This window comes from Argiope bruennichi, chromosome 4 (assembly GCF_947563725.1).
Source record: "Argiope bruennichi chromosome 4, qqArgBrue1.1, whole genome shotgun sequence".
Classification (NCBI taxonomy): Eukaryota; Metazoa; Arthropoda; class Arachnida; order Araneae; family Araneidae; genus Argiope; species Argiope bruennichi.
This window is the reverse complement of record NC_079154.1, coordinates 16,139,427-16,211,515: the sequence shown is the minus strand read 5'-3', so window position 1 is coordinate 16,211,515 and position 72,089 is coordinate 16,139,427. Positions and strand designations below refer to the sequence as shown.

Below are 72,089 nucleotides of genomic sequence, written 5' to 3'. Positions count from 1 at the left end.
CTGTAAACCTCCAATGGATCCCATCTCATACATGACAATGAGACAGATGATGTGCTTGCCAAGAATGGCTGTGATCTTCCAATGGACTGTTTGAACTGTCTTACTCCCACTGAGATCCACTCCCTGGGAAAACATCGTTTGCTTTTAGCGTGGCGCCATACTCCATCTCCTCAGTGGTATGCTGGCAATCGCCCTGGCCTATCAATAACATGCTGTGGCCCTCGGCCTTTCCAATCGGCCATGACCAGATTTCGTAGTGGCCATCTTAAGTGAGTAAGGTTTCAGAATGGCGCGAAGGCTTTTCAACCTTGTTCCTGCTCCCAACCTTCTAGTCCTGTTCACCTTCTTTTTTGTCTTGCCGCTTCTTATAAGCAGCTGCTGGTTGAAGAGGACTTTTTGCAAATTTATAAGGAACTGACGCGACGGAGCCTCCTGGACCTGGTCTAGGCTTTTCTTCTCCAGGGGGATGTGTAACAACAGCAACAACAACAAATAAGAATTATTTTTAGCTAAAGAAGCCAATTGTTATTGGAAGAAACACCATGATTAGATGACATTTTTTATTTGTCACCAAGTTTCATGGGACTGCTGTTAAGATGCCTTCTTCTGAACTTGCGATTTTCTGGGTCGAAATTGGGTTCCATCGAACATTCGCTGTGTGCAGGAATATGCACGAAGCTTCACATCCATCATTAATTATTTAATTATGATCTGAAAGTAAGTACAACCAGTCTGTACAATATTTTTAAACAATTGTAAGGGGTTTAGATAGCATATGATCTGATAGCCAGGAAAGTTTCTAAATTTATAAAAGTTGACAATTCAAGTAATATAAAATATATTTATTTACTTCATAGTAACAGAAAATTTCTGATGAAGACAACTTTTTAATTCACTTTTAATTGTATTTGAAATATAAAAAGTGATGACATTATTTAAAAATTCACAATTTAAGATTTATGCAAAGTATTTAATTCGTGTCATTAAAAAAATCATTAAATTACTGTAACATTTATCCATTTAAAATAAAATCAATTATTGAAAAATTTGATGCTAGAATGAAAATTGATGGAAATTATCATTAAAAAAGCATTCTTATCAAGAAATTCAATTTGCAAACTGCTTGTATTTTCACTTCAGCTCCATTACTTTAGTTCATATATGTTTTTTTTTTTTTTTTTTTTTTTTTTTCTAAATTCTTAGAAAATCCACCATATCCAAGCAGAGAAGATAAAAACAAACTTTTAAGATTGTTCAAGATATAAATATTCTTTGATTGAATTAAGGTGATTATCTGAGAGTGATAATTAAATTTCAACGTAAAATTCCATTTTATATCCAACATTTAATTGCATCTCTGTTTATTAAAGAAATAAAAAGACGTTATAAAGTTAATTTCAAATTAACGATACATTATTTATATTGTAATGGTAGGTATTGTTAAATTGGATTTCAAGGATTTAATTTTTCTTGATCTTTTGTGTTATGATCCTTTATCCTTTGGTTATTTCCTTGATCTTGATCTTTGTGATATGTGTTAGAAATATTTATAAAAATAAAATTATGGAAATTCCATCACTTTTAAAAGGAACGAAGATTACAAATCCATTAAATCAATTGTTTTTTCCGAAAGGTAAAAGTTATTTTCAAAAGGCAGTTTTCCTTTATTTCTAATGGGTAATTTTTAATAGTATTGTCTTCACTTCACACTTTACTTACTTATTTTTTAAAGTTATTGTAATTTTTAAAAAAATACTGCAATTGAAGTTAAATAAATTATATATATATATATATATATATATATATATATATATATATATATATATATATATATATATATATATATATATATACTAGCCGCCTTTGGCGACCAGCCGGTTCGCCAATCTTAATGTTCGTTAAAATTTTAATAATTAAATATTTTATGCAATTCCAGCTTTAATAGATTCTTCAGCAAAATATTTTAAAACGTCAAATTTTGATAGTCATATAATTCACTCATAATATTATAAAGGCCTTCAGTCATAACGTGATATGTATCTCTCTAATTTTCTGTTATCGCTCGTAGAATTTATGCTTTAAATTAAAGTGTAAAGGATTAATCTGCAATTAATATAATAATATTTTTTTACTGAAACAAAGCATTTTTTTAATAATATGCTTACTGATAATAGAGTCACTGAGCGTTTAAACTTTATGGGCACTAAAGAATATCTTTCTTAATTTATGTAATATCTCAAGAATTTGTCAACAAAATTTTCTCAGATTCCTCATGAACAGATCGATTCATTAACAATGTTTCATTTTAAATGCATCAAACACTAAGAAAATAAAATGAATCGTTTAAAATAATCGGTCGAAAACAGGTTTAAAAAAAACTACTTAAAAAACGATGTACTTAAAACTATAAGCATATACAAAAAATATATAACTAACATAAATACAATTTACTTACAAAAGCATACAACTAACCTAAAAGTAATTTAAATTGTCCGTTGATAATGGTTGCCATGCCAACAATCAGAACACAGTGCGCATGCGTGAATTTTCTCCGCCAATTACGGTAACGCAAATGCGTGAATTTTTCTACGCCAGTTGGGGTAACGCTATGGAGATTATACATTTTTAATTTCCTTTATTCTGTGTTATTTTAATTCAAAAGTACTTCAGAATGAATCTGAAACAGGGATTAATTAACAATGTTTAATTTTAAATGCATAAAACATTAAGAAAATAAACAGAATCGTTTGAAATAATCCGCCGAAAAACGTTAACCCTAGCCTCATTTCTGTTGGGAGAAAAAAAAAACTGAACTCTTACTCATTTGGCGGTGGGAAAAATGGAAGATTTTTTTGGCGGAAAAGTTGCTGTTATCGCTCGTAGAATTTATGCTTTAAATTAAAGTGTAAAGGATTAATCTGCAATTAATATAATAATATTTTTTACTGAAACAAAGCATTTTTTTTAATAATATGATTACTGATAATAGAGTCACTGAGCGTTTAAACTTTATGGGCACTAAAGAATATCTTTCTTAATTTATGTAATATCTCAAGAATTTGTCAACAAAATTTTCTCAGATTCATCATGAACGGATCGATTCATTAACAATGTTTCATTTTAAATGCATCAAACACTAAGAAAATAAAATGAATCGTTTAAAATAATCGGTCGGAAACAGGTTTAAAAAAACTACTTAAAAAACGATGTACTTAAAACTATAAGCATATACAAAAAATATATATAACTAACATAAATACAATTTAATTACAAAAGCATGCAACTGACCTAAAAATAATTTAAATCATTGAAAAGAGGTTAAAAAAAACTACTTAAAAAACAATGTACTTAAAACTATAAGCATATACAAAAAATATATAACTAACATAAATACAATTTACTTATAAAAGCATACAACTAACCTAAAAGTAATTTAAATCGTCCGTTAATAATGGTTGCCATGCCAACAATCAGAACACAGTGCGCATGCGTAAATTTTCTTCGCCTTTTACGGTAACGCAAATGCGTGAATTTTTCTACGCCAGTTGGGGTAACGCTATGCAGATTATACATTTTTAATTTCCTTTATTCTGCGTTATTTTAATTCAAAAGTACTTCAGAATGAATCTGAAACATTGATTAATTAACAATGTTTAATTTTAAATGCATAACACATTAATAAAATAAACAGAATCGTTTGAAATAATCCGCCGTAAAATGTTAACCCTAGCCTTATTACTGTTGGGAGAAAAAAAAAAAAAACTAAAGCCTTACTCATTTGGCGGTGGAAGATTTTTTTGGCGGAAAAGTTGGCGGTGGGGAAAATGGAAGATTTTATTGGCGGGAAAGTTAGTTTTTAATTAATAATTAAAATTCTAATTAAAATTTCAAAAAAAGGGACCCCAGGTGCACATTCCCGACCTCTAAGGTATACATGTACCAAATTTGGTAGCTTTATGTCAAATGATCTGGCCTGTAGAGCGCCAACACACACAAATTGAGCTTTATTATAAGTATATAGATATGTGTGTGTGTGTGTGTGTGTGTGTGTGTGTGTGTGTGTGTGTGTGTGTGTGTGTGTGTGTGTGTGTGTGTGTGTGTGTGTGTGTGTGTGTGTGTGTGTGCAACCAGCAATTAACTGCAAAAACTCTTTTAAAAGTCATAGCTGGAATAGTGCGTACAACAATGACCGGATTTTAAGCCAAATGTTCGCCAATGCAATGTGGAGATTATTCATAAAGGAAGATATTATATGCATAAAGTAAAATATATATATTGAAGACATTTGGAAAATTTCATGCACTACTGCAAATCCAATATGCATTTTAAATAATGATCTTTAGAGTTGTATATCGTAGTATGAATATATCTGTTATTGATATATATTTAGATATTTATTTTCAATTAGTTTAAATTTTTTTTTAGTTGATGACTCTTTTTTAAAAAATAAAAACATCCTATGTTTCCACAAACAACTTCTCAAAAATATCTTAGTTTTCAGTATGATACATGACAGACAAAGCATATAGTTAAAAATGATGAATTGGAAAAAAGAATGAGCAACAATTTCGAAAAATTTATGAACAACAGCTTTGGATTTTCTCATGCGGTGTCTGCTTCTTTCAAAATTGATTCTCAAACTTCTTTGTAACAATGTCTGGAAAAAGAGAAAAAAAGTAATAGAAAACTATTACTTTACTACAAAATTGAAATTAAAAAAAATATATGTTCACTTCCTTAATGTAATTTTTATTTGGATACCTTCCAGAAAAATCTTTGAGAAGTAAAGTATCTTACTCAAAAGTGAGCGTCGAAAACTAAAACTTTCTAACAATAAACACTTTCTATGGATATAAATATGAAGAAAACCTTAAGGATAGATTTCTGCTGAAATAAGTTTTTTCTCAAATCCATTTTGTGTAATTACATTGTGATTGCCAACATCATTATAAAAGTTGACAGAATATATCCTTCCTTAAAATACATTATTTTTTACTTTAAATGTAGTAAAAATAATTATAATCTATGAAAATAAGGCTTAAAATTGAAACACGTTGAATTCTTTTACCTTTTAATAATAAAAAAAAAAAAAATAGGAAAAGTATTTCAAATAAGGCATTAGCATGTTCTGTCGTAAATAAATACTGCAGAATTTTAATTGAATACAAATTTGTGGAAATGACATATTAATTTTCTTGTATAAGCAGAAAACAAACGAAATCATAAGAACTATAAGCATATAGTATTTTAATATGTTATTTATAAATTACTATAAAACGTAATCAACAAATTTCTAAAGTATTTTTGGCAGCGAAAAAAATAAAGAGTATATTCATGAACTACCTAGCATTTCATTGATGACTATCAGAAAAAATTTTAGATGGTTCATCGAAGTTGACAGAAATGTTTGAAATGGAATTTAAGAAACCCAAGAAATCTGCAACAGCCATTTTATTTGCAAACTTTGTTGGACTATTAAAAGAATAAGTGTGCGAAACGAAATAAACTTGTTAACAAGAGTTATGTTCAAGCCTGATTACTTTATGACATAACAGCCATAAAATTTCAGACATTTGTCATATCGGTAGACTACGTTTTCGATCTCCAGTAAATCGTTTGAAATTCCTCATTAGATTGGAAGTTCACTGAATATTCTTTTCAGGAAATAGTAGACTTTAGGAATGTCTAAACATCCACCGTCCGAAGTCTCAAATTTTGACATTCTTTTCGCAACTCGTTGCAAGGGATTCCAGCATCTTCCACTTCTTTCGAATTACTTGTTGAATACTTTAAACACGATGTTCTGCTGCTACATATGTGTGTATATATCATGCTTCATCGAAAATGCGACTTAGAGACGAATGATTATCATCTCTTCTCTCAGTTAAAGGAGACTTGGAGATAAAAGCCTCCATACTACTGAGCAGCTTCAGAGGAACATTAATTCCAAAATCACATTATTTCTGGCTATATTCCTCGAAGAAGAAATTGATTATACGTACTACAACTATGTAAAATTCCAGAGTCTTCTCAGAGTTTATTCTCTATTATTCTATTTTATTCTCTACTCTATTACCTTTTTTTTATAACATTACCATACTAGGAAAGAATCGGCAATTGTCTTTCAGAGGTAGATGTCAAACGATATGTTATACAATTGATTTTGGTATAGTGAATTGGTGCACTAAATAGCTGTGACCATTTCAACGTAAAAATGTATGATGAATCTCTTCATGAAGACAGTAAACATAATCTTCTTAATGGTCGATTAATATTCTGCAAGGCTAAAAATGCAATAAAAAAACGGGCATGTCTTAAAATCTCAAAAGTGATATTTTTGACATTTACGTTAATTTATTTGTTGGTAACATATACTTATTTCTTTCCAGTTTCAGACTTAATAGATTTCCGAATGTTATTCAATCAACCATTACGAGCAATCCAAAACTGTGTGCGATGTCCCTGTATATTGATTTATCCTAAATCAAATAACTGATAACAGAATTAACGGAACTAAGCATCAGGGAACAATTTTTGAAGATAAACACGAAGGGTTCAAAACCTAAGCTTATTGTGAATGTTGTATTTTATCCACAATTTACTGGATCTAATTTACAGGATTTAATAAAGTGTTTTTGAATATATTTTTCTTTATTTCTCATTAGTGCATTTTATTGTTGAATTTTTTTTTGAATTTCAGAGATGAAAATATTCAGAAATTATATATATGCAATAATTCTATTTCTACTTTTAACATTGATTTATAACTGATTTCTATTGCATTTCGTCACCAGCAACATTTAGATTCGCATACTTTCTCTATTTTACCTTTCTTTTCCGTACGTTTTATGTAATAATGTATTTGTTACTGCTTATACTATTATTTGTTATATTTTTTAATATATATATATATATATATATATATATATATATATATATATATATATATATATATAATTTTTCTCCAAACTTTTTATTTTCAAATAAATTTTATTCTGCTCCTTAAAGGCTTAAGATTTGAGAATATCATTCTTTAAAGCTGATAAATCCTTAATGGAAAATGACATCTAAAAGAAAATAAGTAACAAAAAAAATTGAATATTCTACATTTTTTTTTTTTTTTTTTTCATTTCTTTCTTTAGGAATGGGATTTCTCTCGTCGCCGTCAAATAGAATTATTTCCGATTTCTTTTTGTGGCAAAACTGAGTCATGGAACTGACTGTTCAAGATATCTTTTTTATATTTGGTTTTTGCACATTTCAATTTATAAGTATATGAGTTATAGATTTAGTACGATTGATTTTGTGTATTTGATTAAGGAACTCTGAATATTGAGTAAGTTTTCTGAGTAAGTTAAGTTAAGTGAGTTTAATATTGAGTAAGTTTTAAGTATTGAGTTAAGTCATATTTATATTAATGTTTAATTACAAATTTTCATAAATATAACGTCTTTTTTACACGTTTTTATAAAGTGGATTTCTTGTCTGTTAGCACGGATTTTGTATTTGGGTGTAACTCATTGGGAATTAAATTTAAAATCGATTAAAAAATTTCTCACACACAAAACTAAAATGCTGAAAATAATTATTTAAAGAATATTTTTAATACATCATGGTTCCAATGTGAACTATAAAATACAAAATAATTTTTCCTAAATCTATACAGATTGCCATGAAAATTTGTGATTCAGAATTTTAAAAATTTTCAATCATAAATTTTCAGGATAATCTGTAATAAAGTGCTATAATTAGCAATAATAATTATGAGTGTGGTATTTAAGGTAAAATATTTAAAAACAAAATTTCATTCTAAAATTATTTACTTTTAGCGTCTATAACATCAAATTTAATTTTCAGAAAGAAATGGTGTGTCATTTAATTGTCTTTTTATAATTGTAGGAGATATGAAAAGCTTCACGTGAGAAACAATCATGAAATAATATATATACTTAAATGTATATATCTTACATAAATACTGTTAGAAAAATTTATATTTTCAGAAAATAATTCATTATTTATAAAATGCAGTTTTGCTATAAATTAATATCTCTTACAAAGCATGAAAAACTTTTTTAAGTAATTGTGAAATGAACGTCTGGAACGAAATGATGGTAAATAAAAACAATTTGAGTAAAAATTCATAGTTAAATTATATCTTAACTTTCAAATATTTATTTTTATTTACATATTTATTAAACGCACCCTCATCCATAAGGCATAGACCTTTCAGCGTTTCACGGAGAGAATTTCAACAAATATCTGCAATATCATTTACTAATGAAGATCGGAGTTTACATACATAGAATACACAAAAATGTTTGCAATAAAGTACACTTACTCAAAACTGTTTACACTGCTTGAAGTGTAATAACTCAAAAGAGAAATAATGGTGTTTTAAGTTTGAAATATGCTCAAAACTTTACTGATGAGGCTAGGAATAATATTGGAATACATACTATAAATGATAACAATACTATAAATTGCTGCAAATGCCTAGCTGAAATAACCTGCAAATATTTATTAAAAATATACTTCGTCAGCAAGAATAGGTCAACCGCAATAATATGAAACAGACTGGCAAACATACTATATGATTTCCATTTGAATATACTGACAGCTAGTCAAATTTTTTTTTCATGGCATCCAGCGAACATTGTATCGTGATGTATAAAGTATTCTTCAAACAGAAAATAGTCTGACGACACTGGATTTGAAAATACTCGACGCTTCCTATAGAGTATTCCTGTTTGTTGCACATCTCCAAGTAATATAAAAACGTGAAATCTTAAAAATAAATAAATAAATAAAAAAAACGATCTTCAGATTTGATGAATTGTTTTCCACAACATATTAACCTTCTCATTCTTAGAATAATTCCAGTTCAAGTATCTTAGAATATTAGAATGTTCGTGCTGCTCTTTCAAAAATAAGAAAAATTCTCTATCCCTCTCAAAAATTACATTGGCAAGCCGTGTTCTTAAAAGTCTTACGGTCTCTTACAAATGTCTCAGCTTAACTGACGTTTACTAAGAAAATATGCAGTTGGACAATATACACTCATTTGCAAGTTTTCAGAAAACCTTCCTGTTTCTTAACTCATCTGTAATAACATCTCTAGCAATTACCCATTCGACCCCACTTAACAAAAGGGGGAGGGGATTCCTCAGAAATATCCAGGCATGGGACACTTACCGTAAATTTATTGTACAAGCGTTTGGGGCCTTCAGTATTCACAAAGTTAAGGAAGTAGCCCCCGTCACTTTCAATTCAAAATACAATGATTCTATACATAAGTGAAAGGCTAATCACAGCAAACTGATAACACTACAAAATTTGCAGATCATGCTTTCCATTTAGTGAAATTCTCGCTTGTCCATTACATACAATTATGACAATTGACAGATCCATAAAACTGAAACATACGGATATATTTTTAATATTTTGAACGTAAAAATATTACTAGTACTGTTCTGAGCATTTTTGCAACTTGAAAAATCATATGTTTGTCATTTTTGATCAAGCCATTAAAGTCTTGGGATTTAAAGCATTCCGTCATTAAAATTTCAATAAAAATTATTAAATAATGCAAAACCTATGTAAGACATATTTGAGGTAACCGAAGTTATTTTATTAAATCATATTAGGTTTTTTTTTTTATACATGCATGATCGTGAGTATTAGAATTTTCGAAATGACATTAGTTTCATAGATATTTTGGAATTTGTTTATAAAGCCATAAATTTATGAAAATTTTATTTAAATGCTACTGACTGTTTAAACTCTTCAAAATCTATATTAAATATGCATATTCTGAAACTTAGGCATGTTAAATAAGATGGTAGGTATCAAATCATACAAAGAATCAACTTATGATTTGAATTCTAAAACGCATCTCAATTACACGTTAACTTATTATTGCAAAATAATTTTTTTAAACAATAATTTCTTATTAAAAAAATTGAATTATTTTCGAAAATAATGATAATTTTTTCTTTTATCTGTAATTAAGTATATCTCTTTTATGAATTGCATTGAGCGTTATATTTCATATATATTATTTTGAATTTTCTTTTCTCATTTATAAAAATATAAAAGTTTTGAATTAGAATAGGTTTGAAATGTGAAAATATTTGCAGAGAATTATCATATTTATATGATTATTTTTTATACATATTTTTCACATTTTTCTAAATTTTAAAATAATGTATGCATAAAGAAATTATGTTCATTTCTATTAATAATTCAATTCCTTATCTTCCAAGTGCTAAGAAATCTAATATTACTAAATTCAACGTTCCCGGAAATTGACATTTCCTACTTCCTTCTAATCAAATCATTCACGAATGCCATATTACTAAGGGGGAAAACACCACGTACCATCATAAAATGTGACAGGAACATTATACACACACATAAAGAACGCCCGATGCTTGAAAACGATTTCCGTTTATCGCCGAGAAAGTGATTTACCAGAAGAGCCATTTTCTTGCCCTACTTTTTTTTAATTATTTTCCCTCTCTTAACTACAACCTGTCTTAATTGCAGGAAATCGATTTCATGTTGGATAAATAATAATGACATACGCAAACCCGTTATTCGTTGAAAATAGAAATCAAAAGTAAAAGAAAGCGTAGTGAAAGCAACAATTTGCTCCATACATCGTAGATTCTTTGTGCTAGAAATGAATTTTCTGGAAACGATATGAAATTCTACGCCTTCAGGTCAAATGTGAGAAAACTGTAGATAACACTTTTGGCTTCAGTTTTCTCCTTTTATTTTTTCTCGCATTTTTTTTTGTTTGTTTATTAATGGATGTATGAATTCAGTACATTAAATTAATGGTAAATGGTTACATGGAATGATAAATTGCGGAAGAAGAATCTGATTCACTCTCGAAAGTTTATACCCTAAGGGCGTAAACTCACAATAACTATTATTAGTAGTTAGCACATTTTAATTTTTCCAAAAGGATTAGTTAATATTTGACACTTTTATTGTCACAAATTGACTTCCACTAATTTCCTTTCTAATTTAGGCTTATTTTTTAATAATTGGAAAAATTTCTTAGAAGATAATCATCAAGGATAAAAGGATTTATGGTTTTGTTTTAAATACTTATTTCGACAAATACTTTTACTTATTCGAATAAAATACTTATTCAAATACTTATTTCTAATGTGTAATCAATTATTTTCAAGAAATAAATTTAATAATATTAATTTGTTTCATTGATATGAAAGAAAAAATAAGGTTAAAGGTAATAAGAATTTTTTTTTCGATTTTTTTTTTAAATTTCAGTTTTTTTAATATAAATATATGAATTAAAGATTGAAAATTTCGATAGTGTTTGGAATAATGCGCTTCACGTTAGTACTTTCTCTTAGTTAGTACTTTCGTTGACATAAATATTAGAGTGCTGGAATGAATTATTGTTATTCAATAATTTTTACTGAAACATCTAGCATAATAAACAACGAACACATATGCACATCCATATGGATTGTAAAGGTATTATTTTTATTTTATATAACGTATTAGTGAAAGTTCTTTCAAACTTAGTTTAAAGGTCAAAGCAAATATAAAATATTATGCATTACAAATTCCTATAAAGAAAATTCTAAATTACTGAAAATGTTGATAGTAAAATACAATATTCTGTTTGTAAGGTATTAGGCATTAAAACTATACAAGCTAAATAGAATAATGAATATTAAATAAAAGTAAGTTCCAGTTAAAATATTCTTTATAAAATAAATAAATTAAAAAATATGCCAATTACTTCTATTCAAGTTCTTTTTGATTGAATAATGATACATTGATGATTACTAGTAAATATGACATTTTATTTCTACAAAATTAGATCGTAATTTGTTTTTAAAATATATATAGGAAAAGTAGAATTTTCTTGATATTTTCCTTCAATAATTTAGGCCGTTTAGTATTGGCTTCGATGCAATGACTATTGCGTTTAAAATGTTAAAGCATACTTAAGGTAAAATATTTATTATAATATTATTATGATAGATAAATTAATTATGGAAGAATTTTAAGGTAAAAAACAATGATATAGGGTGATTGTATTAAATACTGTTACAAACATCGAGTCATCATGGTTTACAGATATAAAAAAGAAACTCTTAATGATGAACATCATCATTGAAGTTGTACGTAGAAATAATTTTATTCAAATCGACATGCATCACGATATAAGATCGAAAACAATATCTAATATCATTGCTTGATTACAGACAAACCATCATCAAATCAGTTAATTTGTGTCATTCACGCAATACTATAATTTTAAGAGTATCCATATTCTTATAATGTTTTGAATTCATTTTTCTCTCTAATATTCCATAGAGGAAATAGCTTGAAATATTCATATTTGGTGGAAAAGGTGCACATTCTGTTTGAGACCATTATATATTTAAATATGTGATACTTATGTCCATTTTTGGAAAATAATTTGCTTCGAATGATTCTTACAAAAGTCAGATTTATTATCCATGAATAAAAATAAACAAGTAAACATTTAAAAAATGCACATTTTCCAACACATCTATAGAAATTAATGAATCTGATACACAAGTTGTATCGAATGTATATATTCGAATGATTGATGTAAAGCCAAGCTCTATTGATTTAGTTATTAACTTGATTTTATATATATACTAGCCACCTTTGGCGACCAGCCGGTTCGCCAATCTTAATGTTCGTTAAAATTTTAATAATTAAATATTTTATGCAATTCCAACTTTAATAGATTCTTCAGCAAAATATTTTAAAACTTCAAATTTTGATAGTCATATAATTCACTCATAATATTATAAAGGCCTTCAGTCATAACGTGATATGTATCTCTCTCATTTTCTGTTACCCCTCGTAGAATTTATGCTTTAAATTAAAGTGTAAAGGATTAATCTGCAATTAATATAATAATATTTTTTTACTGAAACAAAGCATTTTTTTAATAATATGCTTACTGATAATAGAGTCACTGAGCGTTTAAACTTTATGGGCACTAAAGAATATCTTTCTTAATTTATGTAATATCTCAAGAATTTGTCAACAAAATTTTCTCAGATTCCTCATGAACAGATCGATTCATTAACAATGTTTCATTTTAAATGCATCAAACACTAAGAAAATAAAATGAATCGTTTAAAATAATCGGTCGAAAACAGGTTTAAAAAAAACTACTTAAAAAACGATGTACTTAAAACTATAAGCATATACAAAAAATATATAACTAACATAAATACAATTTACTTACAAAAGCATACAACTAACCTAAAAGTAATTTAAATTGTCCGTTGATAATGGTTGCCATGCCAACAATCAGAACACAGTGCGCATGCGTGAATTTTCTCCGCCAATTACGGTAACGCAAATGCGTGAATTTTTCTACGCCAGTTGGGGTAACGCTATGGAGATTATACATTTTTAATTTCCTTTATTCTGTGTTATTTTAATTCAAAAGTACTTCAGAATGAATCTGAAACAGGGATTAATTAACAATGTTTAATTTTAAATGCATAAAACATTAAGAAAATAAACAGAATCGTTTGAAATAATCCGCCGAAAAACGTTAACCCTAGCCTCATTTCTGTTGGGAGAAAAAAAAACTGAACTCTTACTCATTTGGCGGTGGGAAAAATGGAAGATTTTTTTGGCGGAAAAGTTGGCGGTGGGGAAAATGGAAGATTTTTTTGGCGGGAAAGTTAGTTTTTAATTAATAATTAAAATTCTAATTAAAAGTTCAAAAAAGGGACCCCAGGTGCACATTCCCGACCTCTAAGGTATACATGTACCAAATTTGATAGCTGTATGTCAAATGACCTTGCCTGTAGAGCGCCAACACACACACACATTGAGCTTTATTATAAGTATAGATAGATATATATATTATATTCCTCCCAATAACTATTATTCCTTGTCAATTTGATTTAAATTGCTTTTTTAAAATTAAAAAAAATGTATGAAAAACACATAATAGAATATTACTTTTTTTTATAATTTTATGAAATAAACTTATAATGGAAACAAAGCAAACATTTTTTATAATACACGATCTGATTTGCCAATTTTCATAAATATTTACTCTGTAAAATATTTGAGATACTGTTTTTCAAACAAAACTGTTTCAAACGTATAAAACAGATGATGAATATTGTAAACATCTTTCTCTTTTTCGGTTATTATTTGAAAATAGACATACATTTTTGTAAAACTGCATAGATTCATTCAAATTTCTCAAGATTTGAAATCAATCGCTTTCACTTTCCCTCTATCATGTTCTCGAACGAAAATGTATTCCAAAATTTAGGAATAGAATTACTGTTATACATTTTTTTTTCCGAAATCAATAATCCTTTGCAAAGTAAAGAGACTTATTATTTATTGAAATCGTACTGCACTTTTCTAAATGATTAATAATAATATATAATGGATTTAACGATTCCGACTTTTTTTTAAAAGATCGTAACTATATTTCAAACGAGACTATTATGTTAAACATATTTATATAGAAAAATATAGGCCGCCTTCAAAAGTTTTATTTGAATTTGAGATTGCATATCTTTAATAAAATGTAGCAAGAAAGTAAAATGTATTCGAGTAAAATTCTTCCCAACTACTCTCCTTACTTGAATATATTTATATTGAATTTATCTCCTTTTCAAGCTTGACTTATGTTCCAGAATTCATATGCAAAATTTTCATTTTACGGCCGTCAAGCAATCTGGTAAAAAGTTTCTAAAGGCTTTTTTTCCATGTTACCGGAAAGAACCTTTTCACATATAAATCTTCAAAATTGAGCTTTCGGGAAAAATATAACTTTTGAACTTGAGCTATATTTTAAAAAGGATACAAACGTATAGTTTAACGAAAGGACTATCGACTTCTTCGCCGCTAAAATTGTGACGCACTTGGCATACCTATAAGAAATTCTTTTTTTTTAATTTATCTGTAATAATTGTAAGAATGTTAGAAATAAAAATTAAATAGTTTTGATTATCTAGAGAAAAAAAATCATTTTATCTGAAAATTTGTGGCTGACACTTTTTTATAATGGGTTAAATTAAATTTGTCAGACGCCCATACTCATGCATAACCGTAATTGCACCTTAAGACATACATAAAATGTTGCATACTGCATGGCTGAAGATGCATGCGCCTATCATTTAACACTTTACATTTCGTACATTGTCGTAAACTGCGATGGATAGGAAATTTCGACATATAACAAAATAGAAAATTTTTCTGGAAATTGGTATTTATAATATGAATTATAAAATAGGTAATTATAATATGAAAGAAAAAAAGTAATTTTGAAAAAAAAAGCATTTGCAAAGTTTTTTGAGAATAAAAATAAATCAATGAATGGAAGAAAAATTCTTAAATCGGTACTATTATGTTCTCACTACATTTCTTTAAATATAAAGGACTTCCAAATATAGCGGAATTCTTATATATCATTTAATGCATTAAAATAAAATGTACTAAGTAGATGTAATTTTAAGTATTAAATAGAATTACCAAAATTCTAAAATTAAAAACCTCCAATAAACTGAGCATATTTCACAATAATTCAAAGATTTATGGAAATTAATATCTATTCCAATAAAGAAACTTATTTCACCAATTTCATTCACAATATTATAAATATTTTTTTAAGAGAAATCTGTAAATATTAAGATTTCAACGGAATGAAGTTAAATGCAGGCTGAACAAAATTTCGAATACTAAAAACCGGGAACAAACTAACTAAAATTGCTCATATTTTCAAATTATTTTTACTCCAAAAATTTTGAAGAATACTTATTTGAAAAATATTAAAATACAGAAGAAGAAATAAGAATAAGGAATGTTCTTTAGGGAATTGTTCTTTTATCAATTCGACAAATTAGGTCCAATTTTGAAATTCCTTTTCTTATTGTTTACTTGTTTGAAAAGCAATTCTTCAAACACTTCATACTTATTGTTCATCCAATAATTGGGTTAAACTGTTATTGAAAGTTTCCTTGTTATTATATTCATATTTTTAAAAGGAATGTATATAAACAAACGATTATTTTTTATTAAATTGCTTATAAATGGTAATGAGGAAGAAATAAAGTGTAATTCTTTACTAAACAAATCATTATCTTTGCCATAGCAAAGTAAAATAAATAGATAAAAATATTTTTTTACAAAATTGGTATTATTTTGCAGAAAACATTTCGTATTTCTTCAAATATATTTTGAGTTTACATTCAGTACTGAAGTTTTTAAAATAAAAATAAGATGAAGATAAAAGTTACTTCATTACAAGTGAAGTACCTAATTTGAAAATTAACTAGTTTTATTGATATCATAAAAGAACTTTATTAGAAAATAGGAACTACATAGTTGGGAGTTTTTATGAATCTATTAATAAGTAAGCAATAATTTTTCTTCAATAAATTTGTCAAAACGAGTGTCATTTTTTAAAATTTCTTTGACTCAGTAAATTGAATAATTATTCAAAAAAACGGTTGCAAAGTAACAAAGATTTTGTTTTGTAAAAAACAGTATATATAGGTGTTTAAATTAATAAGAAACAAATTAGAAATTTCTGATACCATTTTATTAATTTGATTCTAAAACAAATGCCTTTTCTGAAAAAGAAAACTACCAGGACTAATGCTTCAGTAATAAAATAACATTTAAAATGTTAGATTCATAAGTAAATATGGTATAATAAATAATTTCAGCAATAATGATGTAATTGAAATTATATAGTTTTTTACAAAATGTATATTGTTAGCAGAAGCAATTAAATAATCAATTAACAAAATCCATAATTAAACCTGTTTAGAAGAACATTTAAAGGCACATTTAATATCCATACAGACTTATGTTATTTAAGTATTAAAACATTCAAACACTTTTGATGCCATTCAGATATGTGTGAATTTATATGCAAGCATATATATGCGATTAGAGTTTATTTCTTAGTGGCTTAATTTTAAGTATTCATCAAAATCCTGAAGACAGCGTTAGCTTCTTCAAATAAAACAATTTCATAAAAATATCATATAAAAAGTAATATATATATATATATGAACTTTAACTCTAGTGGAAACTTAAATTTTGATAGACAATTTAATCGAAACATTTATATATTTTTTACAAAAAATGAGCATTTTTAAAATTTTTGTTTCTTTGTCACTTTATTAAGGAATTCCAAGAAACCTAAATCAAAATTAGATTACAATCAATTTCGTATTATGTTTAAATCTTTTTGTGTTTAAATCTAACTAAACGAAATGATTATTAATGAATCTAAATAAAAATTACATACTAAAACTATTCCTAAATGACAAAATTTTATTTCATATTGATAAAAAAAAATTTCAGAATAAATAAATAGATACTGGATTATGTGTTCAAAATGTTTTTATTGAAATGTGTTTCAAGATGATATTTTTTTATTCCGGTATTCCTGGCAATGTCTAAGCAAACATGAAATGATAAAGTGAATAGATAGTAACAAGAGAGCAAGTATTTTGATTTATTAAATCTCTATTTCGTTTTATAATTTTTACAGTATAATGATTTGTAATGATATTTAACCGGAAAAATATTAAATATTGTATAAATTTTTCAAGTAAATCGATATATCTATTAACATTACCTTTTGTATCCCCCTCCTTCCCTAAAACTCTGCACAAAAGAAAACTATTTTTATTATTATTATTATTTGCAACACCGAAATATCCTGAATAAATTGAAATAATATTATTCATATGAATTCAATTTAAAATTATTTGTTTCATACTTATAGAAATGTTTCCTTTGGGAATTTGTAAACCATCAATTAATATTTTGTATTAAAAAAAACCGTGACTAACCACAGAAATTGCTGGGTTTCAACCAATCAAATTTTGGTAGAATTTAGAGCCAAATAATTTTTTTCTGAAACATACATGGTTTTGTACTTAATAATGGAAATGTATTTTCAAAAAAAAAAAAAAAATCAACTAGTATTCAAGTGATTGAACTAAAACATGTATTCTCGTCCTCAGCTTATTTTTTAGGTATGTTTCTGTCATCCTTCAAAATATTATCATTTATGAATATCATTAATGAATTGATGTAATAATTTTACTCGTTTTACAAAACAAAACAAAAAAAAAATTCTCAATGTGGTATGCAAGCCTATTGTTGAAACGCTTTAGTTAAAAGATGCAATGTATTCTAATGAAGTGTATCAAAATTATTCAGAAAGTGTATTGTAAACAATGGAAAAACACACTTATACTTTAGCACTTCGATTGATATAAAGCATAAATTGAATAGATCGTTTATTATTATATCAAGCAAATTGTACGTTCTTTTTGACGGTGCAATTTTATTATGTCTATCAGTTATTTTTCTAAATATAAACATATTATTTTTCCTTACATAAAAGCATGATAAAACAATTTATCTATTCCTTGATTTCCGCTTCTCTTTCTCTCTGCATATATATATATATATATATATATATATATATATATATATATATATATATATATATATATATATATATATAAACGTTTTGCATATATATGCAGACTAAAACTAAATATATTTTCTATTTTCCATCTATCTGATGCATAATGATTGATTTAAATTCAATGTTTTCTTTACTTCCTAACTTATTTTATTATAAATATGCAACCTATGATCATACAATATACAGCCTTTTCAAGCTTCATTTTTTTTTTCTTTTTTATGTATGAAAAATTCACTTCTCAAACATTCAGATTTAAATATAAATAGAACCTATATTAAATTTTTCCAGTGTTTTTATATAAAAATAGAAAATGTTTTCTCACTTTTCTTGCATCAGTGATCTATGAAGCGTAGTAGAAAGCCTCTTGCAAAGCAACTTGTATATCAAACTCTATACTTCTGATTTTATGCTACCATCCCAAACATTTAAATTAGAATTGGAAGTGGAAGAAAAATGCAAGTAAACATCTATTGAAAATTTCCTTTTGAGCATGGGGAAAAGTCACATTGCTAAAAAGAAATGCATGTAAAACTTGTCGCAGAATTATTTTATTGTGAACACATATCTTAAAATGAAACCGCGCTGTTGCCATACCGAAACCAAAAACTTATTTTGTTGAAAATATTAAATCCGTATTAGCGTAATATTCCTTTCAGATTTTGAGGAATTTGGAATAGCATCAACACAAACTTTAATAAGAAACAATATTAAATAAGAAAGCAAATTCTGATATTTAAATTTTTATATAAACTTATTTTTTTAAGTATTTCTTGTTATGTTCTCGAAGAAACAATTTCTCTCGTTTCCTTTAATTCATACGATATATTTTCTCCTTTACTTACTTGAATCTTAAAATGATAATTAATAAGGATAAATTAATTATATGAGATATTTTTTCACTAACGATTTTGCGTTTATACTGTAACATCAGAACAACTATTAATGCTGACCAGTTATATGAACTGAATGTAAATATTCCTGCTTGTGAATATTTCTTTGTTAAAATATAGCAGAGAAGAATAATTTTTCTCTCACTTTTTTTTTTGATCAATTTTTCTAAGGTTTCCCATTTGCAAGTTCTGAAAAAAAATGGATTTTCTTATTAATTTTAGATTTTTAATAAATTAATTTTGATTTTTTAGGAGTGGGTCAGCCTGGTAATGAATTTGAGGTAACAATATTCCAAAATTCAGCTGTAAATGCAATCCTAAATTATAAATAAAAGAATAAAATGTAAAACATAATTTAAACAAAATATTTCTTCTTTTTATTACAGAAACAAAGGTATTGTTTTATAATATTTTAAATGACATTTCATATTGCTTCAGATTTTCGTTTCAATTAGAACATATTTCCTTAATTTAAATTGCTATGCTAGGATTACATGTGTTTTTTATGTCAGGTAATATGCTCAAATTTTAAATTCACGCGTTGTTTATTTTTTTTTCTAAATACTTAAATGTTTATATATTTTCTTTGCCTTCTCGTACTACAAAGTTTGAAATGTGTTCAATAAAAAATAATATAACTTATATATTCAGTCGCTGGAACTAGTAATAAAATACTAATTAAACAATAATACTATATTTATAATTTCTTACAGAAAGAGCTAATATTGGGTACTGCAACAACAAGTTAAAACAATTAATTGAAACTAGTTAATATATCTATACAAAATGGATGGTTAATATGTCAAATATTAGCATTATACTTTAAATAAATTTTTAACACAACAAATATAACTTTGTTGCAGTTATAATCAAGCTAAAAATTTGTAAATATTATCTGGTATAATGTATTACGAAACATTATCAAAATAAAGTCGAATGCCTTGGTTTACTTTGTTCAAACATTCTGTAAATAATATCCCCTCCCCCCCAAAAAAAATATACTCCAAATATGTGTAATTATCTGTAAAATATTGAATCAGATCTTCAGGTGGCCTAAAAAACAACAACAAAAAACACGAATTTGAAATGGAAATTAATTTCCGTTTCTGCATTTGTGAGAAAATAGTAGACACAAGAAATTCATTGCTATTGCAAAATACACCCATGTTGATAAGCAAATTTTGATCGCAATTTCACACATAATTTTTCAGCTAGATTAATCCTAAAAAATCGGAATTAGAAATATAGAGTTTATATTTTTTGATCAATAGCAATTCTTAACTAACTTTGAGAGACATATTGTTATATATTTATAATATACCTTTTCAGGTATTTTAACATCATCGCTGCACAGAGACATTTAGAAACAAAATTAATGGATTCACAGGTGTAATAATGATATTGACCTTCTGAAATAGTCCCAGAAGGTCAATAACATTATTATACCTGTAAATCCATAACCAATCGGACACTTTTTTGGCGACTTGGTTGCGAATTGAAAGATTTAGGAAGAATACTGAGTGTTATGTAGTACAAAATATTATCAAACATATTATCAAAACAAAGTGGAATATCTGGTTTTCGTTAAGTATGAGTGCGATATCTTCATAACAAGCGACATCTGTAAATCATTCTGTTGATTCGAAGTGAGCAGTGGACTGTACTTTTGCTTAAACTTCTTTATTTACACTATATACACTCCTTGTGCGGTGAGTAGTTCATATAATACATGGCTGATTGCGGTATTGCATTGCGGTGGCTTTGTTAAGCCTTACAAACTGAAGTTGTTTACAGCTTCTGCGGGGGCTGGGGAGCCGATGCGGGTCAACGTTCTAAAGAACCCCTGAAAGACTCGACCGGAAGGGCGGGTAAAGGGGTTGCCGTAATTTTAACATTGCCAAGTTTGGCATTAAGTGACATTCGCGTGAACATACCGCCCGACCGTGCAATGTCTCTCAAAAGTACAATGACGTTGCACACAATACATATAGAAATACAATAAATCTTAAATTGAAAGTTAAATTAACAAATGCAAAATTCAATATGAAAGAATATATACATAAAGTTCCAATACACATTAAAATACAATGAAGACACTAAATACTACAGAATAACTAAATTCAAACTACTAGATATATAAGTATACAAAATACAATACAATAAACACAATATAAATGAACATTTAGGTTTCAGATGGCAATATGGCTAATTCCGTAATTGGACGTTTATAAGTCCCTTTGGCTGTTTTAACAAGGTACACTCGAATAATATTATCTTTACCATAAAAAACCTTAACAACACGTCCTAACAACCAAGAATTAAGAGGGACATTGTCGTCTTTGACTACTACCATGGTACCGACACTAATGTTGTCCTTTTGAAAGTACCATTTTGACTTTTGCTGTAAATGATTAAGGTAATCTCTATGCCATCTAAACCAAATATATTGGGTTATTTTAGTTACCCGTTGCCAACGTTTCAAGGCATTATCAGAAAAATCTGTTAAATTTGGTTCAACAATTGCGGAAATAGGTCTACGAACTAAAAAAATGTGCGGGGGTTAAAGCTTGCAAGTCATTTGGATCTGAAGAAAGCGGTGTTAATGGTCGAGAATTTAAAATTCCTTCTATTTGATTTGCTACAGTTAGGAATTCTTCATAAGTCAATTTTAGGTTGCTTACGGCTCTTAAGAAATGAAATTTAAAGGACTTAACTCCTCCCTCCCAAATTTCACCGAAGTGAGCCGACAAGGGGGGAATGAAATTCCAATTAATTTTTTCTGAGCTTAGATAATCTGCCAACACATTATCTGGATTGCTGACTATCTTGTATAGTCTTTTCAACTCATTATTGGCACCTACAAAATTACGACCATTGTCTGTAAAAATAATAGAAATTCTGCCTCTTCGTGACATAAATCTTTTTAGGGAAGCTATGAAAGAATCTGATGTTAAGCCTGAAACAATTTCAAAATGTACTGCTCTCGTTACAAAACATACAAAAATTGAGACATAAATTTTTTGAAGAGGTTCTTTTCTTTGAAACTTATTTTTAATAAAAAACGGACCACAGATATCCACTCCAGTAATATTGAATGGTAACGAAGGATTACAACGTTCTGCGGGTAAATCACCCATTTTTTGAATAGACAGATGAGGATTATATCGGGAACAAGTAATACAGTTATGAACAATACTGCGAGCTATATCTCTGCCCCCAATGGACCAATACATCTATCTAGTTAAATGAAGTAAAGTTTGGGCTCCAATATGACAATTTTTAAGATGAATACTTTGCATTATTAATTTAGTAAGGATATGAGTTTTAGGTAAAATAATTGGAAATTTTACCTAAAAGGATAGGTCGGTTTTTCTAAGTCTGCCTCCTACTCTAATTACATTAAAACCTTCTTCCAAAAAAGGGGATAAACTTTTTAATTTGCTAGAAGGGTTTACCTGTTTACCACTTGCTAAGTTTTTGAAGTCATCAGCAAGAACATTTTGTTGTACAAGGGAAATTAATTTAAATTCTGCTTCCTCGATTTCCTTTGAGGAGAGTGAACCCTTCATCTTCTTGTTTCTGCAGTTTCCTAGAAATCTGAGGAGAAAACTGAAAACACGTATTAATTTGTTATACTTATTACTAATTTTGAAAAAGTTAGTAAGAAAATCTGAATTTAAAGTCTCTAAGGTGTGAGTGGTATTATCCTTGAGTTCCAATAAAAATTGGGAATCTTGAGATGCATTAATCATTTGTTGGTCAGCAGAGTTCACAGAAACAGGTAGTTCTTGAAGGAAAGTTGGTCCCTTCCACCATAAATAGTTGTCAATCAGTTGTTCTGGAACTAGTCCTCTTGATATCACATCTGCGGGGTTTAAAGTGGAGGAACCATGCTGCCATTTGTTGTTCTGCGTCAGTTGTTGTATTTTTCCCACTCTATTTGCAACACATGTCTTGAGACGATGTGGTGGTGTTTGAATCCAGGCTAGGGAAATAGTAGAATCTGTGTACATCACTGCGCTATCAATTTGTAGATGTAAAGCTTTTTCAACCTTGGCCTTTAGTTGAGCGGTGAGAAGACATGCACAAAGTTCCAATCTGGGAATGGAGACAGTCTTTAATGGGGAGACTCGAGATTTGCTGCATACAAGTCTAGATGTGACTATATCATTGTCACTGATGCATTGTAGATAAATAACTGCTCCATATGCGGCTTCACTGGCGTCTGAGAAACAATGAAGAATTAATTTTACAGGATTTTCATTTAAAATCCATTTTGGGATTTTTACTAGCTAAAGAGCCCTAAGGGATTGAACTAAATGACTCCACTCTTTACCAATGGCTGGAGGAAGGGGGTTTCAAATGTAAGTTTTTGCAACCACAATTTTTGGAGAAAAATCTTCATTTTAGAGATAACTGGTCCGAGCACACCCAAGGGGTCTTAGAGTCTGGCAACGACTGAGAGAACTGTTCGTTTCGTGAGCATAGATTTATTTTCATATTTGACTGTAAATATGAATAAATCCTCGAAAGGCTTCCAATGCATGCCAAGAGCCTTTGAGACCTGCTCATCTATGGGAAAATTGTTTTCAGGATTAGAAGTTGGAAAACTATTTAAAAGTTCCTGTGAGTTTGAAGTCCACTTATGTAAGGACATTCATGGTCTTGCGAACATTTTTATCAGCTGTTGTTGTAGAATTTGAGCAGTTTGGATATCCGGGGCGCCTCTAATCCCATCATCCATGTAAAGGTCGCGTAAAACCATTTCCGATGCTAACGGAAAGTTCGACGCTTCATCTAAAGCTAATTGTTTAATGGTGCGTATGGCAAGATGAGGTGCACATGAAATGCCATATGTCACAGTTTTTAATCTAAATGTTACTTCTTGATGAGAGTTTTCATCAAACCATAAAATTCGTAAATAGTCTCTTTGATGTGGCGCAACTAAAATCTGACGAAACATCTTTTGAATGTCAAATGTAAAGGCAAACTTGTGTGTCCTGAACCTTAATATTAATTCAAAAATGTCCTCAACAACATCACCTTTACACAATAAATCATTTAATGAAACTCCATTAGAGCTAGGGGAGCTAGCATTGAAGACTACTCTTAGAGGGGTGCTTGTAGATCCTTCCCTGTAGACTCCATGATGAGGTAAAAAATAATTAGTTTCTGGTAATTCATCTTCCATTACTCTTTCCATGTGGCCAAGAGCTTCATATTCCTCAATGAATTCAGAATAGAGCTTTTTCATTTGCGGGTTTTTGTTTAGCCTTGTAATTAAACTGTCTAGACGATTTCGCGCTATTTGTTTTGATTCACCTAACACAGGAGGATTCTCCTTTATTGGCATTTCCACAATATATCTACCTACCTCATTGCGTTTATATGTTTGCTTGAAATGTTCCTCACAATAAATTGAGTCTTCACTTAAAGAAAATTTATTTTCATGTAATGTTTCGACTTGCCAAAATCGTTCTATTATTTTTTCTAAATTATCATTCTGCGTAACAAGACCACAGAATTTATGATTAAATTCTGACTCTCCTTCTTTTGCAGAGCTATCAATAAATCCGAAACGCAAATTCAGTAAAATCAGATTATCTGAAATATATTTCCCTGGCATTAATATATCAAAAAAGAAAGAAGCTGAAAGTAATATATCAATTGCCCTTTGACCTTGCATAGGATCAGCCAAATTGAATCCATCAGGCAAACTTTGTTTTTCTAATTTTTTTATTTATTGAAGGAATACATTCAGTAATTTTTGGAATGACGAGCAACTGAGCTATTGTAACGTATGATTCATCGCTATTTGAAATCTCTGCTAACACTTTTGAATGTAACTGACTTGTTTTTCCATTGATACCGGAAATCGTTACATTATTTTTATATTTTTTAAGAGCTAATTTATTCGCGACTTCTGTAGTTATAAAGGAATTCTGAGACCCAGTGTCACAGATGCCTCGCAAAGGTATTTTCTGACCAGCGGCGTTTTTAATATAAACAATAATAGTAGGCAAAATAGATGAATTTGCATTTTTTGTCTTTCGATCTTGCGAACAGAGAGAAGGAGATATTTCTGTTTGAGCTAAAGCATTTGAGTTAGAGTCTGAAGTATTTTGATGATCACTAGATTTATTGGTTGAGGTTTGTTGCTGTTGTTTTTTATTTCTTATAGAAGAATCAACGTGAAGAAGGCTATTATGAAAGCCAGAACAGATCTTACAACGGTTATTGCTGCGGCAATGATTCGTTTTATGAGAATCCGATAAACAATTAGTACAATGCGTATTTTTGATCATATTCAATCTAGACACGGGATTTAATTTTAAAAATGCTTCACATTTAAATAAAGGGTGTAAAGGCTTATTACATGCGACACACACTTTCTTTGAATTATTTCCTACAAAAAATGAATGAGATTTTTTATTGGATTCTTGTTGCGGTTTTGATTTTGCGGTAATGCTCCCTTGAATGTTTTCAAGAACAAGACACCTTTTCTCTAAAAATTCAATGAATTCGCACCATGTAGGTAAATTAGATGATACCAAAGAAAGTTCAAATTGTCTTCTTGATTCTCTATCTAGTTTTTTCATCAAAATATTGATCAATAATGATTCAGAAAAAGAGTTTTGTTCTAAACCCATAATTTTAAGCGCTCGAACATGTTTAATACAATTGTCCACAAAAGCTCGTAAAGCTTTTGCTGAGTCGGATGTATGGATTTCTAAAGTCAAAATGTCATTGAAATGGCTTTGAACGCATAAGCGTTTATTATCAAAACGTTCTTTCAGAGCATTTTTCAAACTGGCATAGGTCTCTTCTATTGTCACTATTTCTGCGGCTGCACCACTAAGAGGTGATTTTAAATAATATAATTTTTGATTTTCAGTTAATTTATCATTATTTTCAATGATATTTTCAAATTGAATTTTAAAATTCTGCCAGTCTTGGTATTGACCAGAAAACTTAGGTTTTGTTTAATCTTGAGAAGATTATCCAATTTAGTTTGATACACTATAAAGTCCTTTGAATCATCCGTTTCGATAAAAGAGTTCAGCTTTGTTAAAGAGGATTTTATAACTCTCTTTCTGTTAAGAGATATGATTTTTGCTCTTTGATCATTAGCCATGATTATTTTTACTAGTAATTCCTCCGGCTCGACGGACCATAAATATGGTGATTCGAAGTGAGCAGTGGACTGTACTTTTGCTTAAACTTCTTTATTTACACTATATACACTCCTTGTGCGGTGAGTAGTTCATATAATACATGGCTGATTGCGGTATTGCATTGCGGTGGCTTTGTTAAGCCTTACAAACTGAAGTTGTTTACAGCTTCTGCGGGGGCTGGGGAGCCGATGCGGGTCAACGTTCTAAAGAACCCCTGAAAGACTCGACCGGAAGGGCGGGTAAAGGGGTTGCCGTAATTTTAACATTGCCAAGTTTGGCGTTAAGCGACATTCGCGTGAACACATTCTAAAAAACTCCATACTCTGTTAGAATATTATATAAAGAGAATTAATAGCAAAAGAAGTCAATTATTTCTTTGGATTTTTTATAGTCTTAATGATTGGTGATTTGTGATCTGCTCATGTGTTATGAATCGCCATAAAACCTGCTTTTGCATACACCTAACCAGATTTTTTGAGGGGAGAGAGATGTCTTTGCGTTTTCTCCATGCTTTTATTGACCTAATGTTTTGTTCACCAATAACCATTTAGTGGTTCTAATTTCATCTACGCCCATAGATGATTTTCATAATGATGTATGGCGAATTCTATGGAATTCTAAGCATCCCCATGGCTTTCGGTACCAAAAGTACATATCCTACTCCACTACACATAACTAGATGAATTTACAGGTTCACTTTTTTAATGATGTTATTTACTTTCTCCTACTTCTTGTTGTATTTCCGATTTGGATGACAGGAATAATCATACCTTCAGTCGAATGTCATTATAATAAACAACCTAATTATGCTATTTTAAGGCGATTTTATTTCCTGCTTACAAATATTTTTGAAGAAAACATTTCGAACTTTGTAAATTCCTAAGAAAAGTGCCTTGATATGAATGCCAGTTTCAAGGAAAAGTGGTGATGCAATATCTCCTTTAATGGATTATAACAATTGCAATATTTTTAACGAATATTCATGGATGAAATATTTTTTTATTAATTGATATTTATGATCAGGATCAGTTTTGAGAAAAAGTGATGCTGTCATATAGTTTTTTCTAATGTCCATAAAAAAGAAATTGCATTTACGAGTGTTTGATCCAAAGCGAAAGTCTAGAGAAATCTCCTAAGTAATACAAGTGTTTAAGGAAAGGGTTTCTTATTTTGGGAATTAATTTTTCATGAATAAAAAATGTTATAATTTCAATTTTAATTAAGTGTTACCTAAGAAAATCAGTTTATTATCCAAAAATATTGTTTATTTTATTGTTAAAATATTTTTTTAAAAAGTTTTATTTCACTAAATTCTCTTAAGCAGAATTTGATATTCCGACTTCATACCTATTTTGTTCAATCCAATCATGGCCTTGCTAATGGAGTTAAGTACAATGATATATTAGGACTATTAAAACGTAATTGTTCGAATAATTAATTTTTTAATTACGCATTGTCTTTAGCGACCCTAAGATTTCTTTATTGTCATAGAAAGCTGGTAGATAATACATAAAATATTCTTTCCTTAGTTTTAAACAATTAAAGAAAATCAAATGATCAATAATTTGATGCAGCAATGGTGATTGTATGAATTTAATTGCAACAATGAAAAATATTATCGAAAATTATTCAGAATTAAGTTTTAAAAAATCTACAAAGTTCAGAGGAAAAACTGATCGGCAATTAAACTGATATCATTAAAATTATATATATACATATATTGGATTTTAAAAGACTATAACTTTTATGCTATTATGTATTTAAATAATATTAAATAAAAACTCCTTAATCTCCCTTTATTTTTAATTAATAAAATTTTTTAAAAAAAACATTATTTTGTGCACATTTTAGCTCTATATGATATATTTTTGTTAAATATATAAAACACATTCACTCAAAAGAAAATTTTCTTTTATTATTAGCAGAAACACTTATTTGTTATATGATATCATTCTACATGATTTCAAACAAGGCTTCAAATTTCCTTCGGAAAGTTGTTTCCAATTAAAATGCCTAGTTGATAATGCGCATGATTTCATTGATATAAATATAATAAAGAGACAGAATTGAAATCCTAGAAAGACACAACTTCCTTAATATTTTAAATGAAAATTCCATTATTTTTTAAAATTTTATCATCAATGCTTGCGATTACAATTATTGGAAAAATGACTATAAGTAACGAGATATCAGAACTATTACATTTAAGTAGGTGTATATTATATATTAATTAACTGTAAATTTCAAAACACAAATAATTTGAAACAAGAGTTGAATTTTTCGATAATTATTTATACATTGTTAACGTACATTGAATTTATAATTATTAATTAATTCTATATAATACGACTGAGGCTATTCCAATAACGAGTGCAAAATATTTCATCAAAACCTTTTAATTATTGCAGAGCCCTAAAAATATTTTATTTTTCCAGATTCTATATTTTGCTTCAATAATACTTATTAGAACTAGGGATTTTTGTTTTATAATGCACTAATCCTCACTAATTAGTTAAATTCAAGAAAATTATTAAATAATCAAAATGGGAAATATTTATTATTCATGTTATGTTATTGTTAGTATTATTAACTATTAATTTCAAAATATTAACTATTAGTTAAACTTTTAATCATCGCATGCCGATAAAAAAAGGTCGTGTAATTTAATAAGATAATAAAAAAATATTATGTTTCTAATAATATCACATGAAAGGGCTTTTAAGCTTTCTGGGAATTATGCTAAATAACATAAACTAAAGATAATACGTCTTCTATTATACAGAAACATGTTTAAAGTATTAGAGATACATGTTAATTAAATGAAAATAAATTTTTCATAAATATTTTGAAAAGAAAAATAATTTATCTTCACATAAGCTTTTATATTCATTTACTGGTTTCTATTGGAATATATTAGAATTTATTATATATTCATCAATATTAGTTTTCTTGATCCAATTAGCAATTCCTTTCAAAATTTGAATACATATTCTATTTTTAATCTCTTTTCAAATGATGATGTTAATTTTAAAGTGTGTTACCATCCGTGCTATTCTCAAACTAAAAATTTCCCGAAATAGTTATTAGTGAGAAAAAATCAATTGATCAAGAAATGAACTCCGAAATGTTCTATACAAATTTTATAAACTGTAACTGCTTCAAAAGAATTTAGGAAACAGGCAGACTGATAGAAACTTTTATTTTATATTTAGGTTCGATACATTGCATTTATTATCACATTTTTAATAACGACTTCTACTTCCATTAATTTTCATGGCTGGAATAGAAAATTTCAGAAAAAATAATATATAATATTTTTATTATAAATAAGCAAAACTTAGATGCCGTTACAACTGCTACCGGTAATAGTCTTCATATTAACATGCATACACATAATAAATGTAGCACGATATTTAAGAAAAAACATTTAAACAAATTATGAATTTAAATGCATAAAAAACAAAATATGCATGTCCATTGCATTAACACATATTTAGTTTTGTCAATTAAATAAATACTATTTTATAATTTTAATATTTCACTTTGCTTTTGCTTTAGGATCTCTGAAAAATCAAAAAATAAATTGCAGAAACTTAGAGAAAATAATAAATATAATTATGTTTCTGTAAAAAAATGAATCAAAGGTATTATTTATAAATACAATAAAAATAATTATGTCTTTTTGATATCTTGAATATGAATGATATTTCTTCATCACAATATTATTTTTGCAAATAGATGCTATTTTCAAATTTATTTAAATAAGTGTTGAAGTATGAAATTGTTATTCTGAAATGTAACTAATTTCCTAAAATATATATATTTTTTAATATTGTAGCTCAGTACAAGCCGCACTTTATTTAAGCTGGAGGCTAAAGTGAATTAGTCAGCATCTCACTTTAGCCGCTTTTATTTAAGCTGGCTAAAGTGAATAATTTTTGTCAACATTTATAAATATTTAACCACATTTCCAATGAAATTATATTATTTTCAGCACGAAACTCATAATTTTAAATTACATGCATAGAAAAAATGTAATGATATGATTTAAATAAACTGGAATTAATTATCTCAAAAAGTTGAACCTTATTATAATAATAATTGAAGTTTCAATTCTTACACTTTTATTAAATTTATGATTTTGCAAATAATATAAGGTTTAAACTTTAAATCAAGCGATTAAAATTGTATACTCTGAATACAGAATATAGCTCGCAGATTCTCAGAGATAATCTGAGAGCTTTAACTGATTCACCGAAACTAAAAAGAAACAATACGTTTATGAAACAATGCAGACACATTGAATAATCTGAACACCCAATAATGTTTGCAGATATTATAGTTAAGATAGATTCCTAACTAAATATCTGCATTTCAAAAAGGAATTGATTTTCTCACTTGACAATACGTTACTCCATAAAATTGCAAAGTTTGAAACTTCTAGACATATTTTACTACTTTTGTCTGGACGAAAAATTCCTTTTATTGGAGTGCAGCCCATTTTCAGGCGCCAAATTGTCTACTCTTCTTCTGGCTACATTCACAAATGACAAAGACGTTACATGTCTGTAATCCATTTACATAAAAATAACTGTGAAAATGTTGCTTTATTTTTTACTCCGTTTAACTCATTGTTAGCTTCTGAATTCTTAGAGTTAAAGAGGTGGAAAATATTAATAGTTGGTTGAAAAGTGACAGACTGACATATTCCAAAGGGATTTTTTTAAAATTTCTTTAAGAATTTTAGTATCTTTATATTAAAATAAATTATTATTTCAATGTAAGATAAGATAATGACAAAGAAAATCTTTATGAATTGGTTTTCTGAAAACATTCTCAAGGATTTAAATTGATAATGTTTTCAAGAAAATGTCACATTGTTAATTTTTTTGCTGTCTTTCATGTCTTAATAAATGGATTTTTAATTGGAATTATCTTTTTTTTAAATTTCTAATTAAAAAAAATTAAAATATTTGTTCAAATAAATACAAAAAAAATACTTAAATGAAAATTCTACATGACATTGAAAAATATATTTTTTACAAAAATAGTTTATATAATGGCTGTTACATAGAGAGTGTGTGAGCAACAGGTAATATAAGAATTCAAGTGAAATAAAAAAAAGTATTAATTTTTATTATTTTACTACATTTGCTTAAAATAGCGACTGTCAAAAGCCTTAAAGGTTTCGAATAAGTGTCAAAACTTATTCTTGCAAATATTTTAGTCATTTTTTATTGTTTATTTCAAGCAAACGAAAGCGTGATAGCTAAAGTTTCATAAAATTAAATATGTCTGAAAAATAATTCTATGCATATTAAATTTGATAAACAAGATACTTATAGCCACTGAAAATAAGCAAATAATTTCCTTCAATGAAAAATTAAAAATATCGATACTACGCGGCGTTGATTTCTAGCATTATTGCTGAATTAAAATTGCATTGCAGTGTTAAAATATTCCATTCATGTACAAGCGATTGAAGTTGGAAAGTAGTTTTTAAAATATTATACAGTATTATGATATTCAATTAAAACAACTGATTAAAATGCACAAACCCGCATGTAATCAAATATCATGCCAGTTCCAGTATTCAAACGTAATATATTATTGTTGGATGGTACATCGTGTGATCCAGATTATCATTTACTTAAAGATGAGAAATGTAAATGTGAAATATAGAGAGAGTCAAATGTAAGCGAATTATCATCATTTACTAATCGCGTAATATTCTTTCTATATAAATAAACTCTACTGCAAAGTATATTTTTATCGAAACATTACCACTTTCGCAACTTCACGAAATATTTCAGATTTATCTTGTTTATACAACGAAAAAAATGGAGCATGAGACCAAATCTACAAAAAGGAAGTAAATACTTTTTTCAATGCACTATCTGGATGCTTAAACTAAATGATGCAGGATGTATTCGAAACGAGGGCTTTTGAAGCTGATGATTTCTGAATGAATATATCCCAGAAAAAGGATAAAATTCTACCATCAACAAATGAAGAAAGGCATAAGAAAGGAAAAACTAAAACTACGCCACTAGAGTTGAATGAATCACTTAAATAGTAAAGGAAAATATATTCACCTATTCAATTAAAAATTAATAAAAAATTAGAATTAATGTTTAACTTGTAATAAATGCAGCTGTGAAACACACTGAAAACAGAAAGCGCTGATGCATTTACGGAGAATGAATATATAGTTCATTTGTTTCAACAAATGCATATGCGTCACATTAGAATATAATTAGATGATACCAGAAGAAATGATGATACTATTAGATGAAATATATGTCATACTATGACTATATATTTCGTAAAATATATAGTTAGTATGACATTTTGTTTGCATATACAAGTACATTAGAATATAATTAGATGATAAAACTTTCACATTCAAAAATTTGAATATCGTTGTTATATGTATTATGTTGTTATATTGTTATATATTTATTAGACCAGAAGATATAAGAAGTCATATTTGTATTGAAGTAATTTTAACTCTTATCACAAAACTTATAATTATTATCACAAAGATTGTATAAAACTGTTTTTTTTTTTTCATTTGGAAAAATAATCATTAAAAGTAAAACTTTGATTTTCTTCTCAATTCTTTCAAAATCCTATTTGAAATTTTTGATTTTTCTCAAAATATAAAAAAATACCTTTTAACTACCTAAAAATACGATGGTTTAGTGCATAGAATGAGATTATCCTTTCACATTTTAGAAGATTTCCATGAAATTTTAAGAAAATGAATAAAGTATTGAAATAGAATCTTGCTAAAAATTGACTTGCTATTATTACGAGAAACTACTTTAAAATATGCTTATTTCTCAAATTTAATGGTTATTAATTTTTCCTATCAGCACACTTTTCTCATATATTTTATTCATGGTTCATACCATATTCATGGTTCAATTTTATTCATACATAAGCAAATATTTTGGAGATAAACTGAAAAAGAAAATTTACTTGTTTAATTTATTAATTTTAATCTTTAATTTTTGAGTAAAAAATGGGAAGATATGAAATTGACCAAATGCTTCATGCAGTATTTCCATTAGAAATACAGATTTGTAAGATTAAGGTTTATTCAATGATTGAAAAAATGGCGTCGTTCACAACTTTCGGGACATGGAAGTAAGATAATTTTTAATTTACCATTCTCACCATGCAGATTTAGCTAATAGTTTATATAGAGATTCACATCCTTCAATCAGCCACTTTTTTGTTTCTTCTAAAGCTTGAATATTAGTAACATTTGATTATTTCAATAAAAAGTATAATGTCCATTGTTTTATATATATTCTCTCCTTTTAATAAATACACAACACTATTATCTTTTGTAAATACTTTTAACAATTTTCGCTTATCGTAGTTATAGAGTTTCATAACTGACATTATAATTCAGTGCATAAAAATATTATATCCTATTTACACGTCTGTCCAATAACGACAATTTTCTCTTTAAAATTCACAGAAAGTCGGTCTTCGAGGTTAAATCATATGTATTTTTACTTTAAGAAAGGTAGAGTCCACATAAAATATTATTTATTAATCCTCTGGATCTTTTCAATGGAAAAAAACAAAAAAATGTCAATGTTCAGAATGGAGGATAAATCGACCAGACTGATATATTGATGAACACTCCATTTACTAAAAACTATTAATTTATTTCCATGTCAGACTACGGGAACTTTTAAATTATGTCCTTAAATGGACTTTATCTATAGCCGCCAGTGATAATTTATAGAAGCCCTTGAGTTGTGACATCAAAAATGAAACGCAGCATTAAAATATCAGAAATATTTCACTGATGGAAATATTTTATAGAAGATATAAATAGCCTGCTTTCAAACGCCTCAAAAAATATATAATTCTTTTTTTAACAATTCGGTTTTACTTTTTATAATTAATATTTTGTGATTTTTTTTTTCAATAAGCGAATTGGATTTTATAAATTAACAATATAAGTTATTACTATACAATAATATCATTATATATTCATTTAAATTTATTATTTTATCAAACATATAAATGTCAAAATAATTTAGTATATAAAATTTATTAGAATCTTAATTAAACATATCATGATATTTTTGCTATTTTTAAATTTTATGTATCTTGCTATTATTAAATTAATTATAATTTATTTATTATACTATTTTTAAATTTATTATTTTTTCAAATACATCAATATGAAAATAATTTATCAATATGCAATAAAATTTATAAAAAATTAAACATGTTATATTATTGATACTTATGTTATAAGTAAAATATGTTGCAAATTTATATACAAATGAGCGTGAAATATCTCTGTAAAATAAAAATTTGACAAAATTATAGACATAGAATTGATAAAATTATGTAATAATCGCAACGTATAAAATAGAGATAATCGTGAAAGTCAAACTTTCAGCAAGGTTTTGAATCATTCTAGTCTTTACGAATGATACTAAATGTAATCTCTAAGCACTCTCGGAAGCCCAAAACGTTGGTATCTTAAATCCACGCAACACATTTCCAAGCAAAGGTGAGTGACCGTCTTCGGCCCAGCCGTTAAAATGTTTACAGCCAGATAATAACTGTAGTTCTGAGTCAGCCAGATACACTTCTTAAGATCCTCTTAAAGACTGAGTTACTGTTCCCATGATGATAACAAATGCAGTTGGTCTGGGTATAATGATGTTTTCCTCTTCACTCTCAGATAAAAAGAACGTGTTATGATTTCCGGAATCGGCGTCATTATATGAGTTTATAGGCTTTAGGAGTTATACTTCCATTTTATGCGATGTATATAGGAAGTATTATAATTTTCACAAATATTCTAACATATCTTCAGATTTCATACCTCCCTGAATTGGAAGAGCGCAACCGTGGATATTATGTTTAGCCATCTATCTATAGGCCATCTGTATTATGTTTGTCCATCCATCTATAGACCATCTGTATTATTTCTGTCCATCTATCTATAGGCCATCAGCATTATGTCTGTCCATCTATCCATAGGCCATCTGTATTATGTTTGTCCATCTATCTATAGGCCATATGTATTATGTTTGTCCATCCATCTATAGGCCATCTGTATTATTTCTGTCCATCTATCTATAGGCCATCAGCATTATGTCTGTCCATCTATCCATAGGCCATCTGTATTATGTTTGTCCATCTATCTATAGGCCATATGTATTATGTTTGTCCATCCATCTATAGGCCATCTGTATTATTTCTGTCCATCTATCTATAGGCCATCGGCATTATGTCTGTCCATCTATCCATAGGCCATCTGTATTATGTTTGTCCATCTATCTATAAGCCATCTGCATTATTTCTGTCCATCTATCTATAGGTCATCTGTATTATGTATATCCATCTTCCTCTAACTGAAAAATGTTTTGAGCTAGAGGAATGAAATTCTGTACATAGACTTACAACCAAATATATAGATAATTTTTGTGAAGTTTTGAACGAAATTCAATCCAGGAAATCTGCATGTATGACTGTTCGATTTTAGTTTTAATTAATAACTACAAAACAAAAATAGCTGTGTAGATACAATTTGGTATATAAGTGCCATGTTTAGTGCAATCTATAATACAGATTTGTATCCAATTTTGAACAGAAACTGCAATAGAGTTAACGTGTGTCGCTCTGTACTTTTGGAGGCATATAAACTCAATAACATCTGTGCTTAATGTATATTTTTTACTCAAATATTAATGCAATAACTTAAAAATCAATAAAATTCGATATGTTATCTTGTAACTGCAACTGTAGTAGTATGCAGAATTTCGGTTTCAATCGGTCAGAAAGCTGCAGCTTTTTGCAGTTGCAGTGCTATTACAATCAATAAAAATACTAGATTCACGCCAGAGACCTATATTCCGTTACTATTAATTGACGTTTCTATGTTAGGCATTTGCAGCCTTTCTCAAGATCCACAGTTTTATGAGAAGAGGGAGAAATAAGCCTTTTAATGGAGATGATGTGAAAATCCCACTCCCACTAGTTATTTTCTAGAAAGACCACTTCCACTAGTTACTTCACCCGAAAATTTGAATTTGATATTTTGAAAATTGTCGCGTTTCAGATCTCCCGTAGCTCAAGAAACTTATTTTTAAAATGGTTCTTGTCTATTTCTACGTATGTCTGTCTAAAACACTATAACTTGAAAACAAACAAAATTTGTTATGTCTTAACGCTAAATTTGCTCATTTTTCTGTAATTTTAGATAAAATTCATATTCAAAATTCACGATAAACTTGTATTTCCGAATTGACCAAAAACAAAAGAACTTGTTAACTACGCAACACAAAAACTTAGACGATATAATTAAGAATACATATTACCAGAAGTTAACTGTCTGTCGGTCTACATTCCCTCATACATTTAAAAGGGTAACTCAAAAGTGGATAAAATTAGTAGTCGAAAATTCATATCAATATTTAAAAAAAAATCGTCATGGTAAATGACCGTTGCCGGTCTATACGTATGCATGCAATTAACAGGATAACTAAAAAAAGAACGCAATGACATAGATAAATATAATTTGATATGCAAGCGTAATATTTAAAATGTAAATTTGTACTAAATTTTGAGTCAATTATAACTGTCTATACGTCTACATTTCCTCATATATTTAAAAGGGTAACTCAAAAGTGGATAAAATTAATAGTCGAAAATTCATATCAATATTTAAAAAAAAATCGTCATGGTAAATGACCGTTGCCGGTCTATACGTATGCATGCAATTAACAGGATAACTAAAAAAAGAACGCAATGACATAGATAAATATAATTTGATATGCAAGCTTAATATTTAAAATGTAAATTTGTACTAAATTTTGAGTCAATTATAACTGTCTATAGGTCTACATTTCCTCATATATTTAAAAGGGTAACTCAAAAGTGGATAAAATTAGTAGTCGAAAATTCATATCAATATTTAAAAAAAAATCGTCATGGTAAATGACCGTTGCCGATCTATACGTATGCATGCAATTAACAGGATAACTAAAAAAAGAACGCAATGACATAGATAAATATAATTTGATATGCAAGCTTAATATTTAAAATGTAAATTTGTACTAAATTTTGAGTCAATTATAACTGTCTATAGGTCTACATTTCCTCATATATTTAAAAGGGTAACTCAAAAGTGGATAAAATTAGTAGTCGAAAATTCATATCAATATTTAAAAAAAAAATCGTCATGGTAAATGACCGTTGCCGGTCTATACGTATGCATGCAATTAACAGGATAACTAAAAAAAGAACGCAATGACATAGATAAATATAATTTGATATGCAAGCTTAATATTTAAAATGTAAATTTGTACTAAATTTTGAGTCAATTATAACTGTCTATAGGTCTACATTTCCTCATATATTTAAAAGGGTAACTCAAAATCGCAACTAATGAAGTATGTAATCTTATTAGTAATATTTTGTACTGTGTCAAATTTTGATTTTATTCGACCTAAGAAATAAAAAGATCTAAAATCCGGTTTACAATATAATATAACGAAGCATAAAGCGTTTTTCTGTGAATTCTGAAAATAAAAAATGTAGTTACTTGCTATGCCTATGGCTTACAATTTTAATATAAAAGATAACATTTTTATTTGAGAGTAAGTGTTGTTTAGGCCAATCTCGCAAATATTGCAAATTCCCTTGTAAAGTTTGTGATAATTCAAAACTTGCTTTTCTTTGGAAAGATATTTATGTATTGATATTCAAAAGAGAGATATCAATAGTCATGAGATATTTCTATTACAATATATTATTATTAAACCATTTTTAAAAATGCATTATTTATATCGGAAAAATTCAGAATATGCAAAATTTCTAAAAGAGATTAAAAATGCATATTTCTAATGAAAAAATATGTATTTCTTTGTAATACATGCAATAGAAATACATGCAAAGCATGACTATGCAGAGGAAAGTTCCAGTTCTACTTACGTATGCATACTACCTGTTGCGCATACATCAATGCAGTACTTTTTCTTTTTTACTAAAAAATAATGACGCCCCAGGAAAAGATGTTTTGTATGTTGGGATATGCATATTTTGAATCTATTGTTTCTATGAAGCATAGATTTCTTTCTAAATTCAACAGAGAGCGCATCGCCATAAATAAATTTCAAGTGAAATCAAGAAATTCATAGAATATGGTTTCATTGGCCAATCATTTTGGAACGTCGGCTGAAAATATTTGTCTTACAAACAAATTTCGAGTTCCAATTATCTATGTGAACAAATAAAAAATAGTCAGTTTGTGTCATCTATGCATGTTATTCTTGAACGTATATGCATTCGAATAATTATAACAGTAGGTATAAAAATCAGGCACAGTTATCTCATGTGGGATAAGAAATAGGCTTCTGATTCGATTATTTCTGCATAACAAAGGAAGCTGTAAGCGAATAAATGAAATAAAAATGTGAACTTTTGATATAGTATTTGCCTTTATATATTATCTTTCAACAGAAAAAATATATTGATTTTGCTCTTTTTCTTTGTATTTTGTCTGGATGTTACAGAAATATCTGATAATTTCATTTGTAATGCGATAAAGTATGTCGTGGGAATATGTAGTATAATTATAATTTACAGTGGGAAATGGAAACTCATAACTCTCATGTCTGTGATCTATTCATATATATTGTATTTTCATCTCATTTAAATCATAATGACAAATTTATATTTTATTTAAAATCATTTTAGTACAAAAAAAATCTTTTAATAATTCGAAGTTCAAAAAGAAGAGCCTTCGATTCCATAAATATAGATTTAAGTTGTTGATGTTTCTAATGGCACGTGTCATAGACAAGCCCGCTGAAGAAGACAACGTTTTTAAGTCTATTGAGCCTAGCTTGTTTTTCTAGCAGCGCCATCTAGGACCAAGAATATGTCTTAGATACCCATGCTTCACAATCCTTTTTACGCGACCGACTTCATTCATGCATTTCATTCACTCATTCACAGATAGAAATTTAGACCTGAATCAGAGAATGATTACCTCTGAACCAGTACCTCCAGTGGTATTACTCTCGACATACAGGACTTCGCGACGACGACAGCTGGCCACGATCCCATGAGTGCGCCAGCCACCACATGCACGGAGAGTCTTCAGCCGGTGGGGTTCGAACTCACAACCCAAGGGATGCGAATTCTCCGCACATCCAACCAGGCTATCCTGGCCAAAAATGAATATTCATTTATAACTAAATGTATATTTATGGAATTGAGCATTTTAAAATGAATTATTTTAGGTTTTGAGCTATTTATTTTGGACTTGAAATTATTAAATGATTTTTAATTATAAATAACAAAGAGTTAGTTTCATTCATTAAATAAGATGGGAAAATTGCAGTGTATTTACATATTTTAACAACTTATTTATACCTGCAACATGAAACAATAACATCAAAAGTTATTCAACTAATTTCAAAAAAGGCGAAAATGTTCAAAAAATATTTAAACTTCTCAAAAATACGAATCATTATCCTGTCGGAAATAAATTAAAAGCAGGAAAGATCATAAAACTCCAAATTACAGTGGAAGAGAATAGTTAAAATCCTTTAAACTTAATGAATTGGGCTTCTAAAAGCTTTCTGAGGCATAGAAAATCAATACTTTAAAACCTAAATGAAGCTTAAATGCAATTCAAGTAATAAGCCTCATTTTTCAGAGTCATTAAAAGTTTCATTAGTTTTAAGTACTTCTGCAATTGTTAATTGCGTTTTCAAGGAGTTTTCTGAAACTGCATCTTTCTGAGCATTGTTAAATGAATGTCCTTTTTTGGGAGCAATTAGAAAAAGAATGTTTGTATGGAAGAAATTAGACATTTTTTGGAAGAAAAAAAATCTAGCAATTTTGAGCAGCGGTCAGATGACAAGGCCAATACTTGGACTGATAATTTATCTCTCTTAAACGCAATGCCTCACCGTTGGTGCAACCACGTGTTTGACAATATCGTGTAATTAACACAATCTTGTATGTACAGTAAAAAAATGGAAAATGGATTATTATCATGCATTCGCTTATTAGGTAAATTATTTTGGCATTTTTCGTGTCAATATGATGTCTATATTCTTTGTCTTAAAGAAGAAAATTTCTTTTTAAAAGACATTTTGTATCAAATATAAACAAAGATTCGTGGTCAGCCTAATATATTATGGCATACTTTGTTGCAAATGTACTTGCATATTACTCATCGCAAGTTATTTCGAACAACATTCGCAAAATTTTTGGAGAATAACTAAAATGCGATTTATGCACGAGCATTACAATTATATTATATAATTTGGACATATAATTTTCTGCCTATTGGAACAAAAATTTAACATAAAATTATAATTATTGTCATAAAATTACATATTAAATTGTATACATATCATTGCATTTACTGAGTTATCGTCTTTATATACTTGTGAAAGTGCAGATTGGCAAACGGTCAGCCCTTCGACAGATTTTGATTCAAATTTGATATTTATCTACATTTAAGACTTTAAATTTGTCTTGTCTTTCTTTCTTTCGTAGTTATAGAATTAAATTAAATTCGGACAGCTGATCAGATGGAGAGCAAGATGTATGAATTGTTTCGAAATTATAAGTTGCATTAATGCAAAGCTTACTGCAGAATTCACAAAAGTTATTTATGTTTAAGATGCCCAAATACGATTTGTGATGTTTATCGCATTGATAAATTAATACATTATCAAACCACAAGCAAATTATTCATATATATATATATATATATATATATATATATATATATATATATATATCTTTATTTAGTGATGGTATGTTTTTCTTTTATATTCTGAATTCCTTTTATCTCATTTAATTGAATCTAGATTCATTCTTATTTCTCTTCCCCCTCAAAATGTGTCATAATAAAATAAGGTCAAATTCCAAACTGTTATTTCATTTTGATTAGGAATTCAGATATTTAGATAACATGAATTTATGTCTAAGATTCAAAGCAGATTACGTGCAAAGATTTCAAATTATTCAAATTTATTTAAAACCTTTTCTTAGTTCTGGCATTGATATTAACATTTAGTTATTTACGATTTCGTAAATAACACGGGGTCACTTACTAAGTCAAGTCTGCATTTAATTAAATGTATACTTCTTGTTTATTCAAACATTAATTAAAAAGGCCTATGATTTAAATAATACCGAATTTAAAATTCATATTGATTTTTAATTTTGGAATTAATCATATATTCGGATTAAATACATTCCAAAACAATAGAACACTGAGAAAATAGAAGTTTAAAAAATGTTCACTGCAACATGAATGAAAAAATATTTTGAGAATTCAAAAAATATTCATTTTAGTTCAGATTTCATGGTAAACTTTAATAACTATGCATATTAAAGCACATATTCTGTCGTGTTTCCATTTGTTATCAAGATATTAATTTTCGAATCAAATGCTGGTTTTTATATATTTGTACGTTTTTACTAAAATAAATATATCAGAATACCTTAAATTTTTAGAGAAAAAAGGCACCGAAAGTAAACCGCCGCAGTTTAATCAAAAATGTTTCATGAATATGCTTTCTTTTTCTATGCTTTTTTAATGAAGACTAATAATGAAAACTCTGCGATTTTGAAATCCAAGACATTCTCCATGGTAACGGACAATTAATCTGCGTTAAAGGAATTTCTGTGCACAGATTAATGAAACAACAGGTGAAAGATGAATCAGTCATTTTAAAAAAGTCATCGTTAGAAACTTTCAAAGAAAACCACTAGAATTATTAAGAAAAATATTGTCAAAAGAGGAAAATTAAAGTAACTTAGAAGAATAGCAATTCGGGAAAATCGGCTAATTTTTTAAAAAGGGTATTCTGATCAAATAACGTTACATGTCAGACGAATAATATATATATATATATATATATATATATATATATATATATATATATATATATATATATATATATATATATATATATATATATATATATATATATATATATATATATAATTTTTTATTAATATTTTTGACAAAAAGGAAATAATTGGAAAAAGATAAATGAGTAAACAAATATATCAAATTTCTTATTATAATTATTATTGTTTCACATATTTTATAAACAAATTAATGCAGAAGATGTCATTTCTAAATTGTTGGAAATAAAAAAATTCATTTAAATTAGAAAATTAATTTAAATGCAGTAAATAAATATATTTTATATTTTTACCCAATCAGTTAATTGGTTCTCAATTTTTATAAATTATTTTCTTTAATTAATTAATATTTTCTAACTCAATTAAAAATATTTAGGGAAAAATTTTAGTCTCAATAATTTTTTAAGAAAAAAAAATCTTACTAAAAATGTGACTACTATGAATTTCTAAATTTTTTTCTTCACTATATTTATTTTTTAAAATATTTTTTGGAGCTAAATACCTTTAATTTTGATATGCGTAAAAAATGTCCCTTTGGGCAAACTTCAATAATTTGATCAATATCATCATTTCTGATCAAAAATCCTGCAAAAAAATTCTTGGTTAATAATTTCCCTAAATTTATGATATCAATAATAATTTAAAGTTTTGTGAACATTTTTTTTTTTGTAATTTTGCTTGTGTAAATTAAAAAAAAACATGTTATTGTCATCACTGTAGGTAGATTCAAAGTCTAATTTCCATTTTAATATTTCTTCTTATAAAATTAGATCATTAATTTTGAAATCAATCCAAGATTTACCTTGATTATTTTCAAAAGTTTGAATATTGTTTTCTTCATTAACAATAATTAGGCCTTTAGAATATTTGAATTCTAAAATTTTGTGACATCCCCAATTTTGCTGCCCCACATCTGATTATATGAAAGAAATTTATAAACAATTATTCGAAATTAATTATTAAGTTTTTAGACTTTCATAATAATGAATTTCATGATATAAAATATATCATTTCTCGAGTATAGATAACTTTGTAATATTAATTATTTAAAATGGCTGTTTATATATATATATATATATATATATATATATATATATATATATATATATATATATGGGGGTGTATGTAGATGTTGAAAGTTTATTTATTTTTTGCAGTAATTTCACAACATGACGCATTACTTAAGCGAAGAAGAAATAGAAGAAGAAATTTAGATTTTTCATTTAACGAACAATGGACTGCGAGTTAGTTCTCAGGAAATGGGGTAAGCATATAAATATATCTCCTTGACTCACAATGATGTATATGCCTCGCGCACAGAATTACAGAATTGCTATGTTTTAATTAATAATTAAATTGAAACAACATTGCATTATTTAATGAGTGAAAACCATTAATATAATAGTATTTGTTCCATATAGAATTCTGATAGGGAGTGGAATAATTTCTAAATAGAAAGTATAATCTTATTCGAATATTGAATATATGTGTTTGTTAATTGGTTAAGATTTTGTACATTTAAAATTACGAGAATATTTTCTGCTTATTTATGCCAGCATGAAAAAAAATTAAGATCGCATGTTGATACGTCCAACAATTTGTCCGCTTGATCATTATTGTATTTTCTATAAGTAAGTGACAATCATTACAACAACAATTGATATCGCCTTTCCCCTACGCACTCCTATGGTACAACTCGATTATATAAAAAATGTCAAAGTTTACATTTAGCTCCGCTATCTTTCTTTTGTTACAACTGTTTGTTATGTACGTTTTAATCTTAGTTTTAATTATTTCAAAACATTTTTATAATTGACATGCAGCTTTTACTGAGTTCCTCCTCAATGGTTGGAAGATGCGTTAGTGCGATCAAATATATTATTAGTTATTAAGATTTCAGGATTAATTTTACGAATCAGGGTTTATGTATAATTGGATTACCTTTGATACAAATAAAAATAAAATCAAATCATTTTTTTAAATGGATTAGTCTTATTTACAGGTTTCCAAATGTACACAATGAAGTAGATGAGGACAAATCGTACGGAGATAGTTCTCTCTACACTGGATACTAATAAGAGAGGTATTTTCATCATCATATTTACTATGGGAGAGTGATTATACTTTCTAATTAACAAGTATGATTTTTTTAAACCTGGTATTAGTACCTCTGTTAATATTCTCAGTAACAGTAGTGGATGGTTAAACATTAGAGAGGGGCAGTATCTTTATGAAATATCTAATATATCAATCCCCATTATATCACAACTATCTTTTTATAAGCGCATTATATACGTTTTGACAAATAAAATAACCATATTAAAAACCATTAATTTTATTTAAATATTTTTTGAAACTTTATATAGATCTGAAATTATTGTTATATTCATAGAGTTAATCAGATTTATCATTTTCTTTCTTAAAAATTCAATCACTAAACAGAAAACTTTAAAAATAAATTTCAGTTCAAAGGAGGAAATTACATATAAAATGTCATCCAGAAAACATTTATTTACAAATGTACAAAGCATTCTCAAGGTGACCTTGAACCATGAAGCTTAAAGGCTGCTTTACTGGAACTACTACAATGTCCATGATCGTTATTGGAAATGTGATCAGCACTGCTTATTTTTGTTTTCCATTTACTTATGAAACAAAAAGTTTTGTTTTTAAGAAGTAATTGAATTAAGTAATTAAGGTATAACAAAGGCTTTTAAAAAATCTCAAAGCAGGGTTCAGTCCATATTGTTAAAGCTCTAGACAAAAAATGTTACTACTCAAAACATAATTAATTTATTCTTCGAGATAAATGATGCGTTTCTTTTCTAATTCGCTTTTTTCTGATATGAGTTATTTATATTTAAGCCCGTTAGCTATTTTTATTTTTCAAAAGGTTTTGAAAGAGAATAACTTCAGTATCCTAATTTTCTTTGAAGTACTTCTCGAAAAATATATTAAAAAAAGCTAACGCATCTTATCTATTGTATTCTAATGAATGCCTCATTATAAAAGTTAAGAATATGAATTACATGATGATTTTTTTAAATAGTTTATGTTTTTGTTAATAACCTTGAACTGTTCTATCTACCTTCATTAAAATAAATAAGAAGGGATGTAAGCATTAGATTTTTATTTTTAATAAGAAATGCACAGATACTGAAGTATCAGCAACATGTTATATCACTGATAATTTTAACTTTTAATATATCTCATAAGCATGCATATTGTATCAGAAAAAATGTCTAAAAAAACATTCGTATACCATATTTATTCGAACCCACCTATTCTAATAATTTCTATGGATTTAATACCTTCTAGTGAATACACACACACACACACGCACACACACATACACACACACAGACACACACACACACACACGCACACACACATACACACACACATATATATATATATATATATATATATATATATATATATATTCAGAGAGAGAGATATATTGGTTTCACACATCCATAAGACTCTGTTGCTGTAATAACAGGCAAAGAGAAATTAATAAAATTTTATTATAATTGAATAAGCAGTTAATATCAAACTTTTATTTTATTTTGACCTTTTTAAAATATATGTCCATGAATTTATGCTCATTGAAGGAGTTAAGTAAATTGTATTAATTAAAATATTTCTAAAAAACGCATACAAAATTATCATTTTCTAGAAACAACGATTTTTTTAAAATTCTTTTACGGTATGTTTAAGTAAAATTTTGAAAGAAAACTCATTGAATCTTATCTTTACATGACAGAAATAATTTTCGCAACCTTGTCACTGAAGAACATACATTTTATTATGTAACAAATAACCAGGTTTATCCAGGTCCATCCAAGATTAATCGTAAAAAGATAAATATAATTAAAAAATAAATTCCATCGTATTTTAACGATGGCATTCTGATACATTCCAAATTTTAAGTCCAGAAGGCAGAAGGCTATATCATATCAATCAAAGGATATTTTTATGAGCCGTTTAGATAATCTAAATCCATTTAATTCTTTACAACTTATGAATATTTACTCACACACTTCTAACGTTAAATATTCTTTAAAATATAATTACAATATTGTCTCATCGATTTCAAGTTAAGGAACCAAAATAAAGAAGGTCATCTTGCAAAATTTGCGCATATTTTTTATGAACATAAATACATTTAACCTTTTCCAACCTATCTTTATTGGAATGCAAAATGCTAATATTGACAATACTGTATTATTCAAGAGATATAATATTATCTTCTTCATTCCGAAATGATGGCAAGTAGTTGAAGGTCATATCACAAAAATATTTAGTATTTATATGATCTATTTAGATAATCTAAATACAATTAGCCATTCACAATTTATTTATATTTGTTGACAAATAAAAATGGTCTCTTCTTATTAAAACCTCATGATAAACAATTTCCTACTCCTATTGGTGAATAACCATATTATGCCTAATTTTTAACTTTATATATGGCTGCTTGTCTCCTCTATATTTTACCTCTAATATATATTTCCCTGCACCGCATTATTTTATATTGGGAAACTTTCCTAGAGAAACTAGCTTAGTTGCTTAGAAAAATTATTGCTTTTATTTTTATACTAGTGTTTTTTTTTAATTCAGAATATCATTTAAAGAAATTCAAATGAATTATTTTCTGGTATTAATTTCCTTCTATTTTATCCCATGTCAATTTAATTGTAAATTTTATTGCCTTATGTCCACAACAATTTTTTTATAATTTTCTGACGACTTAATTTTTAAGTTTCCATAATTCTGTCTCTCTCTCTCTCTCTCTCTCTCTCTATATATATATATATATATATATATATTGCTCTTTTCAACAGAAGATATCGAATTTTCATCAAAATTAACATTTTCTTGTAAATTGAAAAACATGCTGCCGAAGGAGAATTTATTTCAAAAGAATATTAAAAGGTATCCGACTACGTTAAAAACACTGGTATTCGACCACATTGGCAAATTCTTCTTTTATTATTATTTCTTGTAATTCAGGCTTTCATCTTTCCAAAATAGTATTTTCTAGGAAAAGGAAGGTCTGATCTATCATCCATGATAATTTTAAACAATTTTTTAGCTAAAATATTTCTTTAACTTCAATTTTCTTAAACTTTAATTTTTATAAAAATTATCCACCGTTAACATGATATCTCAAAAACTAATAGAGGTATTTACATAAAAATTTCAGCGTGTGTTTTAAATACTGTGGGGAATGAAATGAACCAAAAGTTTTATTGTTGGTGAAATACTTTTTCATTTATAGGTGTTTTTAGAAAAATTAAGTTGTAAATTTATGGGGAAAATGTATATATACGTACATTTTTATCCATAATTTATTTGCATCTCAAAATGTTTCTTAGATTTTGGTTCATTTCATTCATCATTATATTCTATAACTTGTGTACAAAGAAAAATAGGTTGCTGCATTACAATTTTGTGTAGAGTGTTAACCGTTTAGGTTAAATTTCATTAAAATTTACTACAAATTTTCCCATTTCTCAAAATATATTATATTTCCAAATACATTTTTGTATATATAGTGTTTATAATTGACAATACATCTAAAAACCATAAATAGTTTTAAAAAATCCAATTTTTCAAAAATATTGCTTTGAACGTAGTCGGCTACCTTAAAGCAAAGAAAAATATCTGAAAGAAAACCAAAATATATTTTTATACCTTAACATTTACTTCATAATAAAAAAAAAGGCTGAACAATTGCCTACTAACATTATTCAGAATTCTTTTGGTTCACAAATTTTGATGAATAGCCTTTCATCTTCTTTTAAAGCCAGAAGTCATTCTTTTCTCTTTTTATTAGAAAATTTTTTAACATTATTTATGTTTTTTTAACTTTACTCCATTAAATGAACAAGAATAACTTGTATATTTTTTAGAATAAGATTTCATTATATTGAAAACTGAGCTACCTTTTTATTTTTCATTTTAATTTATCTTATATGTAATTTATTTGAATAAATTTCCTAGAAAATTTCTTTTAATTATTAAAATTAATTATTTTTTCTTTGATTTTATGATTTATTGAGGACTTTTAAATACCTTAAAGACTTAAAAATTCCCAATTTCAGTGCATCTAATTTATCAACATTCGAAATCGCACTTTTTATTTCAAGGATTTAATATCTTTACAGTATGTGTCTTTTGATTAAATCCTGCTATTCTTTATCCTCGCATTAGCTTATTCATACATACATTTATAGCGAGCCGCGGTGGGATATCTCAGCTTCGCAACTCGAGGGTATCAGGTTCGAGACCTGATTCCACCGACGAACCATCTTATAAGCGGGCTTGTTGCACGTTGAATCCGTCCGCAATTAGTTTAGTTTAATCCTAAACTAAACAATCTTGAGTGTGAAAGGAGTTTTTATTATCAGCTTTTGTTTAGTTCGAATTCTCATTTTTCTTCCTTGGTGATTCATTTTCTGACGTATTTTTAAGTTTATTTATTTATTTTAAATTAAATTACATATCAATCTGTCAGAATGGAAAAGTAAGTACTTTCTGTTTTAAAATAGTCGGGAAAGTGACTTAAAAAAATTATTGCAGGTGCCTTCTACAATATGCTGCCCTAATGGCAAAACGCTTAGCTAAATGCATTTTAAATTCTAGATACTTACTAGAACTATGTATTTCCATTAATTCCAAAATTTAATTCTATTAATTAAAATGTAATAACTTTTATATATAGTTTATCTTTTTCCTGTAAGATATTATTAACAATCATTAATTCATCTTATTCTTGCAAATTAAGAAAAAAATAATACACTATAGAAATTTAAAAGAAATTAAGTAATAATATATTGTTGGTTACCAAAATCCATAGTCACAATAAAAGAAGTGAATGACTTTCTCTGTGAAATAAAGAAAGAAAAAAAAAGTAATTTTTGTAAACAATTTTCTAAGATCAAAACGAATATAAAAATTAGAATTCTACAAATTAATATTTTCTTCACTTTTTTGCGCTTAAATTCTATTTAAATTCGTATAATCGTTTTTGTGAAAAATTGTGAGAGTTAAGTGTTTTAATTATTTGTATTATATTATATGAATATATGCCATCTTTTCTGAAATAAATTTAAATAATGAAACATCTTCGCGAAAAAAAGCATATTGTATGTAAATGCACGCTAAAAATGATGTCAAACAACATTAATTTGTACTGCGAAAAAAAAATAAACTAATTCTAAAGGATATCTCTAAAATAGTTTTAGAATAATTTTATGTTCAGCAATTTTTCTTATCTAATTTTTAAAGGTTTTTTTTTTGCATAGTTGCCAATACATATGCAAATTTCATTGCAAGCAACATTAAAAAAATTAATTATTTTTCTTAAATATTATTAGAAATTTATTTTTAATAAGAACCTGTTGATGATCCTAAAATTAACTTGACATTTTTATTATTTTTGTGAGAGGATTAAGAGGTTTTAATGTATTAATTAGCAAGAGTTTTTCATAGATATTTTAATATAAATTCCTTAGGTAAAAAAAAGAGAATTTTTCTTAAAGATAACTTATTAAAAACATTCCAGACGTTAATTAATTAGCGATCTTTCAAAATCTCACATAGAAAAATTCGCTTTAAGAAAAAAATAAATAAATAACTTTTATGGAGCTGTTGTGGAGCTGTATGGAGATTAAGACGCAAAAAAAAATGATTTAAAGTTCCTAATCAAATAAAAAAATTATATTAAGTGCTGGGGAAGCATCCAGTAATTTATTCGACAGAAATTAATTAAGAATTAATTTAAATAATCATATATGAAAAATTTACAATTCTATAAATAAAATTAAAGACCGCAGTCAGAATTAACAATTCTAAATTTAATTTAATTACTTATTAAAATAAGAAAATTAATTTCTAAATTTAAATTTGTGAATCATGTGACAGAAACCGTAATTATAGTAAGTTAATTATCAAAATAAACAATTTTATAAAGTAGTTGAGTGGTTTAGATTCAGTAGTTAAATAATTACGTTATTTATTAAGCAAGGATTCAACGCGATCGAAAGGAATCCAACACATTTTTTATATCAAAGTACACAAATAAATGTTATTTTGCTTTGGATGTAGATAGCATGAAATTAAAATTTTGCATATTTTAGTTCAATGCAAAATATACTTCTTTTTTATTGAAATCGAAGCATAAAACGAATTAAAATATAAAACTGATTTTCTAGTATAAACTTATTAAAGTCTTTAAAAATCAAGAAATATAATGCTTGGGAATGAAAGAGAACATCTGCAGAAAATACTCTTTCATTTCATAGGGTCATGAAGAGATAAAACTAGTAAGGTTTTTATATGTTCTAAATAATACCATCATAATTTTTTTTATTCAAATTCGTGTTTTCTGAATATAACTACTTTGTTATTTTCAGAAAGAAACAAAGAAATAATTTTGAATTTTTCCTGTTGATTTTATTTTGATGAAGAAATCATCTTTCTTTAATTATTATCAATCCGTTATTAATTGATTTGTTACAAAGACTTACTCTAAAAACTATTTCATGTTGCTGTTCAACCTTTTCTAGGGCCGTGGGAAGTATGTTTCCCTCCAAATTTATCAATCTTTGTATGAAATTATGTAGGTTGGCATAAGTTCTAGACGTTTTTAGAAATACAGAAACTTAGATGCTTCAGTTCTTTATCTCACACAAAATGATGTGTCTTGGTTTGTTACTTAATTATTAATTAACCAAATTAATTAATTAATCAAATAAAATTTATCTAATAAGCAAAATGAATCCATTTTCTTATTCTAATGCCAAGCCTAAAAATATATTAACATAATATGACTAGAAAAAAATGGCCTTTTAAAGAGTTAAAAAAAAAACAAAAAAACTTTAGGCTTGATTCGAGAACAGGATCATTCTATTCCTGAATGAAAAGTTTGTTATTTATTTCATAAGTTATAAAATGATATACTATAATATGCTAAAAGTGAATTAAATTTGGAATAAAAAATATAGCAATTAAATTACTATCATTAAAATAATTTTTTTTTTTGAATTTCAAAATCTTTTTTTGTGTGTGTGAAAATATTTTCGAAAGCTATTTCAAAAAATTAATAAATAATTAAAAGCCAAAATTTACTTAATATATAATTAGGAAAATTAAAAATTTCAAAATTATCTCTAAGAAGCAGACTTTCACAATCTAAAGTATATATCTTTTGAATTCGATAGTCTAATTCAAACGATGTGACTAAGCCGAATGCCGAAGCATACATGCACCTCTATTATTAGATGATATAACAAAATAAAAATAAATGGAAAATAGGAAGCTATAGGGAAGAGAAACTTCCCACGCGCAACAAGTTTGTGGTTTTATTTTTATTCAAGTTGGTGATAGCTAATTATTACTGAGTAATCTAAATTTATAGATACTTAAGATTAAAGATTAAATCGAGTGAAAAAAATAGATTTCTTTATTCCTCATAAGGTTTCAAAATCGATATCTTTATCAGCTTATGAAAGTTCCAACAAACTTAATAGGTTCTAATAAGAGGATTATTTATGATATCATTTGCAGGCTTATACTCTCGATAAGATTGCAAAATGCTTTGTAAGAAACTTATATATCATAAATAAGGATTATGAGGGTATTTTATCTGAAACTTAGGCTATGCTTTGGACTCGAAGATTTTATTTCGGTCAGTTAAATAGTTTTGTGTCTTGGGAAAAATATTTTTCGTTGGCATAGAGGAAAAAAAATTACGCATTTTCGGTTGTGTGTAATAAAATAAGTTTTAAAATAGAAAATAAACAGAAAGTGCCTTCGAAGCTGGTCTTAAGGCTTTTAGTAAATAATTGTAATAAAGCAATTGCAAAATTTAGTAAAGTTTTATATAGAGATAGAAGAAGGTATTTTTGTTAAAACTGCTTCGATATCTACACAAATGGTCCATATACTCGTTATTTTTATTCGATTAAAACGACATTATTTCCTTCATTTATTAAATTCGCATTTTTGCATATTTGTAGTATTTTAGGATGTAAATAATTATAACTGTAAATACATTTAGAAAAAACATCACGAATAAAACTAAAAGAATTCATTCTCAAGAATTTACATATATATTTATATAAAAAGGCATACAGTTTGTTTTATTTTAAAGAAATTCGGGATAATAGGGTTTTTGATTGGGTGCTTTGCATAAATTATGTTATTGTTTCTTATGGCACTTGCCATGGACAATACCGATGTTACGAAGACAGCGATTTAAGACGGTGGGGGAGTTTTTTCAGTGGTGCCAACTAGGGCCAAGAGCACGACTTAGCTACTCACGCATCACTCATTCGCTTGCACAACCCCTTTTTCAAGGAGGGCACATTCACACATCTCACAGATAGAACAACAGCTATGCCCAAACCGGGACTCGAACCCAGAACTCCCAGATAACGAGGAAGACGCACTACCCCAATGACAGGATGCCGGCAAACATAAATTATACTTAGCAGAAATGTTATGATACTTTATGGACATAAATATATATCTTTTAATAATAAATTTGAATGCTTGCACATGCTGGCGTTCTACAGGGAAACTATTTTACATAGAACTACCAAATTTGGCACATATATGTATTTTGGTTAGTGCAAATGACTTGACCATGCTTTAGACCTTGATAATACTTTAGTAGCTAGAATCGTACGTAGCATCTTTAGTGCATAGAATCTTGATAATATTTAGTACTTAGAATAAACAATTTTATAGAGCTTGGCTTAGAAAATAAATTTGAACTCATATAATTCCGAGTTTAGAATACAATACGAGCAATTTCAATAAAAGAATTACAGTTTTACTGATTCAAAACCTCATTTATTAAAGTCTGATTTATTTTTTTCAATAGTTTTTTTTCCTCATAAAAATATGTTTTAACGTATGAATAACTCTTTGTCTTTTTTTTTAAAGTTGCACACATTATACTTAAGAATGTGATGCTTCAGCAAAATTTTCCGATATTAATCTTTACTTGTCAGCACAATTTTAATGTTCAGCATCTTAAAGCGGCACTGGGAACTTTCTTTGTGGACTTTATATGCTAAAAATAGTCTTTCAAATGAAGTGGAAGAAGTATTTTATAATATTTTTTCCTTAATGCATTCACCCAAAAAATTTAGTTCAATCCTAAAATTAAAAAAAAAAATCGAGCGTACTTTAAATAAAATTATTTCTATAAGTTCAGTGAATATCAAAGCAGATTCTAACTTTTCTGAAAACATTTATTTAATACCAAAGTGATAATGGTCATAAAAAAAACTCTTTCAAAATTTGAAAACATAACGGCCTATCCGCTCGACTGATCGAAAAGAAATTTTAAATGTTGTTATTTGAAGGCATGAGCTTTAGATTGTGATGATTTAAATCTATACAGCATTCACTACAAACACGACAATGAAACAATTCGAAATTTTTGAATGGCAATATTAACCACTTATAATCAAAATTGACTGTGTAAAATATTTGCAAAGCAAATCCTCATAAAGGAGCATTTAAGACTTTCAAAATTTGAAAATATAACGGCCTATCCGCTCGACTGATCGAAAAGAAATTTTAAATGTTGTTATTTGAAGGCATGAGCTTTAGATTGTGATGATTTAAATCTATACAGCATTCACTGCAAACACGACAATGAAACAATTCGAAATTTTTGAATGGCAATATTAACCACTTATAATCAAAATTGACTGTGTAAAATATTTGCAAAGCAAATCATCATAAAGGAGCATTTAAGACGAAATGCACAGTATTTAATTAAAATTACAGGCTTCAACGAGCTGTCTTTCTTAAAGCATCGTGTATTGCAGATGGGAGACAAAAATGCCGAACTTGAAAATTAAAAATATTGAATAACAAATATTAGACATATTCTCTAAAAAATTGTTTATTCTGTCTAGATATCTATTTTATCAGATTATTAATCCCCAAATAAACCGTATTTACTAATTTAAAAAAAAATCTATATACTGCTAGAAACATCACACTACTCAAACACACAAACAGATTTGGATTTCCGATATCACATAGGATTGTTCTGGATCACGAGAGAAAAAATGATTCTCTTTGTGATATTCCACTATCAGAGCAGTAAGAATTCTTTTTCAACTTTTTTATCTTTTAGAAAAATGGCGGCTTCATTTTTTTTTATTATTTTTTCCCTACTTTTGCATTACTATGTCACTTATGTGACTGCCGAAATATTTTCTTTATCCCTTTCGTTTGTTGACTCTTTTTTATTTCCTTCCTTCCAGGGCATGTCATGCCATCTGGCCGAGAAGTATACACATTTCTGGCCTGAAAGGAAAGATACCGTGGCAAGGGAAATTGAACGACAGTGTGGTAGCAATGAAAAAGTACGGGGGAAATGCTGACAGACTCGGCGGCTTCCAAAACAGGCAGCTGTTTTGATGGTCAGACATTTAGATAGGAGAAGTGATAAATATAGATTTAATGTGTTTGGTCTGGGAGGGCAAATATTATTTGAAGGAAAAGATTTTGGTTTGCCCCGATTGCCCTTGTATACACATGTAGCGTTTGTCCAATATTGCTGTAATCAGTTCTGTTATAATTCTACGAATAATTTAATAAAATTGAATGGGGAAAAAACATAAATGTTTAAGCATTTATTCTTAAGTGTGATAGTTGAATCATATTGTAATGTGCCTATATTAAAACAAACATTTTTAATAAACCGAAATATTATTTTACGATTCTTAACTATTCTGATCAATCAGACGTAAAGAAAATAATATGTTATAAAATATTTTAGAAATATAAAATGAAAAATAAAAAGATATTTTAAAAATAATTTAATAAATTGCATATACATATTGCTTTTTATTATTTTCTTATTCTACTAATTATAGAAATATTATGAAGATAAGAGCTTAAAAGACAAACAAATAGAAGTATAACAAAAAAGAATTACAGCGAAAATGAAGTATAAAAAAGATATATTAAAATGTAAATGTGTGCATGGATATGTTAAATAATATTCTGAATATATTTCACCTTATTTATCCTGCTAAAAAACATTGATATTTGTATTATGTAATTAATTACTGAAGTTGCGATGTTATTTTAAATTTAAATATTTAGAGTAAAAAAAGTTTTAATATAAAAAAGGAAAATATGTTATTCTTTCATCTTCGGTCGTTGAAATTAATTCACAACTTACTCTCAAATTCATTGTTCAAATTTGATATGAAACGAAATTACTTCTGACTGATATTGGCCAAGATTGTAATGATTTCAGGCACATCTTTCAACATTTTATCTAGAGTATGAACTACCTAATAAATTAGAATTTAATCCAATCAAGCATTTCTTAGATGTTAAATGAAAGCTCCTAATCTCTCCCGAACCACTATAGTGTGAAACATGTGGTTGAATGTTTGGCATCCCCTTCATAGAAAATTCGAGAATATTGTGTGGGTTCCATCTCTACATTTGCTGAAGCTGTTACATTTCTTAAAGACGAAATAAATTTGTATATGGTCCTGATGTTATGACTTTTCAGCGTATTTCTGGTTACGGAAAGATGAATTATTTGAGAAATATATCTATAATAGCAGATAATATATTTCTAAATAGAAGAGTGACGGCATATTTATAATATTTCATCTGAAATTAAGTTTTATGAAGAAAAATGATATTTCTGATTTCTTTATTTACATTTATTATACGAGGTGCAAATAAACAATATCAATCTATTATATAAAAAAATTATGTAGACATTGAGTTTTATTCCCTTTGTAATTGCCAGTGGTCATCTGTCTTGTCACAATTGAGGCTTTTTTTGGCCAGTATTGTTTGAAATATTCAATAAAAATTATTATTACGTCATAGTAAGTATTTACATGGCCATTGACTTTGAAATGGTAACAAAAAAAGGAAAAGGAAATCTTTAATTAACAGCAAATGAGCTTAAAAGAGTATTATTCGTTAAACATACTTTTAAACACATCGTTTGTGGCAACTTTAATTAATAACTGTCTGACTTGTTTACCGTATTCGAGTACCGGACAATTTTTTCGTCTTTTGACAAGCAATTGTCTCAATGCCTAAGCAATACACTATAAACGTGTTAGCCATGCATTGTTTTTTTTATAGTAAAGAAGCGAACCATAGATATAAAATGAAAAAAATAATATGAAGAAAGCCCGAGCGAGAATATGACAATTTGAAAATAAAAACTGATCTTGAAGCTTCTAAGTTGGTGGCAAAATATGAAAAATTTATTCAATATTTAGGTAGTGGAGATGCAAGTGAAGAATGTTTTCATTGTAAGGCTTTTAGTTTTGAATCGGAACTAGATCAATCGTAAAAGGCATTTTCTCATTATGAAAATATTAACCCGTTCAGAACCGTGATCACATACCTGATCATGTGATTCTTCCTTCATGGAACACAATATCATATATATCTTTCTGATGAAATCGGGAAAGTTCATCTCATATTTGATACCATCATGTATATGACATCACGGTCCTTAAGGGGTTATGTTTCCAGCACTGAAGGAATGGCATTGGAGTTTAAAAACTTGCTAAATGGAACTGTCGAACATCGCGTGGAGAACCGGACAATATCAATGTTGAGGAGCGAAAGCGAGCAGGTTGCAATACCCAATACTACATATATAAGCAACTTTTTTTGCCAAAAGTACCAATTTATTACGTTTATCATTTAATAGAATATCAACTTTAGATAGATATATGGTAGATATGGGACAAAAGGATAGAGAATAAGTCTTTGAAAGAAAATAGGAGAAAAACCTGATACGAAATTCGATAATGTTTAAGGCAGCATTGACATAAAATAAATAAGGTACAAATCAAACAATCTTATAGCATGAACCTTTAACGCATTTTGAGATATCAACAGGAATCGAATTCTTTTTGAAAACGAAGAGCTTATCAAAAAATAATAAATAAGTAAACAAAATTCGAATTCTATAGGCCTGCCATTTTGGAAGTGTAACTTTGTCGCACAAGCGACTTAGACACCGGATCGATAGCAACTTACCGAAAACAGATAAAAGAGTTGTATAGAGTTAGATAAGTTTACGAGTATTGACAGTTTAAAAAAAATATTTGCAATCTCCAGAGAGAGATTTTAACTTTTTATTATAAAATCCCTATCAATTGACATCTTTTAGAAATGTAAACGTAGTTTGTTCTGAAACTGCACATCGTAGGAAATCATTATTATAAAATTAAAGTTATATAAAAATTATATTTCATCTAAAATCAAGTTTCTACGAAAATGGTTTAACTTTTTTCCTTGGTATATATGAAAAATGTAATGCTCGAAATCCACCAGTCTCACATAGTTTAGGCTCAATAAATATAACAGAACATTTGACAAAGATTGATACAAATTTCATTGCTCGACTTTGTATATTCTTAATCATTTTTATTTATGTATAAAAAGACAATTATTTATAATTTATCGCATCACATTTATGTGTTCCCTTGAAAGATTTCATTTTCAATAATAAGGCATTTATAATTTATCCCATTACATATAAATGTGTTATTATGAAAGATAGAATTGACAAATTGTCAGCATTTTCCATAAAATTTCGGCACATATCAGAAAGGTATGTGCTGATGAAAGGATGGATGCTTTATTCATATACATTTGAAGGACTGTCTATCAGTGTATATCAACAAGAAAGATAGATGTTATTAGTGATGTAAAATGCCAATGGGACACAACTATAGCGGCAAAAATAATAGTTTGATTTTTTGAAATAAACGAAATAATAGTTTGATTTGTTGCAATAAACGAAATAATAGTTTGATTTGTTGCAATAAACGAAATAATAGTTTGATTTGTTGCAATAAACGAAATAATAGTTTGATTTTTTGTAATAAACGAAATAATAGTTTTATTTGTTGCAATAAACGAAATAATAGTTCTATTTGTTGTAATAAACGAAATAATAGTTTGATTTGTTGCAATATATGATAAAATAGTTCGATTTGCTGCAATAAATGAGATAATAGTTTGATGTGTTGCAATATTTATTACATGGTTTCTGTACAAATATTTTTTTTTCCTTTCCCCTTTAGAATATATTTTCAATTTGGGTTCAAAATGTGATATTAAGAGTTTTTGGCATGAACTGTTACTTAAACCTTCTCCTTTTTTCATATATATTATTGCCTTAAAGTAACAAAATAGCTTTTTATTCAACCCTCATTATTAATTACTTATTTAATACTGAAATTTGCTAGTGTAAGTGTTAATGAATGATATTTTGGAAATATTTCTTCCAAAGTTTCTAATTGAATGCTCACATTCACTCGAAAATTTTAATGTTGTCAGATATAGGCTTTTCGTATTATTATATGCATAATTTAACTCACCAATAACAACAAATATGTAAATATATATATATATATAACACTTGAAGATAAAAATTTAGAACGTTTGCTGATTTGAAATATAAACAAATCACGCATAGAGTGAACTGCATTTCATCCAAAATTAAAGAAAAATTGTAAGCCTTAGAATTGAATTTGGTAGAAAGTTTTGAAAAAAACTCTAAAAGAAAAAAAAAAATCATTTATTCAATTCAATATTGCATAAATTGAAAAGTCAATAGGGGTGTCTGAATTTTACAAATATTTATTAGCTATGGATGAAAACACTAAAATACTCAGTTCGTAAAATAATTTCAATGTTTAAATGTCAGTGAGAGGAATTATTTTTGTTTGTGAAAAGAAATAAATAAGCATCTTGCCACATACTAAGTTAATAATATTTCACTTCATAAATTTCGAAATTAACCTCTCCAGAAGAAATATACCAGAAAGAATTTTTTAATCTATGTAAATTCAGACTTTGTTCAGGAGGCATGTGAGTTCAACACTTTTGTTGTACATAAAAGTTAATACTGATATTCCAATGTATAGTAAAAAAAATCATACTGCTAATAAACCAATTATATAAATAAATTTATTTACAATTAATAGATAAATTATGATAGAATTTCCGACTTTTTCATATTAGGTGAATAATATGAAAGCTGAAGTAACGTGTTCACACAAAGTCACTTCAGAAAGGAACCATACTGAAGTGTGAGAAATTTTATTGCAACTGGGTATTGAGTCCAAAATTTCAGTAATTATTTCTGAAACAAATGAATCTAACATTGATCCATATCTAATTCTAAGCCTGAAAATTAATTTTTTCAAATAGTTTGTAGAAGACATTATCAAAATCAATAAAATAAAAAAATGTAATGGGAAAGATTGAAATTCATATCAATGAGAAGATCAAAAGATATTTTGCGAATATAGTATTATAGAATTATAGTATATTAATAAATAAATTATTAAATTTGTTAATATTAGTAAAATGTGATTCTTGAGTTTAGGAATTATCAACATTTGAAGATTAGAAAAAAGGTTTCATTGAAATGACATTCAACTTGATAAAATTTATTTTAAATGTCAGGAATAATAGATCTAAAAAATATGTTTAAATTAACAAGGAATTTTCAAAACTATGGCAATATAATATCTTATTCTTAATATGATATGTCAAATATTACGAGATGTGTTGTTCGTTTAAAGATCGTGAGCAATTTTTTTACAATTGTGCTTCATTAATGTGTAGTACTCAGCAAAGTGAACGGTTATTACAATTACAATTTCCCGAGAATCTGAGTTCGCCCTATCGCTAAAGTTAACCTCTCCTCTTTTCATCTTTCCTCTCTCCCCTATTTTAACTAAGTAAACTCACCCTGACGCATGCGCAATAGGGCGGTGAGTTTTTGAATTGGAGAACGAATAGAAGGTATTCAATAATAAACGCAAATGTCTGTATGATTACACAAAAAGTTAATATAACAATAAATATCTATGCAGCATAAAGAAAATGGAATTCAATATCATGCCCTCTGGTCTCAGTAACATTTAATTTATATATTTATGTAATATTTATTTTGAATTATAAATGAAGATTATTCTTCGTGTAGATGAAGTTGCAGAATAATCGACAACTGAGATGCGGTTTAGGTGAAAGGTTGATTTTCTCCTCTGATAAGAAGATTACAACACAAATTAGTTTATTCTAAATATTTGTATTTTACAAAATACCTGAATTTTCTGATAAAATGGATTTTATATTAATAATTTTCAATTTCAATATCTGCAAATAAAAGTATGCTGAAAATATTGAAAGCCTTCTTTGTCATGATCATTTAATAACATTAAATTTATTTTAAGGACGGATCTGTTCAATAAATAATATTCTTTCTTATGGAATTAAGCACAAAATTATATATAAATGTATCTAATATAGAATGCAACACGGATTTCAAAAACAATTGAAACATTTTAATACTACTTAGATGAGATAGATTTATTAAATTTCGTTTATATTTTCTTAATTAAAGTACTCAAAGCCATGTGGGAAATATTATGCAATTCATTTTACTCTATTCCTTTTCAGGAAAACTAAAAATAAGAAATGGAATCGAAATAAGCGGTTAATCTAAAGAAAAAACGAGAGGAAATAAAACGATTTAGTCATCCAAAAAAATGCATTATTTAAATCCGATTTGCCATTTTCATCTAAACCATCGACAATCTGGGAATGAATGGGGCATCAGCCTTTTCCGAAACGCTTTTGCTGTGCCATTATTAGAAAACACTATAACGGATTAGAAAAAAAATAGTTTGCAGCTTAGATAAACAGATTATTAAAAAAACAATGCTAATCACATTTCCAATAACGAACATTTGATGCAAATTCATCTACTGCGAAAGCATTTATCATTTTCATAGATGTTATCCAGTGAGAAATCAGTAAACAAAATTGATCTAAGAAAATGTTCCATATACATACACTTTGTCTTATTAAATGTTAAAATATTATATACTTCTAAAATTTGAATAATAATTTAATATTTTTTTTCATTTATTTATAATTAAATTTAAATCCATTTGCTCATCTGAAAATTAAATTTAATGGGATGTGATTTAATAAGTCGAATAATCATTTATCGATTGTTCTAATCATTAATAAATAGCCAATCAATCGGTTAATCGAAATTGATTTTTCTTTTCACTTGAAAGTAGTTTAAATCAAAAGTTTTGTTTGATAAAAATCCATAAATATTGAGAACTAAAAATGTTTGAATAAAAAGAAATGATATGCTATTATTGTGAATCATATCGTAAAGAAAACAAATTATTTATTAATCAGAATAAACCTTGTTTTTGTAATTGAACTGAAAGACTGGTTGTCACGAGAACTGTTGAATCTATAGAAGTTGAATGATCATTTCGAATATTGTGGATATTAAGTCTCAGGACAATCATGTTTAGCCTATCAATAGGATATTTTTTTCTTGGGATCTTTGTGTTTTATTGGGATTTTTGTGTTACCATAAAACAATAAAGTTGTATTGCTTCAAATTGTCTGGTTCTATAGATAAAAATAATTAAACAAATAACTTCTATACGGTCTACCTTCTATGGTCGACTTCATTAGCCATTTATCATCTTGCCAGCTGAACTGGACACACTGAAATAATTGCATATGACAAGTCGGAGTAATATACAACATCTATTATTATGACCAGTAGATAATTAGGGGTCATTTTGCTTATCAGTTTCCTTCTGAAGTAAATTTAAATGGATTTTGGATTGCTTTATTGTAGATGTTAATAATCGTAATGAGCACAATTGACATGTTTTTGTACGAACTTATAATTTTAAACTGCGATGACACGTATTCCTTGTACTTATTTGGGAACATGCCACAAGAGCTTCACCGTCCGGAGAATATTTTTATTTAAGAAGACATAATTATATCATGTTACATAAAACGCTAGATGTACTCTATCACTATACAGAAAATAGATAAAAATAGTTTACAGATGGTTATTAATCTTAAATCAAGTTTAAGTTTTATTACTTAATTATTATCATTTAAAATTAATTTTTAATTACTTAAGGCTTATTGCAGTTTAAAAACCAAAAAAAAAAAAAAAAAAAAAATCAAAAGTCACATCAAATTTACTATTTCCTGATAATAAAATTATTATATCATTGGGGTCGAAATCAATGTAAATGCGATCTTTTTTCTAAACAATTTGATGCTCAATTGCAAACACGCGCGCCGGCTTTAGATTCCCAGACATTTGTTTTCTTAGATTTTTTTTTAAAAAAAGGACAATTCCTGCAATATATAGTCAGCTTCCAAATTATTTTAAATGCAGCCCCCATAAAATTACATTATTTACTTTGAAAAACGATATGTTGTGATATATATTTTCCAGTTATCGTTCTTCGAAAGACTGGTGTGTGTTCTTTGGAATTAATACTAACTGATTGATTATGGTTCATTTACCTGTCAAATCTTTGAATTTCGATTAACATTTGCGAATGCCTAATAATAATAATGGTGAATGTGTGTGCATAGTTAAGCTCATTACAAGTCAAATCATTCGACTTCGCTCTACAACACGGCACATATTGCTTCATATTGCACATATTTCAAAATATGTGCAATATGAAGCATTTTTTTTAAACTTTAAATAATTTAAAATCAATCGAAATCTTGGAGTTTTCCTATGATAGCTTTCAAATAAATATTGCAGCACAAACATTTTTCATTGTCTTAAAATTACAAAAATATGTTTTTTTCTATAATACCATTTTTACCATATAGTTTTATATATTTTTAGTTAATATTTAATCATTTTTAAGCATATTTTACAGTAATAAGTTTCACTATTGAAATCATTTTCATACTGCAATACTTTCAACATTGCACTTCACATTGGAATTTTTAAACATTTGTTGTGATTAAGATATGAAATTTCGTATCATTCTTCAATTTTGAGTAGATTTCAGTAAAACTCGTTATTTTAAAAAAAATGAAATTAAGTTTTCCTTACTTTTAATAAAGTTTAACTTCCGAATAAAGTTATGGTGAATACTATTTTAAACGCTCCCATTTCTGACAGTTGCAGATTTTCCTGTCATGTAATTAGTTGTACAAATATATAGATACAAGTTTAAGGAAATTCCTAATGACACAGTATGAGGTATCTCTCAAAGTGTGTATATGTATATCTATCAAAATTTAAAGTTTGAAATTATTTTTCAGATGTATCCATTAGGAACAAGATACCTAAAATATTTAAATGAAATGTTTAGTATCTATTAATTTGTGTATAAATAAGTTTTTGCTTTTTCTAAAATATCAAAGTATGTAAATCTTTAGTAAAAAAACTTATACAATACTGATGAATATAAGATCGTGGATGTGCCTTAGTTGCTTGAGAAAATCAATTGCGTGTACCTTCTAATGTGTAATTTGTTTTACCCTTAGTTGTGGCAACACATTTTTTTCTACTACGCAATGAAATTCAAGAATAGAAAATATTGCGAGTGATCATTTTTTTTTTTTTTTTGCCTTTTTGAAATTATAAAAGAAAATTGTTTCTATATTATTAAAGAACAAAGAAATAATTTTTTATTTTAATATTTCCCGTATATTTCAACCCAATTAGGTTTAGGTACTGACTATTCTGAAATACGAAACCTCCAGTGCTTTTGCACATGGGCAGGATGCGGTAGATTTCCCCAAATTAGGAGTGAACCGTATGATGGAGGAGGAGAGGCTGATTTCGCCAAAAAGTCAACTGCAGTTATCAACGGAAGTAGATAATGTAGCAACCGCTCAGAAAAATTTAACTAACCGAAGAGAAAGAAACACAAATATTTCAAATCAAGATGAAATAGTAAGTAAAAATGAAAAAAAAAAAAAAATCTAAGAGAAGATGCAGCTAACTGACCAAAGTTTAAAAACAAAGAAATAACTCCAAAAATACTCTGGTAGAATAGAAATACTCTACCAGAAATAGCTAGGAATTATCCTATGATGCATTTAAATTCATTTGCATTTCATTAAAATTTCCGGAAACGAAAAAAAAAGAGATTAAAAACAGAGAGAGCAACGTTCATAATAGAAAAAAGTATCCTGACAAACTTCATTAATAAAATTTCGCATATTAACTATTTCGAAAATGTTGAAACGAAGATAGTAATATTTTAGTGAGAAAATATATTACGAAATGGTATTCTTATTTTGAATCACTCGAAAGGTATAAAAAAAATCAAAATATTCCCGACTCATCTTCAACTATATCAAAAAGCAATATATTAGAAACAAGGATGGATGAAATGTTTTTGAAAAAAGAGATTAAAAATAAAATAGAAATCCCAATTAATATAATTTATTTTATTAGTATTTATTTATTCCAAAAAATGTATGCCCATAATTTTTTAATAGATTGTTTAATAAAGATTTCAAAATTAATTAATACTGATAATAATTATATGAAAGATATTCATATAATTATTGTCAAATTCAATACACACAAATTTATCAATACAAATGCAATAATTTGAAAAATTTAATACAAATACATATTGGAAATATACAAATACAAATTCATCTAGGAAAGAATTTAAAAAAAAATCCCAAAAATTTCAAATTAATTTATATTATTTTAAGATATTTTATTTAATTGAAAAATATATGCTTACTAATTTTATTTTTAGTAATTAATATTTAATTTTTTTCATTAATAACTTAAGTTATTTATTAGTATTTAAGAACTTTTTAAAACAATGTATTTGGCAGTTTTTCGAAAAATAAACCACGTTGATGATGAAAATTCTCTTTTCGATGTAAATTCATAATTAACATCACGATTTCCACTTTCTAAATTTCTTTCTTTCATTTAAGTCTAAAGTTATTTTTTCTTCGTGTATTTGCTGGACTTAGTTTAAGATATTTATTCAAGTAACATCTTTCCTCAAACATTCTGTAAAAAGCTTTATTTATAGTGAAATGCGTTAGAAAAATCCCATACTAGTCTACTTTCAAACGTATTCTATATAAATTCAGAAGAATAACAAGTTCAAAAAAAAATTGCTCAATGTAAGCACGTTCATGCGTGAAAAATAGTTACGTGGACTTTTTTTTTATACTTTTCCGTTTTAGTTTCGGGTAACAGTTGTTAGAGTTCTCAAACTTTGAATCTGAAAGAAAGTTTTCAATTCAGAAAATGTAATTTTTAAAAAGCATGTCCAATCATATTGACAGAATCAGATTCTTAAAAAGGTTCGAATTCTTTTTAAAAATATTCATAATTTGTTTTTATATTCATAGTCATGAAAAATAAAATTCTGTATGTTTCTCACATACCGAGATTTAATGTAAACTCATACGGTTCTTTTGAAATAGTTTTAGAACTTTTCAAGTTTCTAACATTTAAAAAGAAAATTAATGTTTGAAATATTCAGAACTTATTCTATAGAGTTTAAATGCTTTTAAAGACTCAGTTTGAATAGAAAGAAAAGACAGCCGAAAGAATTCAGAAATGATTTATATATATTCTTGGTAAATTATTTTTTTTTTAGTTTCTTTAATCAATCAGCTAACTATATATATATAATATATTTCAAAGAAATCGCATCAACATCAGTGTTTAACAGAATGACATTTTTAATCTTATATTTATCGATGAATTGTTAAATCTTTTTTTCAAATAATGAACAAAAAGCTTGGATAGACATTTCTCTAATTAGTTATTACCAATGAAGTCATAAATCAAACGATCTTTTTTCATTAGAAGTTATTTTAGAAGTCATTTTATAATTACATTATTTTCTTATTAAAATGTAGAAAATATGATAAAACAAAATGAATATAAAAATATATATGTAAATGAACTATCATGTAATTTTATATGAATTATCAAATTTCCTTAGCAAGATATTAGATTAATAATTTATAATTAGATTTCATAACTTTTTAAACTTATATTGTTCTCCTTAATAAAAGAATTATTCACATAATAATAAATGTATTCTTCCGATCATTTTTCTTTTAATATTTAATAGTAATTTTTTTTATAATAGTTTATAACATATTACATGGATTTCGCTAGTATTAAAAATTTAATAAATTCCACTTTTCAACATTATTCAGTGTTCAAAATTCTTAGTGTATCATAAAAATATAGAAATGCAAAAAGGAATAATTTATGGGTCTTTCTTTATGTAACTCCGAGCCAATTTCAATTTTACAAAATTTCTTTTCCCTAATATATATTGCCTCGAATTCCATTTATTTCTATAAGATTTTATTAAATTACTAACTATTTTTTGAAATAAAAAAAAGACTTTATGTAAAAAAATCAATTCTTCTTAATTTGTGTATTTTTTAGTCTTATTAGTTCACATCATTTAATTTGATATTATTCAGATAAATGATATCACAAATGTCGATAAATCGTATCTGCCTTATATTTCCTCCAAGACTAATTGGGTCTATTCTTTTTCTTTTAATAATTCTTTAGAATCGCTCTATTTAATGATGAGTATAAAGATAATTGATCGATTGTTCCTTATACATTAAACATAAAGATATGAAGTTATATCTTTCTACAAAGATTACCATTCTGTTCAAAGAAGTTACATTGTGAATAGCTATATAATATATATATATATATATATATATATATATATATATATATATATATATATATATATATATATATATATATATATATATATATATATATATATATATATATATATATATATATATATATATATATATATATATATATATATATATATATATATATATATATATATATATATATATATATATATATATATATATATATATAATTAAACAAAATGTGTATTTTGAGTAGGTCATTATTGTATAACCGTCTTCTATAAATAACATTTAACACAAATGTTTGCACACATGCTGTCGTAACTTTTATTCCTCCAAGATTAATCGAGTCTTTTTTTCTTTTAATAAATCTACAGAATCAATCCATTTAATGACAGATATAAAAAAGTATCATATAGAAACACATCGAGAAAATTGAATGGTAGAAAGTTATCTCATCCTTCTTTTCATATATCGCCTAAAGTCTTCAAGTCACGCCATTTTGGGAAGATTCATTTTCTGTTCAAAGAAACTACATCGTGTCAATTGAATGGTTCTTTTTACTGCTCATTTATTTATTTTATTTTTTTTTCTTATCGATCGGTAGATATCGAATAAATAACGGCTACATGTACGTCAAAGTTATTTATAAAAGAAGAGGACATTGATTTCTTCTAATTAAGGAACGGTTGCAGTTAATGAATATAAATATTACCCAAGTATAAGAATAATAATAAAAAACGGATACTTGAGCTGTTAAGCGAAAAAGAAAAGTATTTAGTAAATGACTTTTCTCTGCGATAAAACGAATGCGGATTTCATTCTTTGAGCGTTAGCATACAATTTTGATGTCGGCGACATTTTTATGAATGCAAATTCTTTTCTGTGGATCTGTAATAATGAAGAATGATTTGAATACATGGAAGGAGGAAAAATTAATTTCCGGTAACGTAGAGATTTTTTCTCTCCTTAGCTTGACATTTTTTCTTAGACATTTAACACTCAACTACTAGTTCTAGCTAAAACAAATTGAAGAGAGGTTGTTTTGACATTTGACAATATAAATTTTAAAAATGGAAGAGATTAAAACATATAATATTTCTTGATTTCTTAATGCTCTTTTGAGAAAGAATGATATGTAGTGATGGGGAAAATATTAATTTCTAAGTTCTCCTTATGATTTACTTTTCATTGAGCATGGTATGAGTGAAGAGTTACAAAAGATATCTGAAAACGACTGTGCTTCACCTTCAACTTCTAGAGAAGAACGGGAATCAATATTGAAGTATTTAATTCGTAAAAAAATGAAAACGGAATGAAAATTTACTAAATAAAAAAGAAAATAATTAATTTTTTCCTTAAAAAATAAATAAACATCTCATCTTTCTTTGTTTTTCCAATAATCTTGGTTCTTTTTTTCATATTTTCTTACTATAATGGCATTTTTCTTATCCACAGCATTTTATATTTCTTATACGTTTCTATACTATTAATTTTATCGAGGAAATGATCAGAGTTAAATGCAGAGTTTTTTCATGTAAACTAATAACTGAAATCTTTTAAAATGGAAATAAAGTGTGAACAAATTAAAAAATATTTGCCCTGGAACAAAAAGCTAATACAATAATTTTCTTTGTCACGATCTGTAAAAGATCTTTTTACAGATCTGTAAAAATAAATCATTATTCCAATTGAAAAATTGGGCCTTTTTCGAAGTGAATGTGTAGCATAGTTGGAAAAGTGTAATAGATGACTGCTTTATATCTCATTCCAAAAACTTTTCAAATTTTTCTATAAAGTGGAAGCAAGCAAAATAGTTTCAAAATTTTTTCTTTAAACCACTTTTTGCTGACTATATTTTTTCCATATGAAGCATTTGGTGATTAAAATGAATTCTTTGTACTACACTCGCTCAACTGCAGTTACTCTACACTGGATAAAATGTTCTAATTTACTAAAACGTGTAAAAGATGTCAAGAATAGTTTATTCGTTAATCCATCACTTTAGGGAAGATTTTGAAAGATTGTTGTAGTTTTAGATTTTAAATACTATTGCCAAATAAAGCATGGTAATATCTACTGAGCTTTGCATAGAACGAAAGAGAAAACGTCAGGAAGAAAAAATACTTCCGGTGATCGCTTTATTTAAAATTCTTTCCACAAACTCTTCGACAGTTTGATGATATCATACATATTTAACTACATAATATAAATAAAATTATTTGTTAACGTCTGATTTAAAAATCCTTCAAGTAGTTAATGAAATATACACATATTCCTTATGATTACAAATTTAGTCTTTTTTTTGTTTTTTGTTTTTTCTTATTACTATACGAATAAACAAATCTCTTAGCAAAAAATGACCTTATATCCTTTAAATTATAATTCTATTCAATCTCTCTTAAATTTTATTCAAAAAAGCAAATAAAGCGCTTAGAATATTAATGTACATAATAAGATAAAAATTAAAATATTATACACTTTTTGTAATTTAAGATTTTTTTTTTAAATTAAGCATTAAGTATCGCTTTATAATAAATAAAGCATTTTTGGAGAAACATTTTCGTTGTGCATAGGAAGAAAATGTAGTAACTCTATATAGTTTGATTTTTTTGAATAAATTCAGAAATAGAATATATTTATATGATAAAATCGAATATAACTTGTGTATACTTGAGTGAAAAGGGGGAGATACCGATGGACATACAACTAAAAATTTTAGAACATATGAATGTGTCGAAATTTTAATTAAATAGGCGAGGCTTTGATATTTTCCTTGATTTTCATAAAATTAATGATAAAAAATAAATTTTAAACCATTTTAAAATCTAAAATATCTTGATAACTCCCTTTTAATGTCAAGAAATTTTTATATAAATGATTTCAATGAAATTCAAAAAAAATTCATTATTTCATCTAAAGCTTTTCCTTTTCATTCGTTTCCAATCAAATTTATGAATAACTGCATTTTACGTCTTTGATACATTATGCATTTACACACTTTAATAATTACTTTTATTTAAGACTGATTTCCTATTTTTTCTCATATTTCTTCGAATACTTCTTGTAATATTAATTAGGAGTTTGTTGTTATTTGAGTATTAATTAGGAGCTTGCTTTTACTTTTAGTCATTAAAAAATAAATAAAGAGAAACAATTCACATAATTATTTGTTTTAATAATTACACATTTATTTCAGCTTTGAATATTTTTTCAACTCTTTCTTGATAGTGTTTTCAGAACTTCATTTTTGTTTTCCCATTTTTCACATGATTTTGTCATACAATATGTATGTAGATATTAAAATATCGAAGCAAGCGTATTGTTGCGGTAATTCGTATTCATATTAAATTTCGACTATACTTTGCATTCCCTTATAATTTTGTTTCACCTTTATAACGAGGAATTTTTCAAATAATATCTAACCTAGCATTATTTTCTTTTATTGGAGTTCATCCTTCATTTTGCAATGAGAAATATAAATTAAAGGACTGATTTCCAATAATAATTGAATGAAGAAAAATATGTTTTGGATTTACTTTTACTAACATATTGATAAATATTATATGGATTTCTTATTTATTGTAAAATTATCCGTAGATATAGCAGTCGTTATATTTTAGTTGTTTCAGAGCGAGTGTTCATTTTTTAAAAAAAAAATAATAGTTAATATCAATATCATCAATTCTTTGCAAAACTGAATTTATTTCCTTAGAATTCCATATGTATGGTTTTGCTTCTAAGCGGTTTTTTTTAAAATCTTTACCTAAAATGTAAATATGCTTCCTTTCAAAAAAAAAAAATGGAGATGTGAAGAAAACGTGGGTTTGGTCTGCTTAAATCATTCTCGAACACTATCTAATGATAATCACATAGGTAAGACAGAGAACGTTTTGCATTAATTTGGTGCACAATAATTACGAAGTAATAACCTTTGGTTTGAATTTAGTTTTTTTCTTGAAACTATCGTGCCTTTCTTTGTGAGGATATGATGATTAATCTCTGGCATGTTTTAATAGTATCCTAAAATCGAATGTGATTTTTCAGATACCCTTTTGTCAATAGATTACAACCAGGATTAAAAATGAAATATTCATGTTCGTAATATCCTATATCCTATATCAAGACATATCGCAAATAGTGCGGATGCTTTCATCGAAATATCATCCCCCACTCCCTTTCATTTATTGAATAAAATAATTTTTAGTATACAAAACTTACTATCGATTTTTTTTCTCTTAAATAAATTAATATGATTAAAAATTTATGTATATGAAGAAACTGAGTATGCATTCTCAGACATTAATTATACAAATAGATTTTATAAAATTCTGTTTCTTCGTTGCGAGGTCCTTCGTATTAAAAGATACATTTAAAATATCACGTTGAGTAAATAAATAATGAAACAGAGGTACTCTAAAATAAATAAGCTTATATATATATATATATATATATATATATATATATATATATATATATATATATATATATATATATATATATATATACCATATTTATTTTTTGATCATGTTTTTAAAATATGCTCTCAAAATGTAATATACCAGAGAAAATGATATTCTGATTTTAACCCTACTATAAGAAAACTTTGATTAATGTTTATAATACTAATTAATTTGGAATTTACCTCATTATTTGCAAATAACAGAATCTTTGGTCGTTCAGTATAGGGATTTTTTTTTCAGTGTAAATTTGAGAGTAAACAAAATATGAATTATCAAACAAATAAAGTGAAATTATCTCATAAAATATTGATGAAATATGAAATAATGTTTTTATTAAGAAACAAATCATTTTCTATTACACAGATTTTTTTATACTAATTAGTTTCTGAAAGACATAAAGTAATGTAAGGAAATAAAGCCAAAAAATATGAGCTTAGTTTTTTATATCACGCCTTTGTGCCAAAATCATTACCTTCAACATTTTATTAATGTTTCACCAGATATTTCTGGGATTAACAGCTCATAATAATAACTTTTATTA

The 72,089-nt window shown here is 27.1% G+C and overlaps 1 protein-coding gene across 1 annotated transcript; it reads right to left on the bottom strand.

The window, feature by feature from the left end:
• Positions 1 to 24,067: 24,067 nt before the first annotated feature.
• LOC129966191 (uncharacterized) lies at positions 24,068 to 56,985 on the bottom strand. The gene is made up of 4 exons (XM_056080601.1): positions 56,962 to 56,985; positions 55,800 to 55,873; positions 25,166 to 26,265; positions 24,068 to 25,014 (listed from the first exon to the last, which is right to left on the bottom strand). Exons 1-4 carry the CDS (start codon positions 56,983 to 56,985, stop codon positions 24,068 to 24,070), a joined length of 2,145 nt encoding a protein of 714 aa, XP_055936576.1.
• Positions 56,986 to 72,089: the final 15,104 nt, after the last annotated feature.

What these genes read in the sequence shown, in the direction of transcription:
- LOC129966191 (XM_056080601.1), bottom strand. Translation starts at nt 56,985, where the DNA reads ATGAAGGAAGAATCACATGATCAG. An exon ending in AGGAAGAATCACATGATCAG is followed by an intron (nt 55,874 to 56,961) that starts GTATGTGATCAC and finishes CTAATTTATTAG; the next exon opens with GTAGTTCATACTCTAGATAA. An exon ending in TTGGCCAATATCAGTCAGAA is followed by an intron (nt 26,266 to 55,799) that starts GTAATTTCGTTT and finishes ATCACCTCTTAG; the next exon opens with TGGTGCAGCCGCAGAAATAG.